The sequence below is a fragment of the Carcharodon carcharias genome, chromosome 3 (assembly GCF_017639515.1).
Source record: "Carcharodon carcharias isolate sCarCar2 chromosome 3, sCarCar2.pri, whole genome shotgun sequence".
NCBI lineage: Eukaryota > Metazoa > Chordata > Chondrichthyes > Lamniformes > Lamnidae > Carcharodon > Carcharodon carcharias.
Genome location: NC_054469.1, coordinates 215,035,539 through 215,100,051, shown reverse-complemented (window position 1 = coordinate 215,100,051; position 64,513 = coordinate 215,035,539). Strand labels below are relative to the sequence as shown.

At 43.6% G+C, this 64,513-nt stretch overlaps 1 long non-coding RNA gene across 1 annotated transcript; it reads right to left on the bottom strand.

Moving 5' to 3' along the window:
• Positions 1-12,449: 12,449 nt before the first annotated feature.
• Positions 12,450-35,316, bottom strand: LOC121276274. Its single transcript, XR_005942637.1, has 3 exons — positions 35,098-35,316; positions 19,026-19,108; positions 12,450-15,242 (listed from the first exon to the last, which is right to left on the bottom strand). It is a non-coding gene; the product is annotated as an uncharacterized LOC121276274 (long non-coding RNA).
• Between the last annotated feature and the right edge of the window lie 29,197 nt (positions 35,317-64,513).

Below are 64,513 nucleotides of genomic sequence, written 5' to 3'. Positions count from 1 at the left end.
CTGACAATCTTAAATTGGTTGTCAGTGTAATTCTTATCACACTGAGGATTATTTAACAAATGTTGTCCAATCACGGAATCACGTCTAATGTTTGACACTGTATTTTGAGTTTTTTAAGCACGAGCTGGTTGGGTAGATCTGTACCTTGCCCGATGTGAACAGCGGCTGGGACATGCTGTTTGATACGATCCACCAGTCTCTGGGATGTACGGCCTACATGCCCAGCATCACACTGGCACTGAAATTCATATACCACGTTACTCATTTGTGTGATAGGCAGAATGTCTTTTTGGCTTGATGGCAGCATCCTGTTACTGGTGAATATCCCTCACGTTGCTACTGCATAGTAGCTGTGCTCTGTACAAACATCTAGGGGCTAGTGCCAAAATTAGGAGCGCTGTCTCACAATTAGTCAAGCAACAGCCTAACATAGTCATACTCATGGAATCACACCTTACAGACAATGTCCCAGACTTCACCATCACCATTCCTGGGTATGTTCTGTCCCACCGGCAGGACAGACGCAGCAGAGGTGGTGGCACAGTGCTATAAAGTCAGGAGGGAGTTGCTCTGGGAGTCCTCAACATCGATTCTGACCCCCATGAAGTCTCATGGGATCAGGTCAAACATGAGCAAGGAAACCTCCAGCTGATTACCACATACCACCCTCCCTCAGATGATGAGTCAGTGCTCCTCCATGTTGAACACCACTTGGAGGAAGTACTGAGGGTGGCAAGGGAACAGAATGTACTCTGGGTGGGGGACTTCAATGTCCATCACCAAGAGTGGCTCGGTAACACCACTACTGACTGAGCTGGCTGAGTCCGAAAGGATCTCTCTGCTAGGCTCGGCCTGTGGCAAGTGGTGAGGGAACAAACAAGAGGCGAAAACATACTTGACCTCATCCTCACCAACATGCCTGCTGCAGGTGCATCTGTCTGTGACTGTATTGGTAGGAGTCACCACCGCACAGTCATTGTGGAGTCTGGGCGGAATTATCCCAGATCCCTTCCAAACTCACTGCCACTACCATCGAGAAGGACAAGGACAGCAGATACATGGGAACATCACCACCTAGAAGTTCCCCTCCAAGTCACTCACCATCCTGACTTGGAAATATATCGCCGTTCCTTCACTGTCACTGGGTCAAAATCCTGGAACTCCCTCCCTAACAGCACGGTGGGTGTAACCTACACCACATGGACTGCAGCAGTTCAAGAAGGCAGCTCACCACCACCTTCTCAAGGGCAATTTAGCCAGCAACACTCACATTCCATGAACTAATTGAAAAAAATAACTAACAGGATGCTGCCACCAAGCCAAAAAGGCATTCTACCTATCACACAAATGTGTAATGTGGTATATGAATTTCAATGCCAGTTTGATGTTAGGTACGTAGGCCGTACATCCCAGAGACTGGTGGATCGTATCGAACAGCATGTCCCAGCTGTTGTTCACATCAGGCAGGGTAAGACCTACCCAACCAACTCGTGCTAGCAAAACATTAGAAGTGATTCCGCGATTGGACAACATTTGCTAAATAATCCTCAGGCTGCTAAGAATTACCCTGACAACCGATTTAAGATTGTCAGTTGGGCTCGCAGTGTGGTGCATTTCTGTGTACTGGAAGCTACATATATTAATACACAGGGCCCTGTTCTTTGCAGACAGAAAGAATATGTATACACACTGTGCCTGCTTCAGCTAAACAAAACAAGTGACGGCCATTCACTGGTTCATTCCTCACGGTAATGACTTGACCAATCAGGGTCAAGCTGCCTGGTTTAAATTTCAGCAATGCTTGGCAGTTAACCTTCAGTCACCAGACACTGGTGCATTCTCCATGGCAACCCATCTCCCAATCAGAGTCTGCTTGCCAACTAATCAGCACTTTCTTCTCATACAGTATAAATGTGTTGTGCCCCCTGACATTGGTATTTTCTTGCAAATTGTCCTGATGAATGCCAGACAATAAGCTTTGACAGAAAAATGTCTCCTTTGAACAATTGCAGTTAATGTTTAATACAGGAGAACCAGAAAGACTGATTACTCAGGAGTAGATCCAATTTACTCAACTAGCCATACAAATTCTAAATTTTACAATGTATGTTTGCTGCGAATGATCAGTCAGAATTAAAGTAATAAGGTGAAGGTCACATTTCTCATTAATCCGACAGATCCTGTAAAATGGGAGTGTTACCCATTTGGTCGATGTGGAGGCAATGTACTGATGTTAATAAATTACTTTGATTGGTTGCAGGAAGTGCTGTGAACTACTATTGATGATGTCAGTGTGTTATCCTGAACAGATATACTGGAAATAATAATAAGGAGGAAGATCTCAACAACTAAACATGATAAACTAAAATAAAAGCAAAATAATGCGGATGTTGGAAATCTGAAACAAAATCAAAAATCGCTGGAAAAACTCAGCAGGTCTGACAGCATTTGTGAAGAGATAAACAGAGTTAGCATTTCAATTCCATGTGCTCTGAAGAAGGGTCATAAGTACTCAAAAAGTTAACTCTGTTTTTCTTCTCTCCACAGATGCTGCCAGACCTGCTGAGTTTTTCCAACATTTTCTGTTTTTGTTTCAGACATGATAACCTACCTGACAGCAATATTTTAAAGAAAGAAAGGCCCACAATATATGTTACTGGACATTCTAGAAATGCACACACCTGTGCTAAGGAGGATGAACAAGCAACATACAGGAGATTTCCCATCTGTACATGAAATAGGCCTAAAACCAAACACGCAAGGAGATAAAAGCCGCAGGAGAAAGTTGTCATACAGAAATACTCAATTACTTCAAGGAGTAGATAAGAAGAACAACTAAATTAATTCTGCATGATCAAATGCACCACCTATATGATCAATACGAGCTCCTCATTAAGAGTCTACAAGGCACTAATAATTATTACAGAGAAAACATTTTTATGAACTGGTATTGCCGCTGGACTAGTATCCCATTGACTCAGGGGAAAAGGGTGTGAATCCCACCACAGCTGGAATTAAAAGTCTGATGATGACCACGAAACCATTGTCGATTGTCGTAAAAACCCATCTGGTTCACTAATGTCCTTTCGGGAAGGAAATCTGCCATCCTAACCTGGTCTGGCCTACATGTGACTCCAGACCCATGGCAATGTGGTTGACTCTGAACAAGGGCAATTAGGAATGGACAATAAATGCTGGGTCTAGTGATGCCCATATCCCATGAACAAATAAAACAAAATACCTGGGTCTATAAGTAGATTTCCTTCCAGCATGATCCTGGTGCAGGGAATGATCCCATGCTAGATGAGAATTTCTGAATGTGAAATTCCAGCATGTTAGGATCATTCTTCCCTAAGGATCCTTTGTTATGAATTAATCCTGTTCCATTACATATTATAAGTTTCAAAATAGTCTGTCCCCTGGTCAGTTCCAAATGTATTGCTCTAAGAAACTGACCCAAATACTCGATGAACTCTTCCTCTGGGCTACCTTTTCTAATTTGATTAATCTAATCTATATGATTAAAATCTCTATTATTGTGGTACCTTTCTTACAAATCTTTCTTGATTTACACTCCATCTACAGTGTAGCTACTGTTAAGGGGCCTATAAACCACTCCTACCAATAACTTCTTCCCTTGGTATACTTTATCATCACCCAAACTGATTCTGCGTCTTGATCCTGAGCCAAGATCATTTCTCACCACTATACTGATCTCATCCTTGATGAACAGAACCACCCCACCTCCTTTTCCTTTGTGTAATAATTTAAAATGGGTAATAGTGAATCTGAAACTGTTCAAAATATCACACAAAGTAAAAATTGCCCCCTCAATTTTATGATAATGAGGAAGAAAAAAATAGATTAGGAGATACTACATGTTTTAAGGGCGGTGGGGGGGGGAAGAATACAAGAGAACAAATTTTTTAGAGCAACTGTGATCAGTATTGATAAAGGACAGAGATGAGAGAGCTGTAATTAATTGTTGCTTTCAAATTTAACAAAGGTTAAACTCTTTAAAATTTACTATAATCTTTGTCAAATAATTCTCTCCATCCTCAATAGCTTGACCTTCATGGATGTGCCTGTGATAAATTTACATACACTAAATTTCTCACGAACAATTAAAAGATGCTTTCCATTAATCCACCAATGTGAAAATGTCAAGTATCAGCTATTGTCTATGGATCTAGCCAAACAAAAGCATAACAAATAATGTGCTGGGTACCAGGGTAACAGCCATTAGGGACTGTGTGAAAACTGAAAGAAAATAACTGCTCACAAAACAGAAAAGCTTTCAGCACATTTTATTATTCTGCTTCAGGAGGCTCAGGATAACAAGAAACTGCAGCAAATTATATCCGAAATGTCTGCCATGTCAAACCACCATTTATCATTTTGCCTGACTGCATTGTATTTAATCTCACTTGATTTCATGTATTGGTTAAGCATCATTCTCATTATTTCATTTGCTCCCCATGCATACTGTTAGGACCCAGACTCCAGTGCTCAAACTACAGGAAAAATGGGAGATGGTGGAAAAATAATCGACCATGCCCTTGGAGGAATGAGTCATATCGTTGTTACTTGCAAAGGGCGAAGGGTCAAATATCATCCCTGATCATCATCTCCTTGTTTACTCAAGGGTCGCCAAACTATGGATTATGCCATGATTTTACTGCAGGGCAGGGTGAGGAGCCAGGACCCAAGTCTGCTTCAGCCAGAACTGGGACTGAACTCCACATTGTTGGTGTTATTCTTAACCAGCTTCTGGCCATCTAACTGAGATAACCAGCAGCCTGCATCTGTGATCTAATCACATGAAAGATTAACTAAATAGGAGTTAACTAAATATTCTGTGCCCAGAAGGTGCAGTCAGAAAGTGTATGCCATGCACTATTGTTGAATTAGAAATCATAAATACTGGTACAAGGAATTTCATAATAGCTTGTAAAATGTTATGGCGAGTGCAGTAACTGAAGGTATAGCCTCTCCTGCTGTCTATCAGGGGGTCACATGATTTCTGGGGGCCTAAGTGCAGGTAATCTGGGAGGTGGGGCTTCCTGACAAGAGTCCTGATCTAGCCTGTGGCAGCTGAAAAACTCTCTGTAATAAGGTTTGTCTGTATCTTGTTGAAACCTGTCCACTCCGTGGATTCATTATATTTGGCGATGAGGAAAAATAGCTCTGACTCTGCTCCTCACTTTGTTAACGAGGGTGCATCGAATCTTAAGAAAAAGAAAAAACTACTCAGCAGTCATGCTACTCTTCAGCAGAGTTGATCCTTACAATGTGACTATGGAAGACTGGATCCAGTAAGTAGAGCACCTCGAATTTTATTTTGTAGCGAATGAAATTATCGTAGAGGAAAAGCAGAAAGCCATCCTTCTGAGCGTATGTGGCAGTAAAACAGGCAATCTCATTCGCAACTTGATGACCCCACCATGCCCATTCTAAATCCTTGAATGAATTAGTGGACCTCGTGAAAATGCACTTCCAACCGAAGATATCTGTAATAATGCAGTGTTTTAAATTTAATTCCAGAGTTAGGGCCTTGGAGAATCCATCGAGCCTATATAGCCAATCTGAAGCAGTTGGTAGAACACTGCGACTTTGGGACACACTCAGATGCTGCAGACCGATTAGTTTGTGGAGTTCAGGGTGATGCCCTTTACTCACAGGCATCGACATTGACTTTAAGCGCGGCCTGGAAATATCACTCACCATGGAAAGTGCTGCGAGAGACTCACAGGTTTTGCAACACATACAACATGGCACTGTCCTTCATGTGGGGCAGGAACCCACCGCCGAACATGGCACGAAAATCAGACCCACAGGAGCGACGCGAGAGGCAACGTCCACAGTTAGAAACACGAAAAGGCCTCGAAGAAACATTTCAGCAACAGCTCCAAGATTAATCTGTTATAGATGTGGGGGTGACCGTGGACCAGACACCTACAGATTCAAGAAGGCAGAATGCCATTGCGGCCATAAGAAAGGTCACATGATAAGGCAGTGCAGGGCAAAATCGAAATAGCCCATAGGGCAGCAAAACAACATGATCGAATTGAATAATACAGCAGAACCTGAAGCTGCCGATACCGACATAGTGTCACAGCTGGCGCAGTGGTGTGGCAGGCACTCAACTCCCAGTCACGGACAAAGTGAGGGCTGACCCGCTGCCACTCTTTCAAATGTGAAACAGCGTGAATTCCCGCTGGCGTGACAGAAGATTGGCAGGCGCCATGTAATTCCAGCAAGAAACGTATTTAATGAGCATTCATGAGATGGTAATAAATGCAAATAGCATCCACGTCACTAATCAGCGGGATACCTGACCCTCCAGCAACTCACCATTAAAGAGTTGTCGGGGGAATTACAAACTGTTTTTATGCTGGCTGGGATCCAATTTTTTTGCCTCTCTCCAGATTCTCCGCTCCCAGGCACCATGGAACCCACCATGGGTAGGATGGGAAAATTCTGCCATGAAAGATTCCAATAATTTCCACAGGTGAAGATCTCGCATTTGAATTCTCTTCAAGCGTCACTCCGACTCGGACAGCTTCGACAAGGATCCACTTCCAGGGTGTCAACTCTCGCCTCCCGAACTTCCTTTCCCCTGAATCTCCGAGTGCACTCAAACTTCATCTTCTAAGCACAATTTCAGATCTTTGGCCATATCAGGCAGAACAGCACTCCTCCAGAAAGACTCCAAATGGAGTCACCACCTTTCAACTGCCTCTTCAAATCTTCAGGGTGTCTCTCAAGCCCACTTCACTTCAAGTCTGCTCATCACAGCTCTCGCTTCAACTCAGAGCCTAAAGGTCTGCTCCTTTCTTTTAATTTGACTCCTGAGACCTCTTGCTGACCCCTGTATTTGTCCTGCCTGGGACTTTCTTTTGGGACCCCTCCCTGTCCTCCTCTCTTGTCCTGCTGCCTGGGACACACTCAGCCCAATCCCACTCCATTATCAGGACACTTGACCTCCTTTTCGCATCACTTTCCCATCCTTCTGCACAGACATGCAGGCACACAGGACTTGTTCCCAGCCTGAAGACGTGAGAACCCCAAACTGCGCATGTGCAGCCATTTCCCAGTCAGCACATGCACAAAGACCTGCAACTTCCCGACCTCTGAAGGTTAGTATTTGAGTTTCATCACAGTTGCAAATTATGCATTAATTACTTAAATGTTTGCCATTGCTTTTCCACCATCATATCTCTCGGTGCAATTAGCCAATCCATCCTAGCCAACTTGCCCAGCATACCTATATGGTTTGCTTTGTTCAGATTTAAGATCCTAGTTTTGGACTGAACCAAAATACTCAAACAATGCATCAAATTCTAGAATATGACACTCATTCTTCCCATAAGCCCCTCAGTGAAATGTTATGAATTAACCCATTCTCATAGCACAATACTAGCTCTATAACAAACTGCTTCCTAATTAGTTCATTGACATACTTAGCTAGAAAACTATCCTGACATGATTTTTTTGTGCAGATAGGGATTCAGAGGCCCAAATGTGGAGGTTCCACCCCGAACTAGACTTCTGCCATTTTCACAAGCTGGGGGAATGGGGGTAGCTTCTAAATTGCACATCCATGGCTTATGGAGGCAGCTGCCTATGTAAAGCAGCTGCCTCCACTCATGCTGATTTTGGTGAGATTGCTGTCTTACATCTGATGTGTGCAGATTAGACCTGGTAGGAGCAGTTAAGTACTTTGTGGATTTGTTTGGATATCCTTTTGAAAATGTAAGGCACCCTCTTGGATATGGTCCCAGAACACTTTTGGGAGAAGTCAGGTGCCCTTTGGTGGAGTTAAGGTGCCCCTTTGGAGAGATCATGTGCCTTTGGGATTGTTAAAATTAGACATGAGTTTGCATAAAAAGTGCATAAACTCAATGGAGCTGGCAAAGATGTCAAACAACTGTCAAAATATCAAAGAACTGTCTGGCTGTCAAAAACTGACAAAATTGTCAAAGAACTGTCAAATCTGTCAAAGAACATCACATCTCATTGGAAATGCTGACAAGGGATTTAACTCTCCTGGACTTTGAATTTTTAAAAAAGTGTGAATTTAAAAAAAAATCTGTGGTTGCTATTTCACTCTGTCTGATGTCACAAGCCTGATGATTATCATTATAGGATTTGTTCTTTACGACAGATTTTACAACCCGACATTATCACCGTGGGGTGCCTGTTTAGTGCGGTTTGATTGACAGATCCAAGTGGTTACAGAATAGGAATGTTTGTATTCAGAAGAGATTAGTTGAAGGAATTTCCTTGTACAGATTTTTTATTTAAACAGTCAGTGTTTTTTCTTTTAAATAGTGATGTCATCAATAGAAACATAACTTTATTTTATGTCAGCAAGGCTCCTGAGGTTTACCCACAGTGGACACGAGATGAGTTGCCATGGAGGGGGTAAGGGTAGTTGGTGGGGAGCATGGGTTGACATAGTTGGCTACAAAGGGCCATGGTGATGAGTGAGGAGACATGGGCTGGCAGAGAGTGTATGAGGGGCCATAAAGGTGGGTAAAGGCATGAGATGGCATGGGGGGTATGGATTTAAGTGCAGGGGCATGAGGTGGCATCGGGAAGAGATGGGGGAGGGATGTTTTGTGTTTTATTGTTTTTTTTGTTTCAATTTTTCACACAGTGCTGGGGTGGAGACCTTTCAGCCAACCTGCCTCCACACCCGGCAGCCTCCACATTTGTCCTGGGGGCGGATGGCCAGACTTCTAAAATAGCCCGCACACCCTAGAACAAAAATCACAACTTCCAGGCATCTTTTTTCCCGAGGTCAGGTTCATGGAGCAGGTGCCAATGACACCAGGATAAGCAGGAAAGTAAGTTGCCAAGAGGAGGTAGAGAGTCTGCAAAGGGATTTAGAGAGGTTAAGTGAGTGAGAAAAAACTTTGGCAGATGGAGTATAATGTGGGCAAATGTAAACTTGTCCACTTTGGCAGGAAAAATAGAAAAGCAGCAAAATTATTTAAATGGAGAGAGATGGCAGAACTCTGAGGTACGGAAGGATCTGGGTGTCCTGGTACATGAATAACATCATGTTAGTGCGCAGGCACAGCAAGCAACTCGGAAGGCAAATGGAATGTTGGCATTTATCACAAGGGGAATGGAATATAAAAGTAGGGGAGTTTTACTGCAGCTGTACAGGGCCTTGGTGAGACCACATCTGGAATGCTGTGTACAGTTTTGGTCTCCTTACTTGAAAAAAGATATAATTGCATGAGAAGCAGTCCAGAGAATATTCGCTTGACTCATTCTTGGGATGAGGGGCTTATTTTATGAAGGTTGAACAGGTTGGGTCTATACCCATTGAAGTTTAGAAGAATAAGAGGTGATCTTTGAAACATATCCTGAGGGAATTTGATAGGGTGGATACTGGGAGGATGTTTCCTCTTGTGGGAGAGACTAGAACCAGGGCACACAGTTTAAGAATAAGAGGTCGACCACTTTAGACAAAGATGAGAATTTTTTTCTCTCAAAGTGTCATTATTCTGTGGAATTCTCTTCCTCAGAAAGCAGTGGAGACTGGGTCATTGAATTTATTCATGGCAGAGTTAGAGAGATAATTTATGGACAAGGGAGACAAGATTTATGGGAGGGGTGGGGGGAGGGGGGGCGGAGGGTTGGGTGGCTGGGGGGGCGCAGGAATTCACCAAGGCTCCTTAGACAGCACCTTCCAAACCCACAACGACTACCATCTAGAAGGACAAGCGCAGCAGACACATGGGAACACCACCACCTGGAAGTTCCCCTCCAAGCCACTTGCCATCCTGACTTGGAAATATATCACCATTCCTTCACTGTCACAGGGTCAAAATCCTGGAACTCCCTTCCTAACAGCACTGTGGGTGTACCTACACCACATGGACTGCAGCGGTTCAAGAACGCAGCTCATCACCACCTTCTCAAGGGCAATTAGGGATGGGCAATAAATCATGACCCAGCCAGCGAAGCCCACATCCCATGAATGACTTTAAAAAATGATGGCAAAGTGGAGTTGAGACACAACCTATCAGCCATGATCTTATTGAATGGAGTAGCAGCTCGAAGGGTTGAATGGCCTTCCCCTGCTTCTAAGTCCTTTGTTTCTATGAAAATGTCCTGACTTAGCGCTCCTGACTGGGAATGAAAATCTAGGTCCATCTGTACACATTCCAAAACCTCATCCTCTCGACACTCTCTTCTCAGGTGCCATGTACTAAGAGGGCATTAGCAACCATGGATTGCCATGTGTTGGGCCACACTTATGCTTGGGCATGGTACTGCAGTAGCTTGCCTTTGCCTTCTGCATGTTCTGGCTGACCAAGAGACTCTCACTGCCTACCACTGGTGCATTGGAAGGATTTATAGGTTGATACTCAACCTCTTTGGCCACATTATCAACACACAAGGTGTGTTGATAATGTGGCCAAAGGGGTTGAGTATCAACCTATAAATCCTTCCAATGCACCAGTGGTAGGCAGTGAGAGTCTCTTGGCCAGCAGGTGCTGGGGTGAGACTCAAATGTGGAACCTTAGGTTCAGAGGCAGGGATGCTATCCATTGCACCACAACACCTCCACCACACTATTACTGAAAAGCATATTTGCCCAGTTTTTCTGTTCCCAGCTGAGGTTACCCCTGGACAAGCCTGTTCCCGGGGGGAGCCCAGATTGATAGGTCCTAAATTTAATTTGCTTCTTCAAATTAGTAGAGAGAAGCTACTGAACAGAGGCACCGGAGTCAGCTAATGAACTTTTAACAAAAGAATAAAACATTTATTCCACAAGAAAAGATTAACTATATTGCAATATTCCTTCACCCACAACTATATCTTGGCAGATATATTCAGATTTGTAGAGATAACACAAGCTACAAAGCTCTCTTATACCCTAAAGTTCACAGTAAGCACACAGTCTATGTAAACCTATGGCACCCTGTGGTCAGACATACCACACTCTGAAACCAAGTGACAGATGCCACATCAACCAGATGCTATGGATCTCTCCTCAACCCACCCCACTCATGCCCCAGACGCTTGTTACACTGTGAGCCAGCCAGTCTCACTGAACTCCGTCCTTCATACAAGGGATTCCAATCTCCACTCTTGCTTTGGAATTTTCTCCCAAACCAATGCTTTCTTTCAGACGCCTTCCACAAGGGTTCATCTCCAGGATTTTGAACTCTCCTTCTGATGTTCCTCTCCCCTAGGTCACCACATGCATTCAAGCTGCTTCCACACACTCTCTCTCACTAACTCAGCCGTCAACAGTACACCACTGCTTCACATGCCCATAGCAAAGATTTACAGACCTTCAGTTCTCTCTCTGGACCTTCCTGCCTCTTCTTAAGCCTTTATCTCTTTAAGCTTGAAGCTTTAAACTTGAACCTTGGAGCCTTTCTCTCTGCCCCTGACTCTTAACCTCACTTAACAGGATCTTTTCCAGGTTCCTGTCCTTTCTTTGACTGGAAGGTCTGTTTGGGACTCCCTGTTCCCCTCCCCTGGATTTTGGGTCTATTCTTTAGCTTGGGATTGGCTATCTGTCCCTTTCTAGATGGCGTCTGTTTGGCAGCTGTCTTCCAAGCCAGCTGAACTCCAACAGCTTCCAAATCAAACTGCTGTTTCTCTTCTTCTGTGTGAGCCTGTGGGAGGGACCTACCTCTCTGGCCCCCTGTTGCTAAGCAGCAGCCCAATTCTTCTACTCTTGCTCTGAAGAAGAGTCATACGGACTCGAAATGTTAACTCTGTCTTTCTCACCACACACCAGCATTATTTATTTTTGTTTCAGATTTCCAGCTTCTGCAGTATTTTGCCTTTACCTTCTACTCTTTTGTTTGCTTAACTTCTTAAGTCGTAAACTCTCAATTAAAATGCATGCATCCTTTTAAAGTAAAACTGAAACCTTTGACCTTTCTTAACACATAGATACAGAAATAAAATACAACTTAAACTTAAAAGCTAAAACTCATTCTTAACACCTAGAAATACTAATATAACTTACTTAAACCATCTCTATTTCCTAACAAACTCTATGTAAAGATTAAAGTCCCCCTGATTATGGGATTACCCTTGTTATTAATATTGAGCACATCCCTAACCTGTCTGGGCTTTTCACCTAGACCCTCTGTCTCAGCCACTGCTCTCCCTCCCTGCATCCAGCTCACCCCCTCTCTCAACCCCGACCCTCCCTGCACCATCCCAGCGTTGCTCACTGCACCCTCCCCCGCAGGCTGCTCTTCCTCTACCCAGTACCCTTCCCTGAAACCTCCCTTCCCTGTCCTGCACATTCCAACTCCCTCCCCCTGCATGCTCCTGAGCTGTATTTCTATTTGAATTAAACAGGACTTTAATTGTTGTTCACATTATTACAGCATTTAACATAGAATTTCCAAATTTGATTCCCATCATTATTCTAAAGAAACAGTTTCTAACTCAATATATTCTGGTAATTTTCCAGCCATTTTATTTTACAAACACCTTTTCTACAATGAAAATTACAAAGAAGCAGTAATTACACAAGCTACAGTCTATTAATAAAGAAACAAGTTGTGTCAAATGGAGATTTATTTGTGTGAGAGGTACAGGGAAATTGTTAATTCACTCTTTGAAAATTACAATTTCACTACAGCCAGAGCACAGCAGAGGCAGTTCAGAGTAAGTTCACTCGGCTGATTCCTGAGATGAAGAAATGTTGAGCAGGTTGGACCCAGACTCATTAGAGTTTAGAAGAATGAGAGATGATCTTATTGAAGCATATAGTATATAGTAGGATATGGTAATTGCTGAGAAAATATTTCCACTCTCAGCAACTACCCAGGACTAGGGGGCCACATTTTAAAAATAAGGAGCCTTTCATTTAAGATGCAGGTGAGAAGGAATTTCTTCTCTCAGAGGGTTGTTAATCATTGGCATTCTCTAGAGCAATAGAGGCTGGGTCATCAAATATGTTTAAGGCTGAGATATACAGATGTTTGATCTACAAATGAGTCAAGGGTTATAAGGAACAGCCAGGAAAGTGGAGTTGAGGCCAAGATCAGAAGAGTCACTATCTTATTGAATGAGGACCGGCCTCGATGGGCTGAATGGCCTACTCCTGCTCCTATTTCTTTTGTTCTTATGAGATCTTCCTTCCTGTCTACCCAACGTTGGCACCTTATGGATTGTAGATTAATATATGGAACTGAACTGCAACAAGGCCCTGCTGCAATCAGAAAACAACCCAATCTGTTCAAATCGAAGGCCATGCTTTTTTGGCATGGAGTCCTTTCCATGCTGCTGCAGACTCTGTCAGAGTACAACAAGGCTGTGCATTGGTGTTTGATGGAGCAGCCAAGACTTCCTCTGACAGGGGATCCTGAGGCCCATTCCGAGGCCAAAGGAAAATTAAAACTTATAAATCTTTCACTTCTTAAGAAGCCAAAATGGTTTCTTTGTTAAAGTAATAAACCCTTACTGGGATCAATTATACCTTGAAATGACAAAGAAATGAAAATGCAAAGGCTAGAATTGTCAATTAAATATTAACTAGAAATTGCCAGCGGCTCAGTCAGTATCTGTGGAAAGACAGATTTTTGTTTCCCATCCTTTATTAGACTAATTACTGAGCCACAAGCAGGCATTTCAGTAAGATGGAAAAAGAGTAGAGAGGAGTGGAGAGGGGTAAGATCAACAGATAAACTAATCATTTCCAAACCAAGCCATTTCAGAGCTTAGAATTGAAAAAAAAAAATCTGGAATTTAGTAACTTGTCAATTCAGGCAAATACATTTTACCACATCAACAATAATGGTTTGCCCAAGAAATATTAATTTAGAAAATAAAAAAGACCACAGTTTAGTTCATAAACCTTTACAGCTGTGAAAGAAATAAGTCAACATGGCACATTACACAAATCATTATTGTATTTACTGGACAAACTATTGCAGTTCCACGGTTATTAGAGTTTCATATCTTTCATTTTTCAGTTCAGAAAAACATCTCAGATGAACGATGTTATGAATGTAGTTTTGTATTGTTCTTTCAACAAATCTCATCATGCATTCTAAATTAACTTATTCTTCAAATGTTGTGCTTTCATTTTTCCTGCTGCTGCCTACACGGTGGCCTGAATCACAAGATGATCTGATGGGATCAAGAATGTGCTATCAGGCAGTGATCCCAATTATATAGATGCTTCCTCGAGGATGGGGAAGAAAATCTAATCGAGTCTCTCTCCTCGTCCCCAGCTCCAGGCAGAATTCACTGAGGATCTGGGATGAATAATGCCGAGAGAATTTACCTGCTTCTGTTGCTGCAGATGTAGCAGCAGAAAATGCCTGGTGTGTCAGAACGACTATAAAAAAAATTGCATCTCCATAAATGCATCTGAAAAATCAAATTTAAATCAATTCTCTACTCAATTAATTATAATCAAGTCTATTCCTGTGATCCTTTGGTAAATTGTTAACAAAATATATTTTCATCATCTCCTAAATGTCACCATAGCCCCTATTGCCTCTTAGTTACTTGGAATTAGAAGGGTGTTAATTGTTTTAGGCATTGAGTAAATAGCTGTACTTATGTGAGTCATAATTTTGGCAAAAGGTTAGTAACATTTGCAAAATTTCACTTGAGACATTTGAGGTCAATCATGAAATTTAAAGCACAACAGGTTCCTCCCTGAATCCTCAGGCAATATATTTCCTGCAAATCTAGGTTTTAAATTGTCGAGATGATTCTCAGATTTGACCTACACAGCACTTGCTGCTGGTGAGAAAGACAAAAGTCATACGATTAACTCTTCATTATTAATTACATTTGAGCTTTCATGTCACTGTGTCTTATTAAAGATTGCATCAGCAATCCATTTCACAGTATAATCACAGTTATTCACATTCAGCTGACAGAGAATGCATCAAACTAGCCATTAGAGGAAAAAAATGCTAATGTCAAATTCAGCTGAGATTTGGAATGTATCTGAATAATTTTGGCCTAGCATTTTAGACAGCAACAGATTAATAATTAAAGTTTCATTGGAATCAGGTGCTGAAACATGTGAAAAAGATTGAGACAATTAATTGCTTTATGTTCCAATTCCCATTGCAACAAATACAGACATTTTGTGTCATCCATGGCATAGTTGGTAGAATCCTCATCCTGAGCCTGTGGTTTATGTTGATCTCCAGGACTTGTACACAAAAGGGCTGACAGTCCAGTGCAGTGCTGAGGGATTGCTGCACCGCCAGGGATGCTGCCTGTAACACATTTAACCATTACTCAGGTTCGGGCTTGATTGAAATTGTTGAAATGACAACACTGACAAAAAATATGGTATTTCAAAATTCTTAACTATCTTTATTGAACTCATTTGAATGCTTCAAAACACAAGAATATGAATGCCATACTGATGGCCAATGAACAGGCAAATATCACTGCACAGAACCTATCAATGATATAGACTGACCTGGCTCACCTAGTCTGTGTCTTTACTTTATTACTACTTGAGGAGACTGACCTTATTGTCCAGCCTTTGTCCTTACTGAAACTCAACCACAGAAAACTGGTCTCTCTATCTCCTTCAACTCTGTATTTCCTGATTAACCCACAGTGGATAAAAGGTTTTTCTCACCCAGTTGGCTGGTATGAATCCACAAGCTTTTCTCTTATCCAGTCCAGTTTGGTCCCTTTAGTCTTTGTTCCGATTCCTGCTCTGTGCTCTGATCAGACATTCAGGGGGAGTTTTTTTTTCCAAAAATATACTTTATTCATGAATAAAATTCAACTTTTTCCTGTGCACCATGTCTATTCTGAGGTGCCTCGATATGATTTCAAGATTCTTGATATGGGCAAACAAACATCACAGAATCAAAGTTTTAACAGCACAGAAGGAGGCCATTTGACCCAACATGTCTACACTGGCTCTCCAAATGAAAATTATGACCCAGCACCATTGCTCTGCCTTTTCTCTGTACCCCTGCACATTGTTTCTATTCAAATAATCATCTAATGCCTTCCTGAATGCCTTGATTTGACATTCCTCCACCTCACTTTCAGGCCGTGCATTCCAGACCCGAACCACTCATTGTGTGAAAGAATTTTTCTCACAAACATATGAAATAGGAGCAGGAGTAGGGCCATTTGGCCCCTCAAACCTGCTCTACCATTCAATAAGATCACGGCTGTTCTGTTTGTGTTTCGAGTCCTACATTCCCATCTAATCCCGATAACCTTTGATCCCTTTGCCTAACAAGAATCTATCTACCTCTGCCTTAAAACTATTCAGTGACCCCGCCTCCACCACCTTCTAAGGCAGAGAGTTCCAAAGTTGCACAACCCTCTGAGAGAAAAAAATTCTCCTTATCTCTGTCCAAAAGGGTGACCCCTAATTTTAAAACAGTGCCCCCCTAGTTCTGGGCTCACCCACAAGAGGAAACATCCTTTCTATGTCCACCTTGTCAAGGCCGTTCAAGATCTTATAAACTTCAATCAAATCATCCCTCACTCTTCTAAACTCCAGTGGAAACAAGCCCAGTCTGTCCAACCTTTCCTCATAAGACAACCCACTCATTCTAGTAAACCTCCTGTGAACTGCCTCCAGTATGTTTACATTCTTCCTTAAATAAGGAGACCAAAATTGCACAGTGTTCAAGGTGCAGTCTCACCAATGCCCTGTATAACTGAAGCACAACATCCTTACTTTTATGTTCAATTCAAATCTTAATAAAGAATAACATTCCATTAGCCTTCTTAATTACTTGCTGTACCTGCATACTATCTTTTTGTGACTCATGTACAAGAACAGCTAGATCCCTCTGCACCTCAGAATTATGTAGTCCTTCTCCATTTAAGTAATATTATGTTTTTATTTTCTTCCTGTCAAAGTGAACAACTTCACATTTTCCCACATTATACTCTACCTGCCATATTTTTACCCACTCATCCAACCTATCTATATCCATCTTCACTCTCCTCATGTCCTCTTCACAACATACTTTCCTACCTATCTTCGTGTCATCTGCAAAGTTAGCTAGCATGTCTTCACTCCCCTCATCTAAGCCATTGATGCAAATTGTCAAAAGTTGAGGCCTCAGCACAGGCCCCTGTGGGACTCCACTCATCATTGCCAGCCAGCCAATCTTCTATCCATGCTAATATGTCACTCCCTACACCATGAGCTTTTATTTTCCACAATAGCCTTTGCTGAGGCACCTTATCAAATACCTTCTGGAAATCTAAATATAGTACATCTACAGGCTCCCCTTTATCCACAGTACATGTTACTCCTTCAAATAACCCTAATAAACCACAGTGACTCTTCACAACTACCTAGAGTTTCTCTAAGTGCCCAGCCATAACCTCCTTAATGATCAATTCTAACACCTTCCCCATAACAGATGTCAAGCTAACTGGCCTGTAGTTTCCTGTTTTCTGCCTCCCTCCCTTCTTGAATAGAGGGGTTATATTTGCTACTTTCCAGTCTGATGGAACCTTTCCAGAATCTAGCGAATTTTGGGAAATTAACACCTTTGCATCCATTAACTCATTGGCCACCTCTGTTAAGACCCTAGGATGAAGTCCATCAGGACCCGGAGACTTGTCAGCCCACAGCTCCATCAGTTTGCTCAGTACTACTTCCCTAATGATTGTAATTTCACCAAGTTCCCCTCTCCCCTCCACCTCCTGGTTTACAGCCATTATTTTTTTTTTATATAGCTACTATAGTGAAGAGAGAAGCAAAATATTTTGTTCATTTCATTTGCCATTTCCTTATTATCAAGTATTAAATCCCCATTCTCACTCTCTAGAGGACCAACACTCACATTACTTACTCTTTTCCTTTTTTAATACATGTAGAAACTTTTGCTATCCATTTTTACGTTTCTCGCCAACTTCCCTTCATAATCTAATTTCTTTCTCCTGATTAACCTTTTAGTCTTTCTCTGCCATTCTTTGTATTCTGAAATCATCTGACCTGTCACTCATCTTTGTGCATTTAAATGCTTTTTCCTCAGGTTTGATGCTTTCTTTAGATTCTTTAGTCAACCACAGATGGTGGGTCCTCCCTTTAGTTTTTCTTTTTGTAGGGGGTATACTTAGTTTCAGTATTCTGAAATATCCCCTTAAATCTATGCCACTGCTTCTCTATTGATCTATACCCTAGCATAGTTTCCCAGTTCACTTCAGCTAGCTTATCTCCACATGGTTGCCCTTATTTAAGTTTAAGATACTAGTTTTAGACCCAATCTTCTCCTGTTCAAACTGGATGTAAAATTCAATCATATTGTGGTCACTGCTACCTAAGAGTGCCTTTACTGTGAGGTCATTAATTAATCCATTACACAATACCAAGTCCAATATAACCTGCACTCTGGTTGGTTCCAGAACGTGCTGCTCTAAAAAACTCTCTCAAAAGTATTCTGTGAACTCCCCATCCAGGCTACTACTGTCAATCTGACTTTTCCAGTTTATATGTAAATTAAATGATTATTGTTGTCCCTTTATCACAAACAACCAATGTTTCTTATTGTATACTTTGTCCTACATTTTGGTTACTGTTGGAGCCTGTAAACCACTCCCATTAGTGACTTCTTTCCCCTATTATTCCTCATCTCCACCCAAACTGATCTCCTTAACCAAGGTCATTTTTAACTGTTGCACAAATGCCATTCTTGATTAGCAGTGCTAGAGTTCATGTCAGGCAGAAAGCCCAAAGGGTTCTACCGTATCCAGCCCCTCAGTGAACTATGGTTCCCACCCATTCACTGAAACAGCGCTACTGATGTTTGTGTAGAGCACTTGGATCCAATTGTGGATTCCCTCCCCAAACCCCATTTTGGAGAGCACATCTATTATATCAGTGTGTGATATTCTCCTGATCCAGGCTGATGATGCAGGTATTTATCCCATTTCCCACACACAGGCAATGGGCTAGCCTGTGCCACATACAGCAACACACAGAGTATCTCACACCTGATTAACAGAGTTCTTACTCACAATGGGGAGGGAGCATCACTCCCAAATGCCCAGTTTTTGCTTACCCATAGCTACTCGCTCCTTCCAGCTTTTAGCACACGGCCCAATGCCTCCACACCACATTCCCAGCAGCTTCAGGCAGTCTAACCTGATTTGAAGAGGACAAAGGATCGGTTAGCTCAGTTCCCAAAGAACACGGCCTCACTCTTGCCATATTTACCTTGGCTCCTGAGGCTGGCTCGAACTGGTCACAGATGTTGATCAGTTGGTGCACTGATCCGAGCAGGAGACAGGACATCGTCCATGTACAGGGAGGCTTTGACCTGAGTGCCTCCACTGCCCGGGATCGTCACTCCTCTTGTGCCCACCTCCTTCCTGATGGACTTAGCAAATGGTTTGATGTAACACACAAGCTGGGCAGGGGAGAGAGGGTCAGCCCTGCCTGACTCCAGGGCTGGAATTCTGAGCTCGGCAGCCCAGGAACAATCGGGAAATGGGCCTCCGACTGCAATCGGCCCCCGGACGCGATATCACTCTGGCTGGCCAATTAACAGCCAGCCAGCATGAAGAGCACCCGCTGAAAAGATCAGCGCTGCCGGGGTGAGGACAGGAGGAAGATGGGCAATGAGTCAACATGGGCACGGGCGAGCGCTGGCAAAGAGCTGCCTCCGAGAACTGAAGACCCAAAACCCAGGAAATAAAAGTTTTTAAAATCAGGAAAAGAGATGACCAAGTGTCACAATCAGGCACTTGAACATATAGGTTATAAAAATGCTGCCCACAGATTTCTATTTTTATTTTATTTAATAATGGAAGCCTCATCCCGCCCTTGGATGAGGTTTGATGAAAAACATAAAGGCCGCCTTGGCTGACAGACAATTGAACCGTTAATGTGGTGATCACTTTAACTATTACTGGTAATCATTATTGTCTGTGGTACTGGTGGTGAGATATAGCTCCAGTCTCCAGATACCGAGAACAAATATTCATACAAAGGATCTCCTGTGGCTGTCGGGGTTTGGTTGGACATGGTGTCTCACCACCTTTTTTTTGGACAAATTGTACCGCATAGCACCAGAGCCGAGGCATAGAATATAAGAGCAGGGAGGTGATGCTGGAGCTGTGTAAAGCTTTAGTTAGGCCACAGCTGGAGTACTGTGTGCGGTTCTGGTCACCAGATTATAGGAAGGGTGTGATTGCACTGGAGAGGGTGCAGAGGAGATTCACCAGGATGTTGCCTGGACTGGAGCATTTCAGCTATGAAGAGAAGCTGGGTAGGTTGGGGTTGTTTTCCTTAGAGCAGAGAAGGCTGAGGGGGACCTGGTAGAGGTATACAAAATTATGAGGGGCATAGATAGGGTGGATAGGAAGAAACTTTTCCTCTTAGTGGAGGGGTCAATAACCAGCGGGCTTAGATTTAAGGTAAGGGGCAGGAGGTTTAGAGGGGATTTGAGGAAAACTTTTTTCACCCAGAAGGTGGTTGGAATCTGGAACACACTGCCTGAGGGGTGGTAGAGACAGGAACTCTCACAACATTTAAGAAGTATTTAGATGAGCACTTGAAACACCATAGCATACAGGGCTACGGCCCAAGTGCTGGAAAATGGGATTAGAATAGATAGGTGCTTGATGGCCGGCAGAGACACAATGGGCCGAAGGACCTGTTTCGGTGCTATATAACTCTAATACTCTATGAGAGAGAGAGAGAGAGCTAGAGAGCTGCTCACTTTAAGTGATTTTAACATATACAGTGATTCAGCTAATCGATCATCCATCTTCAAATCAGTTCATACTTGTAAAAGTCCATTGCAGTCTCTCAGGTGAGATATTCCACCAACCCATCTTCCTTCTTGGATGGCTGCAAAATCCCATGGCATTATTTTGAAGAAAAGCAGGAGAATTATTCCTGTAGCCCTGGCCAATATTTATCCCTCAGTCAACATCATAAAAACCAATTATCTTGTCATTATTGCATTGCTGTTTGTGGGAGCTTGCTGTGTGCATATTGACTTTTGAGTTTTCCATGTTACAACAATGGCCACGCTTCAAAAAAGAGTACTTCATTGGGGCTTTGGGTTGTTTGCGTACCATGAAAGGTTCTATACAAATGCAAATCTTTCTTTTTCCAATAGAAATGGTACAAAACAGATTACACAATTGCTTTAAACATTCACAGACTTCTTATTTGTGTTAAATACAATTTTCCTTAATTAGCTTGAAATATCCTCAGCTGCTAAATGTTTTCCAATATTTTAGGTTTTATTGTTTGCTAACCAGACATATCAAAGATTGGTCACTATTAGTTAAAAGATCTTTGGCAGTTTAACTTCCTGATTTAATTATGATCTCAGGTACTAGCAACAATTTGTCTTACTAACTCAGACCAGATTGTTACTGTAAAATGGCCTGGGTTTTTGTTTTGATTAGAAGGTCAGTGACATTTTCTTGATGCATAACGTTATTGTATTAAAATATGAGCAATCATAACTATGAAGACTGCAAGGTTTGGTGCTGCAAGGAACAAAGATTATTCATGTTTGATTTTGACATTAGATTGCTATCCCAAGCCCTATAACGTGAACAGGGTATTGGAAGCACAGCTTGTTTATATTCAAAAGGACAGATACGTAAGCAGCCCTGCAGATCTCTGAGGTGCCTGCACTCCTCCAATTCTGGCCTCTTGAACATCTTGAATTTTTTATCACTCCGCCATTGGCAGCCGTACTTTCAGCTGCCTCAATCTTACGCTCCAGAATTCCTTCCCAAAAACTCTCTGCCTCATTAACTCACTTTCCTCCATTTAGATGCTTCTTAAAACCTACCTCTTTGACCAAGCTTTTGGTCATCTGTCTTCATAACTTCCTATCTGGCTCAATAGCATACTTTGTTTTCTCACACTCCTGTGAAGCACCTTAGAGGCACTATTTAAATACAACTTATTGTGATGTTTTGTGGGACCATTCCACAGACAACAGATTCTCCTTTGAATTTGAAATGTAAATTAGTTCATTTTTCATTGTGACTTTCAAGTCTATGAACGTATGAAAGACTTGACAGCTAGTTTGACAGTGGAGATCGCAGCTGTTAACTGTGTCAGCTACAAGGTCTACTGTCCTCCGATGAGAAACAGAAGGAAAATATTTTTGTGCAACGTTTATTGCCTACCACAAGAGTGATTTATTGCCATGGCAACTGTGCAGCCCTCCACAGCAATGTTTGACTAGGGTAGCAACAAGCAGAATATGTTTGATACTTTCATATTTTCCTGTGCACATAAAGACTTCAAAAATCAGAGCTATCAACTAAACAGTACAATATGCATCAGTACCTTTAGTTGTGACAGTTTATTATAGTCCTGTTTGGAAAATCTGTTTCCCTCAACAGTGAACTTTGATGTCATTGATGAATATTTAAATCATTATTTGAATAAGTTCCTTCAGTGCTGGCGTATTTTAGCAGAAGCAGTCAGGAAGAATGTCAAGTTTTGTGTTAAAACAACCATTCCTTCTTCTCCTCCGCCAGCTATCATTGAAACAACTAAATCCAAACAGACCAAATTAGAGTTTTTGCTTTTGGTGCAATTAGCAATTCTAGTGCAATGATGCTCCACATCGCACCCACCTTGAATATTATCTTGTTCCAACTTCCTGCTTAAACAATGAAACCCATGTTTAAATTTCCAAATTCTTTAGCTCCGGTTATGCTGATATTGGGGCAATTATGGTGATAAGCACAAGTAGCACAACTGTGCAGATACCCCAAGCCTCTATTTACATTTGTGAAACTTATCAAACCATCAATAGAGTAAGTATATGGTATTGTCACGAGCCCCTGAGGTTGAACATCTAACCATTTGTTGCTGTAATTTTTACTGTGCCACGTTTAAAAAATAACGCCACAGGTGATTTAAATCTTGGAAAGTAATTTACTTTGTTACTTGTTTACATTGTCTGTACAGTTGGGTTGAACTTGTTTTCTCTGGTTATGCATTTCCGTTAATCAGGACCATTCTCCATGTAACATAAAGTTACATCCAAGGGTGGGATGAGGTTTCCATTATGAAATAAAATAAATATAAAAATCTGTGAGCAGCATTTGTATCATCTATATTTTCAGGTCCTTAACCTGATGCTTGGACATTTCTTTTCTGCTTTTAAAAACTTTATTGGAGCATTTTCGGGTCTGCAGCTCTGAGGTAGCTCTCTGCATTCAGGGAGCTTTTTCTCAGCGTGTGCCCTCACCAGCATTGATATCATTGCCCACCTTCCTCCGCCCCCCCCCACCCCATCCTGGCAGTGCTGGGCACTCGGTGAGTTCCTGGCCAATCCCGAGCTCGCCGATCATGCCCGCCCGCCAAGCTAAAAATTCAGGCTCTAGATTTTCTGAGCCAATATCCTTTCCATCTATCGCACCGATTTCATCCTTAACGCCATGATACCTCCTTTTTGTTTTTGCCGCTCCATCCTAAACATCGAGTACCCTTGGATATTCAGTTCCCAGCCTTGGTCACCCCGCAGCCCTGTCTCCATAATTGCAATCACATTGTACCCATGTACCTCTATTTGCGCTGATAATTCGTCTACCTTATTGCGAATGCTCTGTGCCTTTAGACTTGTCTTTTTAATATTGTTGCACATCTATTTTTTGTACTATGGCCCTATTTGCTGCTGGACCCTGTTTCCTCTGCCTTCCACTTTTGCTTTCTACTTTCCTGTCTTTTATTTCTATCTTTATTTCCCTCTCTTATGTCTCCCTGCTCAGGTTCCCATCCCCCTGCCACTTTAATTTAAACCCTCCCCCACAGTACTAGTAAATACCCCTGTGAAGATATTGGTCCAGGTCCTGCTGGGGTGAACCTGTCCAGCTTTTACAGATCCCGTCTTCCTCAGAATTGATCCCAGTGCCTCAGGAATCTAAATCACTCCCTCCTGCACCATCTGTCTAGCCACATATTCATCTGGTCTATTCTCTTTTTCTTGATCTCACCAGCATGTGGCACTGGGAGTAATCCTGAGATTACTGTATTTGAGGTCCTGCTTTTTTGAGTTATTTCCTAGCTCCTTATATTCGGCTTTCAGGACCTCATCTCTCTATTTACCTATGCCGCTGGTACTGATGTGGACCATGACCTCTGTCTGTTCACCCTCCCCCTTCAGAATGTCCTGCAGCCGCTCAGTGACATCTTTGACGCTGGCACCAGGGAGGCAACACACCATCCTGGTGTCATGTCTTCAGCTGCAGAAACGTCTGTCTGTTCCCCTTACAGTAGAATCTCTTATCACAATTGCTCTGCCACTGTTTTTCCTCCCCACTGCTCACCCCAACCCCCACCACCACCCTGGGCAGCTGAGCTACTCGTAGTGCCACAGACTTGGCTCTTGCTACATTCCCCTGAGAAACCATCTCCTCCAGCAGTATCCAAAATGGAAAACCTATTGGGGAGGGAGATGGACCCAGGGGACGCCTGCACTATCTGCCTAGTGCTTTTACTCTGTCTGGTGGTCACCCATTCCCTTTCTGCCTATGCATTCATTACCTGCAGTGCGACCACCTCACTGCATGCACTATCCACAAAGATCACATTCTTGCGGGTGCTCCACAGTGACTCCAAGAGTAGCTCCAGTTCCAAAACACAGATTTCAAGTAGCTGCTGTTGGAGGCACGTCATGCACATGTGGTCGGCCTGGACACTGCAAGTGCCCCTGACTTCCCACATTGCACAGGAGGAGCATTCAACTTGTTCGAGCTGCCCTGCCATGACTTTTACCCTTAAATTACCCCCTTTACTTTTACTTCCCCTAGTTTAGAGAATATGAAAGACAGAATAAATACTTCCCAGGTCCTACTTACCCAGGCTGTCACTCGTCTTATTGAGGAAAGTTAGAAAATGAAAGGATCACTCCTTCCCTTTTCAGTGAACTCTCTCTCACCAACTCTAAATTAGGCACTCTAATGCAGCCCAGAGAAGCACTCCAGTGCAGACAAAAGCAGCACTGTAGATGTTTATATGCTGTCTGAATCTAGCTTCTGAAAACCTGTTTAAGCCAGTTAACCAATTAACTAGTTACAGCTGCAAGCAGAGCCTATATAAGACCTGTTTTAAAGCTGGACTAAAACTCAACTTATCCCAACAGAAAAGTAACAGTTTCTAAATTAAAGAAAGATTATACTTCAGATAGAAATTCACAGAACCACAGATTCACAGTGCATTAGAGACCCTTCGGCCCATCAAGTCTGCACCGACACGGGAGAAACACCTGACCTACCTACCTAATCCCATTTACTATTACTTGGCCCATAGCCTTCAATGTTATAATATGCCAAGGGCTCATCCAGGTACTTTTTAAAGGTTGTGAGGCAACCCCTCCACCACCCTCCCTGGCAGCACATTCCAGACCGTCACCACCCTCTGGGTAAAAAGGTTTTTCCTCACATCCCCCCTAAACCACCTACCCCTCACCTTGAACTTATGTCCCCTTGTGACTGACCCTTCAACTAAGCTGCTCCCTATCCACCCTGTCCATGCCCCTCATAATCTTGTACACCTCGATCAGGTCACCACTCAGTCTTCTCTGCTCCAACGAAAACAACCCAAGTCTATCCAACCTCACTTCATAACGTAAATGTTTCATCCCAAGCAACATCCTGGTGAATATCCTCTGCACCCTCTCCAGCGCAATCACATCCTTCCTATAATGTGGCAACCAGAACTGCACACCAAGGTGGCCTCACCAAGGTTCTATACAACTCCAACATGACCTCCCTACTTTTGTAATCTATGCCTCGATTGATAAAGGCAAGTGTCCCATATGCCTTTTTCACCACCCCACTAACATGCCCCTCTGCCTTCAGAGATCTATGGACACACACGCCAAGGTCCCTTTGTTCCTCAGAACTTCCTAGTGTCATGCTGTTCATTAAATACTTCCTTGTCAAATTATTCCTTCCAAAGTGTATCACCTCACACTTTTCAGGCTTAAATTCCATTTGCCACTTATCTGCCCATTTGACCATCCCGTCTATATCTTCCTGTAGCCCAAGACACTCAACCTCACTGTTAACCACCCGGCCAATCTTTGTGTCATCCGCAAATTTACTAATCCTACCCCCCACATAGTCATCTATGTCGTTTTTATAAATGATAGTAATAGGGGACGGAGCACGGATCCCTGTGGTACACCACTGGACACTGGCTTCCAGTCACTAAAGTAACCTTCTGTCATCACTCTGCCTCCTACAACTAAGCCAATTTTAAATCCACCTTATCAAATTACCCTGTCTCCCATGTGCCTTTGCCTTCTTTATAAGTCTCCTATGTGGGACCTGGTCAAAGGCTTTGCTGAAATCCACATAAACTACATTAACTGCACTACCCTCATCTACACACCTGATCAGCTCATCAAAAAATTCAATCGAATTTGTTAGGCATGACCTCCCTCTGACAAAGCCATGCTGACTATACCTGATCAAACCTTGCCTCTCCAAGTGGAGATAGATTCTCTCCTTCAGAATTTTCTCCAATAGTTTCCCTGCCACTGACGTGAGACTCACTGGCCTGTATCTCTACAACCCTTCCTAAATAACGGAAACACATTAGCTGTTCTCCAGTCCTCTGGCACCTCCCCCATGGCCAGAGGGGAATTAAAAATTTGGGTCAGAGCCCCTGTGATCTCCTCCTTTGCCTCCCTCAGCAGCCTGGGACACAAATCATTCAGAACTAGAGATTTGTCCACTTTTAAGCCTGCCAACACCTCCAATACCTTGTCACTCCCTGTATCAATTTACTTAAGAACCTCGCAGTCTCTCTCCCAGAGTTTGATTAACCCTTAAAAGTCCCTCTCTCACCAAACTCCAACTGAAGCACTCTAAAGCAGCCCAAAACAGCACTCAGGTATAGACATGTCTCTGCTGCCCTTGACCTTCTAGATGGTAGTGGTCATGGTTTGGAAGATTCTGTTTAAGGAGGTTTGCTGAGTTTCTGCAGTGCATCTTGTAGATGGTACACACTGCTGCTACTGTGCGTTGGTGGTGGAGGGAGTGAATGTTTGTAGATGTGGTGCCAATCAAGTGGACTGCTTTGTCATAGATGGTGTCAAGCTTCTTGAGTGTTGTTGAAGCTGCACTCATCCAGGCAAGTGGGGGGCATTCAATCACACTCCTGACTTGTGCCTTGGACAGGCTTTGGGGAGTCAGGAGGTGAGTTACTCCCCTCAGAATTCCTAGCTTCTGATCTGCTCTTGTATCCAGAGTCCAGTTCAATGGTCATTGGTAACCCCCCAGGATGTTGATAGTGGTGGATTCAGTGATGGTAATGCCATTGAACATCAAGGGATGATGGTTAGATTCTCTCCTGTTGGGGATGGTCATTGCTTAGCATTTTTGTTGCGCAAATGTTACTTGCAACTTGTCAGCCCAAGCCTGGATATTGTCCAGGTCTTGTTGCATTTGGACATGGACTGCTCCAGTATCTGAGTCGCCGTGAATGGCACTGAACATTGTGCAATCATCAGCGAATATCCCCACTTCTGACCTTAAGATGGAAGGAAGGTCATTGATGAAGCAGCTGAAGATGGTTGGGCCAAGGACACTACCCTGAGGAACTCCTGCAGCGATGATCTGGAACTGAGATGACTGACCTCCAACAACCACAACCATCTTCCTTTGTGCTAGGAATGATTGCTTTCTCCCTGATTCCCATTCAGTCCAGTTTTGATCAGGCTCCTTGATGCCACACTCGGTCAAATGCTGCCTTGATTCAAGGGCAGTCACTCTCACCTCACCTCTGGAGTTCAGCTCTTTTGTCCACGTTTGATCCAAGGCTGTAATGAGGTCAGGAGCTGAGTGGCCCTGGTGGAACCCAAACTGAGCATCAGTGAGTAGGTTATTGCTAAGCAAGTGCTGCTTGATAGCATTGTCAATGACCCCTCCATCATTTTACTGATGATGGAGAGTAGACTAATCGGGCAGTAATTGGCTGGGTTGGATTTGTCCTGCTTTTTTTGTAGAGGACATACCTGGGAAATTTTCCATATAGTCAGTTAGATGCCAGTGTTATAGCTGCACTGGAACAGCTTGGCGAGGGGGAACAACTGGTTCTGGAGCACAAGTCTTCAGTATGTTGTCACTCCCTATATCAGCAAATTGATATAGGGAGTGACAAGGTATTGGAGGGACCCCTAGAGGAGTCTGAGATGGATAATCCATTTGGCATTTCTTGCTGAAGATCGTAGCAAATGCTTCAACCGTTTCTTTTGCACTGATTTGCTGGATTCCCCCATCATTGAGGATGGGGATATACCTTGACACTCCCTATACCAATTTGCTTAAGAACCTCACAATCTCTCTCCCCAAGTTCGATACCTTCATCCTCATTCTCTTGGGTGAAGACGGATGTGAAGTATTCATTCAATACTCTAGCGATATCTTCTGGCTCCAGCCATAGATTGCCCCCTTGGTCCCTTATGGGCCCTACTCTTTCATTGGTTATCCTCTTCCCAAGATATTCTATACTTAGAGAATATCTTGGGATTTTCCCTACTTTTACCAGCCAGAGCTTTCTCATATCCTCTCTTTGCTCTCCTAATTGCTTTCTTAAGCTCCGCCCTGCACTGTCTGTACTCCACTAATGCCTGTGTTGATTTGCTTCCCTTGTACCTGCTAAAAGCTTCTCTTTTCCTTCTCATCGTCACCCGAATATCTCTGGTGATCCATGGTTCTCTGGGCTTGTTACTCCTTCCTTTCACCCTAGAGGGAACATGTTGAGCCTGTACCCTCCCCATTTCCTTTTTGAACATCCCCCACTGTTCCTCTGTAGATTTCCCCACAAGTAACTGTTCCCAGGCAACCTTGGCCAGATCCTGCTTTATTTTACTAAAATCCACTCTCCCCCAATCCAAAACATTTTTTTGCAACTTTTAGATTTCTTTGTCCATAACAAACTTAACCTGTACCATGTTGAGGTCACTATCAATCAAAAGCTCCCCCACCACCACCTCAGCCACCTGTCCGGCTTCATTCCCCAGAATTAGGTCCAGCACTGTGCCATCCCTTGTTGGACCCTCTACATATTGACCTAAAAAGTTCTCCTGTACACATTTCAAGAAATCCACTCCATCCAAGCCCTTAACACTATGTCTATCCCAATTAATGTTGGGAAATTGAAATCACCTAATATAATTATCCTATTGTTATTGTTTTTACACACCTCCACAAATTGTGCACATATTTGCTCCTCAATTTCCCGCTGACTATCTGTGGGTCTGTAATAAACACCTAATAATGTGGTTGCCCCTTTTTTATTCCTAAGCTCTACCCACAAAGCTTCATTTGATGCCCCCTCCAAGACATCATCTCTCCTTACTGCAGTAATGGACTCCTTAACTAATAATGCAATGCCCCTTCCTCTTTTACCCCCTCCCCTGTCTCACCTGAAGATTCTATATCCCGGAATGTTGAGCTGCCAATCCTGCCCTTCCCTCAACCACGTCTCAGTGATGGCTACTATATCACAATTCCACATGTCAATCCTCACCCTTAACCCATCTGTTTTACCTGTAATACTCCTGGCATTAAAGTAGAGGCCATCCAGCCTTGCCTTATTCCCATGAAGTTTAATGCAGCTGTACTCCCTCTGACTTGATTGTTTTACTGTATTATGATGTGTCCCTATTCTGCTGACATTCTGTGTCCCCTCCCCTTGCTGAATTAGTTTAAACTCCTCCCAACAGCACTAGCAAACCCACCCGCAAAGATATTAGTCCCGTTCTGGTTCAGATGTAGACCGTCCCACTTGTGCAGGTCCCACCTTCCCCAGAAATGGTCCCAGTGATCCAGGAATCTAAAACCCTCCCTCCTGCACCAATTCTTAAGCCACATATTCATCTGTGCTATTCTCCTATTTCTGAGCTCACTAGCACGTGGCATTGGGAGTAATCCAGAGATTACAACACAAGAGGTCTTGCTTTTTAGTCTACTGCCTAACTCCCTAAATTCTTGATGCAAGACCTCATCCCTCTTTCCACCTATGGCATTGGTACCTACATGAACCATGACCTCTGCCTTATCACCCTTCCCCTCAGGATGCCCTGCAGCTGTTCAGTGGCACCCCAGACACTGGCACCAGGGAAGTCACACCATCCTGGAGTCACGTTGACGGCCACAATAGTGCCTATCTGTTCCCCTGACAATAGAATCCCCTATTACTATTGCTCTTCTTCCCTTCCTCCCCTCCTGTACAGACAGGCTGCTTGTGGCGCCAGAAGCTTGGCTCTGTCCACACTCCCTGGAGGAACCAGCGCCCTCATCAGCCTCCAAACTGGAATACCGATTTGCGAGCAGGATCCCAGGGGACTCCTGAACTACCTGCCTGTTTCTTTTGGAATGTCTGGTGGTCACCAATTCCCTTCCTTCTTCAAGTCCTTTCATCTGCGGTGTGACCACTTCTCTAAACGTGCTATCCACGATGCTCTCAGACTCACAGATGCTCCACAGTGTCCCCAGCCACTGTTCCAGCTCTGAAACCTGAGCTTCCAGGAGCTGCAGCTGCACACACTTCCTGCACACATGCTGGTCCCAGGCACTGGAAATATCCCCAGATTTCCACATGGAGCACAAGGAGCACACCATGGCTTTGAGCGCTGCTGCCATGACTTATCCCTTTAAATTAAACCTTTTAAGTCAATTACTCTAGGGCCCTTATTTCCTGATCTGCGTTACTGTAGAATGTACAAGCTATAAACAACAAAAAGACCTTAAACTATAAGTGATAAAAGTAGTAAATACCTTACCCACTACTTACCAGTGATTCCTTTCCCTTGTAGCCTCTCCTGCTGCAGCACGCTCTGAAGGTTTAGGAAGTTGAATAGCAAGGAAAAAATGCAAAGAGCACCTCATCCCCTATGCACCAAATCCCCACTTTACACTAAATTCCAAATCCCACTCTGGCTGTGCCCTACTCAGGACATGGTCTCTCCCCTGTTCATGTGCAAGCACACTGTAGTGTTCTTCCAGATAGTCCCTTTATTAAATAGAGCTGACTTGACTCACCACTAGTTAGTTAAGCTTCAAACAGTAATTAACCCCTATTCAGGACCTAATGAGGCTTCAGATTAATGACAGTTGGTTGGTTGAGGAATTACTTATCTCTGTCTATCACTTGCTGCTTATGCTGTTTGGCACCCAAGTAGTCCTGTGTTATAACTTCACCAGGTTCACATCTCATTTTTAGGTATGCCTGATGCTGCTCCTGGTCTTCTGCTATATCATTGACAGTGGACAGAATCAAGCTGTTTCCCAGTAAATATTTCACTGCAAAAAGCTGTGATCAAATTCCATAATCTCATTCAAAGTCACCTTAATCGAAGTGAATAAAGTATAAAGTTAGCTGATATTCCCTTATTCTGGTCTTTTTCCTGAATCCTGGAACTCCCTCCCTAACAGCACAGTGGGTGTACCTACACAACATGGACTGCATCAGTTCAAGAAAGCAGCTCATCGCCACTTTCTCAAGGGCAATTAGGGATGGGCAATAAATGCTGGCCTAGCCAGTGACACCCACATCCCACAAATGAATAAAAAAAATGAATATCAAGTTTCTTTTCCATTAACAGAACAGACACAAACCATTCAAACCTTGAAGCTCGCTCTATCGACATTTCTACTTTTAATCTATGATGTACTTTAATTCAACAATTTCATTTTTGAGGGGATATTCTGAATAAACATTCCCTGAATTCCAAAGGTAAATTTTACAATGTTCATCTTTCTCATTATGTTCACCATTTCACTCTAACTAGTCAACACCATGTGCCCAATTGGAGGAGTTTATCAGTTCAGGTGCACTGGTGGGTGTTGTGGGCAGGAGGGAGGTTAAAATCAGCAAAAAAATCAGGAAGCTTGCTCCAACCCACAAAACATTTGCATTTGATTGGAGTGAGTTAGGCTGTGTGCATGGAACTGCCTCAGGAGAGGTGTGATCTCAATGAACATATGGAAATTGCTCAATTAAGGCATTATTGACTGAGACTTTTGTGCTGACCTTTGGTTCACAGTTTTTCTGGGCTTCCTGAAACTCATCAATAAAAGCAAGCGAAGTACACAGTTACATTTGAGGGAGTTCAATCAGTCTCAGGGAAATATGCTAATAACCATAACCCTAATCCTAACCCTGATAAATACTGTGTACTCACAGCTACTTTCTCAGCTGCTAGTGTACAAGGATTTTCTCACATACTTTTGTACTCTTTGGCGATTTAATCGATACTTTGGGAATCTGATCTAATAGTTCGGGATGGGTGTGCTTCTGCTGCCTTAGGCTGGGCCTCAGTTGAGGCCCAAGGTGCTCAACATCAACAACAGCAGCAGCAACAATCTGCTGCACACAGAGCTCGAGCTCAAGATCAGGCAGCAATATAGGGATGCAGCCTTCAGGAAGCCACAGCTGGCGCACAGGGTCTTTAACATGCTGTGACACAGAGGGTGTTGAGATGAATGGCAGACATTTGCAGCTTGCTGAAGAAAGATCTGCTTCCTGCTGGAACTGGTGACCACACTTTACTGGTAGTTCTCAAAGCCACCACCAATTTCAACTTCCTTACGTATGGGACCTTCCAGGGCTCTGCCAGTGACATTTGCAGAATGTTGTCGTGAACAGTTCACAAAAGCATGAGGCAGGGTAACTGATGGTTTGTTTTCCAGGGCCAGCAATTGTGTGAACTTTGCCACTGATGATGTCATTCAGGAAGGGTGGTCACTCGGGTTTGAGGCTTAGCCTGGTGTCACGTGTACACGGGACAATTGGGCTGCCCCAGATCACCTGGGAGGATTCGTCAACTCCAATGGTTTCCATTTGATCTATGTGTAGCTGCTATTCAACCATGGAAAGATATTTATTCAGCTGTGTGAATGATTCCCAGGCATCTGCCATGAAGGTTTTATTCTATAACAATCCAACCCCCCTGCTGCCTTCAGGTCAGAGGCAGAGCTTTGAGTTGTCTGCTCAGAGAAAGGGATACCGTTAAAATGTCATTGCTGACATCTCTCAGAAACCCGAGGAATGAAGCCCTGGAGTTATATAATGAAAGTCATATAACCACCAGATTCATCACTGAACGAACCATTGACATGCTAAATATGTGCTTTAGGTGTGTGGAAAGATCTGGAGTGTCCTACAATTACTCATAGGGTCTCTGGGATAGGAGTGGTTTATAACATCCTATACAACTTTACCAGGAAAACAAAGTAGGACCAACAAGAGGAACAAGATACAGAGTGCGGATTCTCTCCATAGATTCTGAGGAGGAGGAGGACGATGAGAGAGAGGAAGGTGATGGGTGCACAATAATTCCCAGGATGCCAGGAGACAATCTGCTTTAGCTTTGTTTGGGAGATTCATTTTAGCCACTCGTTGGCTGGAGTGTGACAGGGAGATAGAGCTCTTTTATGTCTTGAGTAAATGAGTTCGTTGGCCAACTGAACTCTAACTGCATGCTTTCCTATCTTCTCCTCAATTGCTGCTTGCAATAAATAATGTGGAGAGACTGATGTAAGAATAAACAGTGATGGTTTATTGAGGCACAGGACAGAGCACCAGGTCATACATGCTTACTCAGAAACCTCCAGAAGTAGACTTACAGTTCCCAGTTGCCCACACTGTACAGTGAGTCATCAGTGCTGTCACATGATCAGTACACTTGCATTCTCTTAAAGGGACAGGGTGCCTCACTTCAGCACAAGACCACAAGCAGCAGAGTGGGGCAATTGCATGCAAGAACAAGGGGTGCTCTCAGTAGAAGGTTCTGCACTCTAGAATCTTTGGGGAGTATGTGTCCTACCTCCTCCCAACCAGGAGTAGTGTCTCAGCCAGCTACACTCCATCAAGAGGTGGTCACGAAACAGTGCCAACACCCATAACCAGATATCAAACCACAGAGCAGGGCGATGACAGTGCTGCTGGTGGCCAATAAAATCATCATTGCTCTCAACTTCTACACCAGCAGATCCTTCCAGCCGAGAGCAGATAACGTTGCCAATATTTCACAGTTTGCCATGAGTCAGGGAAATAACTGAGGCCTGGTAGAGAAGGGCAGGGGAATTCATTGCCTTCTCTCTAACAAGGGAGAAGCTGGATGAATGGGCAGCTGGTTTTGCCAGGACAGCAGGATCCCCATATGTTAACAGGGAGATGTACTGTGACTACAAGAACTACCACTCCATGCACATCCAGTTGGTGTGTGATGCACGTACAGAGAATCATGGCAGTTAATGCACATTATCCTGATAGCAACCAGGATGCACTCAACCTGTGCCAGTCAGCCATACTGCCATCTTTGGGCCACCACAGTGAATCAGAATGTGGCAACTGACTGGCAAGGGCTACTCACTCTATGCCCTGGTCATTACCACACCCTCTCCCCCTCTGCCACCTGACCACACAAAGACAGCACAGCTACAATAAAAGCCATGCAGCAACCAGGAGTGTGGTGAAGTAAGCCATTGACATCCTGAAACTGTGGTCCCATTGCCTGGATTGTGGGGAAGGAGCCTTCGCAATGGATCAAAGTGTGTCTCCAAGTTCCTGAAGATCTGCTGAGTCTTCCACATCTCAATCTCATGAGGGTTCAGCCAGCCAGCAGGCTTCTGGAGGGCATCTTGAAAGGGGGAGGAAGAGGGCAAGTATCCAGGAACTCTTTGCTCTGTACAGGCTGTCCACTTTCATGGGGAGGGACTGCAGGAAGCCTTGCAAGATGTTGTCTAGGTTTAAAAGGCCCAGTTTCACCTCAGTGTGGACTGCGGCAGCCTGGGCTGAATGAAAAGCAACAGTGAGGGCACTGGTGGAGTGGCAGTCATGCTGCCAATGGGCAGCAGGCTCATGCTCCCACTGGCAGCCTCTCAGCAATCCAGTAAACTGCTGGAGGATCGATTGCTGGACTTTGCCTCTTTAATCCATGATGGTAGTAATCTGAGGCTTCATGACAACATACTGAGATCTCATGACCTCAGGTTGAGTTCCCACTGCAGCACTCAGATATCAGGTGGTTTCTGCTTGGGCTGCAGTGACATTGACAACCGACTCTCTGGCAAGTCTCTGTGTACATTTTCTGTCTGCCTTTTCCTGTATTTCCCAATCAAAGCCCATACCTGAATCCTCTGCTGCAGAGCTCGTCTGAAACTTGCCAATTGGTGACTCTGTCTCCGTGTCTAGATGCATAACACTCGTACTTGGTGACTCACCAGATACTGAATGTACATCTATAATAATCATCAAAGTCTGGGCTGTTGATTGCAAGTATTAGATCAAGTGATCTTGTTTCTTCATCAGAGGCCTGGTGTTGGTTATTCCCTTCAGGGTGAGTCTACACTGACTGCCCATCAGTGCATACAACATGACAGTACACATTTGTCATTGGTTTAATTTTATCCAAATCCCTCACATATCCCCAGGCAGGTTTATTTTTGCTTCACATTCTGCGGTTAAAGGGGACGTCCATGAGTGCTAAGCAATATCATCACTTCCTGCAGTTATTATGCAGTCAGCATGACATGGGGGAACCGTTACCAAGTAAACACGGGAGGAAAGGGAACTTAGAATGCGTAGAAAAATATATTTTAGCCATTCCTATAATCTTTTAATGAACTGTTTTTTTTTATCTCATTATAAAGAGGTTTCCTCAACATCTCGTGTCTAATTTTAATATTGCAGAAGCACTTGGTGTAGAATCAAGTGAAAGTATTTGCATAATAGTCACACAGAAAAATATTGCTGAGACTCCCATTGAGATTCCCCAGCTCGTAGTTCAGGCAACATAAAGGGTGAAAAGCCTTTGGAGAAACTGCTTCGTTTGACACATTAGTTTGTTGGAAACAGAATTATTGGGTAATCTGGTGGCTTCGAGGGTGGTCCACAATGTCTGGGGAGAGTGGAAGGAGCTGGAACGAGAAGGAGGGAGAGGAGGAGGGCATCACGCAGGAGGCCATGCCTACAGTGAGTTTTCAGCCTTCCTCCGCCCCACTGAGGGTCAATTTGTCACTGAGCAATGTCACCCACTGCAGCCTAACCACAAGGCATGACTGCCCTGCAACTGTTAAGATTACCAGGCCTCCTAATTTTTATGCTACACTCTCTGTCAGCTGGTGACATCGGCAACATCTCAGTTTGTTCTGCAGTGCTGGGTCAGAAGTCACCAAGCCTCCTTACACTAGTATGAAAACTTATATCTCACTTCCAATAGACAGAGTGAGACAGGAGCACTTGGTGGGGCCCCTTGGCAGCCCTGGAGTCTATGCTGCAGCCTCTCACCCCACAGCCTCGCCAGACCATACACGACTGTGGTAAAATTCATTTGAACGCAGCAGATAAAAGTTATAGGCAGAAGTTAGAATTCAGTTTTAGAACACAGAAAATTGGCAAATATCACTCTGCAAATTGAAAAGACAAACCAATAACTAAACGGAATATAACAGCCAAAGTGTTATGCATATCAGAAATAAAACCAAAAGATGCTGGAAATACTCAGCAGGTCTGGCAGCATCTGTGGAGAGAGAAACAGAGTTAACATTTCAGGTTGAGATTACCCTCCATCAGGACTGAAGAAAGCTAGTTTTTAAGCCAGTGGAAGTGGTGAGAGGACTGAAAAGTAGTAGTTGAGGCAACACTGGTGAAAATTCCTTGCTGCCTAGCAGCACCATCAGTTACTGACCACGTTTAATATACAGCCAGTTAAGTGTTGGGGCCTATTTTCCAAATAGGCATGAAATTGCACACAGGTTTAGGGAATGGGTTCGCTGTCACACAGGACACACTGGTCTCCATTTTATACCTGCAAAATGGTGCAAACCAATTCTGCACCATGTTTGGCAGCATCATGTCCACGCAAAAGATGTAACACCTGCCCCTTCACTTCCTCTCTCCTCACCGTCCAAGGGCCCAAACACACCTTTCAAGTGAAGCAGCATTTCACTTGCATTTCCCCCAACTTAATCTACTGCATTCGTTGCTCCCAATGTGGTCTCCTCTACATTGGAGACACGCCCCCCACCCTCCCCCCACCGCACCCCCACCCACCCTCCACACCTTAAACCAGCTCATATTTCACCCCTTCCTTGGATTCACCTAGTTCTGTTGAAGGGTCATGAGGACTCGAAACGTCAACTCTTTTCTTCTCCGCCGATGCTGCCAGACCTGCTGAGTTTTTCCAGGTAATTCTGTTTGTGTTTTGGATTTCCAGCATCCGCAGTTTTTTTGTTTTTATCTCTGCACCATGTTTATCTGTCAAGGAAACATAAGTCTAAAGAACTCTCCATTCTCGTTGGCACAATCAAGCTGGCGATTGGTTACTAGCTGTTACATGACAGGTGTCTTAGCAGCCACTCACTGTAAACATGTCAGTGAATTATTATATTTATACGTGGACTGCCAATTGAGAGCAGTCTCCATAGTTACAGCCAAAAATCAGTGTAAAAAGAAACAACTCCAATGCTGCTGTGCCTTCTGATGCAGGCTGAAGTGGGATAGCAAACACAGTGATTGTGAATTTTTCAGAATAATTCTTGACACAGCAAAACATGTAGAGGGAAAAGAATATTTGCATCCAAAAGGCTGGGATTAATCATACAAGCCTGCAGGTTGATAGCAACATGGCAGGAACTCTATCAGAGCTGCTCTCTCACCCATCAACTTAGCTCAATGTGCAGTGGAAACCCCCAGTGAACAATATAAACAGAGTCAGTGCCACATTCTGGACATAATGATGACCCAGGAGGTGGGAGTAATTAACCCTGGGGAAATTCTGAGTTAAAAATGGCTCATTGCCTTGATGCAGGTCGAACTACAGGAACACATTTTAAGCATGTGTTGGATTTTATGGGACTCTGTGGTCCCCATTCTACAGCTAAAAAGATAGTGGGGGAGCTAACCAAGGATCCCAGCAGCTGCCCCTCAGCAACTGAACGCTGGGCAGGAGCGGGTACAAGCGGGCCGTTTCCCGATCAGCCCACCCGATTGGGGGCGCGCCGCCATTTTACATGGGCAAGACAATTAAGGCCCACCCAGTGTGACATCTGCCCAGAAACGCTGAGTGCTCCTTGTCTGGGGGGGAGGGATTCCCTGAGCCGGGAGTGCACTCTTTCACATACGCACAAGAAGGAGCACATTGATCTCCCTGAGGCAAAGCGCTGCCTTAGGGGGATCAGCTCAAGATTCAAAGGTTCTCCCAAGGCAGAAAAAAATATTCCTGATATGTCTCTGCTCATGTGACACTGTCACATGAGCTGGGACATGTCAATTTCTTATACTTAAACATTTTATAGAAATTTTAAAACCCTCATGAAGCCTCATTCCACCCGTGGATGAGGTTTCATGTTTTTTCTGAAGGCTGCCTGATCTCTTCGCCTGCCCACCAACCTTAAGGTTGGACGGGCAGCTCAGTTGATTGTTTTCATTGCTCATTAACTGGCCTTAATAGGCTTTTGACAGTTCAGCCAAATTGGTTACTTGCCCTAAATGACGCAGGGTGATGTCGGGATGCACACGGGATGTATCCCAGCGTCACCTTGTGTGTCGGCGAGGGGGCTCCGTCCACACTTGCCGACCGGAAAATGCAGCCAATTTATTCATTGTATAATTTAGAGGTAGGAAGAACAGAACCAAACAGTGAGGGCAAATGATGGGCTTATCAGAATGGAGGTGTTCCCAGGAGCTTTCACTACAGTAATAGGTGGGCATATTTTCACAGAGCTGAATTACGGGGAATGTAAATTCAATTTGGAAGATACAGATACCAAATTCAAAACTCACACAGGAGAAGACTTGGATGTCAAAGCAGGGTTACGCTACAGTACAGAAATCGATCAGTAAAATTAGCCTTGGTGGTGGTAGCGGGTGAGGGGGCCAAGCCTCCTTGGATGAAACTGGCTGAAAGAAATTAAATTGGATTGGGCTGAGATCTTCCAGCTGAGAGCCAGTGGCCACCTGAGCCCCTACAAAAATACACCTCAGTTTTCCAAGATGAACTCGGGAAGATCCAGGGGCTACAAGTCAAAATTCAGGTCGATCTCAGACTCGACCCCCCAACTTATGAAGGCAAGACCTTATGCAATGTGGGAAAAGGTAGGTGTCAAATTGGACAGATTAGAGAAGCTGGGAGTGACACAACCTGTACAGTTCTCAGAATGGGCAGCACCAATAGTCCCTGTACTTAAACCCAACCAAAGTGTTCAAAATTGTGGAGATTACAAACTGACTGCCAACAAAGTGGACAAGTTGGACAGACACCCTATACCAAAAATTGAAAACCTGTATGCTGAGCTGGAAGGTGGAACTGCCTATACGAAGCTTGATATGAGCTAAGCTTATCAACAATTGGAGTTAGAGAAGGCCTCCCAGAAATTTGTCACAATTAATGCACACAAAGGGCTGTACCAATACACCTGTTTACCTTTTGGTGCATCCTCAGCATGTGCCATATTCCAGAGGACAATGGAAAGTTTACTGCAGGGACCGCCTCACGTTGAAGTTTATTTAGATGATGTTCTGGTGACAAGACTCACTAAAAGGAGCATTTGAAAGAAGTTTTGAAACGTTTTTCACAGGTGGGATTGTGTTTTAAAAAAAGAAAAATGCACGTTCCAAGCGAAAGAGGTAATTTATTTGGGTCACAGGGTAGATGCACAGGGCCTCCACCTTGTTGAGGAAAAAGTCAGAGCCATTCGAGAGGCACCAGCACCAAAGAACACCCCCGCGCTCAAATCATTCTTGGGGACGATCAATTACTATGGATGCCTTGTGCCTAATTTGTTGACAGAATGGACACCCCCTGTATCACCTACTCAAGAAAAACCAACATTGGTCTTGGCAAACAGCACAGAGAGAAGCTTTCACACAAGTGAAACAACTGTTACACTCATCCGCCCCTTTAGTGCATTTTGACCAAAGAAAAGACTGACAGTTCCTGACATGTGACTCATTTCCTTATGGAGTGGGAGCAGTGCTCTCCCATCAAATGGATGATGGTTCAGAACGACCAATTGGATATTTACCAAGAACTCTCAATGCAGCAAAAAAGGGGCATTCACAGGTAGAAAAAACAGGCTTATCAATCATCTTTGGTGTCAAGAAATTTCACCAATATGTACACGGACATCATTTTGCTATAATTTCAGACCATAAGCCTTTGCTAGTGTTGTTCAGTGAGGACAAGGTTATACCACCCATAGCCACTGCAAGAATACAGAGATGGGCGTTGATCCTGGCAGTGTAGGAGTAACTTTCATCCACAGGCCTGGAAATCAGATTGGAAACGTTGATGCATTTAGTCGTTTGCCTTTGAAAGAAAATGACGAGGATGTTCCAGTTCCTCAAGAACTCATTTTATCATTGAACTTCTTAGATTCATCCCCGGCATGTGCCAGACAGATCAGAGATTGGACCCAGTCTTCGCCAAAGTACGAGAACAAGTTCTTCACGGTTGGTCACAAGAACAGGGATCTGACAAAATGAAACCATATTTGCACAGAAGATGTGAGATAACCAGGTAGGATGGTATCTTATTGTAAGGAGCTTGAGTGATTGTTCCTCCAAAAGGACTAAAGTCATTGTTAACTGAACAAAATGATGCCCATCCAGGAATTTCTCAAATGACACCCATGGCACCCAACTATTTATGGTGGCCTGGAATGGATGGAGAAACAGAGAGCTTAGTGAGAAGTTGTATACAGTATCAGACAGTGTATAAGTTACCTTCAACAGCTCAGTTACACCCTTGGGAGTGGCCAGGGAGGCCATGGGTGTGATTACTTATTGACTATGGGGGACCTTTTATGGGAACAATGTTTCTCCTTATTATTGATGCTCACTCAAAATGGATGGGCATATATGGGGTGAAGTCACCAACATCTTCTGTGACAGTAGGCAAGCTATGTCAAAGTTTCGCTATCAACGGACTACCAGAAGTGGTCATATCTGATAACGGCACAGCACTTACGAGTGCTGAGTTTCAACAGTTTATCAGCCTCAACGGTATCACTCATGTAAAAACTTCACCGTGCCACCCTTCTTCGAATGGACTGGCCGAGAGAGGTTCAAACGTTCAAAACTGGCAGGAAGAAATTAACAGTAGACTCCATAGCGACCAACCTAGCATGTTTTCTTTTCCATTATAGAACCACCCCTCATATGACAACAGGTATCACACCTTTGGAATTATTGATCAAACTCTGCTTCAGAATGAGATTGAGCTTAATAACCCCAGATTTAGGGGGGAAGGTGGAAACGAGTTAGGAAAGTCAGAAAACTGGACACAACTGGCATAGTTGTGACAGAAAGTTCACCATAGGAGAGAGGGTATATGTGAAAAATTTTGGCGAAGGAACCAATTGGTTATCAGGCGAAATTAGTGCAGTGACTGGACCTCTTTCTTACCATTTGAAAGTGGAAGACCGAGTCTTACAGAGACATACAGATCATATAAGGAGGAGAGAAACAAAGCATCAGGAAATTATTCCTCCAGTGTTCATGACTGCGTCAACATCTCCTGTTGAAAGAAATAAATAGAGTACCCATGTGTCTAAAAGATCTGCTGTACCTGCAAGAGTTGAGGAAACAGAATTGTAGGTGCCCACCAAAGAACCTGATGTTTGGATAACAGCAGAAAAGCAGGTTCCTGACAAAACATCTGAAGCTATAGAGCTGAGACGCTCTACATGTATAAGGAAACTCCCAGAAAGACCGAATTAGTAAATTACCTATCTGTGTAAATAATGTGATATTTTGAGAAAAATTGTAATTGTAACTGTAAAATATATTTCTGAGTAAGGGAGGAGGGATGTGGTAATCTGGTGTGTAACGTACCTTTAAGAAGAATGTATAATGAAAGATCACATGATCTTATTATCCAATAGCAGGGTAGCGCAGGCTTACATAGTAGTCAATAGGAGAAGCCTAGATTTAGACTCTGTAATGTAAAGACAGGATTTGAGTTGTAAGCACACAAGTGTAACTGCTGAGTTCCCTTGTAAATAAATAATGTGTTCTACATAAGAGCTGTCTGCTGATCAGCTCTGTCTATGGTACCAACTCAGTAACCCCGAAGCAAGCATGTAACCTGGATCCAATAGTCCAACTAAACTAAGGACCAGGATCCAACAGTTCCTACAAGTAATTATCCAATTTCCTTTTGAAAGTCACCATTGAATCTCTATCACCAACCTATCAGGCAGTACATACTGATACTGAACACACTTTGCCTAAAAAAGCTTTTCCCTTTGGAGCCTTAAATCTGTACCCTGGTTATTGATCCTTCAGCCACAGTTTCTCGTTATTTACTCTATGCAAACCCTTCATGATTTTGAACACATCTATCAAATCTACTCTTAGCCTTTTCTACTCTAAGGAAAACCCCCAGCTTCTCCAGTCTATTATATCATTGTAACCCCTCCTGCCTGAGACAATTCTAGTAAATCTTTTCCAAGGCATCTCCAAGCTTTTATGCCTTTCTGAATGTGCGGGGCCCAGAATTGGACACAACACCCTAGCTGGGGCTAAACTAGGGCTGGTGTTTGACTGACAGATTTCCTCATTTCCTTCAGCATCTCTAAAGAAAATACCAACTTTTGAAATTAAGTTGTGATTGAATGTGTTAAACCAGTTCAGTTAGTTCCCAGAATTGAGCAGTGGGCAATCTCAGTGCACAAGAGTCAATCATTTCATTCCACTGTTTCCACCAAACACCACAATCTGTGTAACAGATAAAGATTAATTGAAGTGTACACGGAATTAAATTGAAATAGGCTTATTATCAAAATGGCTGGTAACCGCATTTAACTTCTGAGGGAAGAATGTTTGCTATTTGGCTAATTGACTGATAATCATATTTATCAGATTGAAGGATTTACTTGCTAACTTCTACATTTGGCAAGCAACCCTGTAAAGGATTACAACTCAAAAATAACATGCAATAAAACAAGTGCCTGAAGTAAATGTTTATGACCACAGCAGTTGTTATAAATTAAATAAGTTAAAACTTTTATCGTTACTTTAAATTTCAGGATTTCTATGAGTGCTCTAGGATCAGCGTTCTGTAAGTTAGTTCTTCTCATGGGGGTTTGAAGGAGAGGGGGGGTGTGAAACCTAATCACACCTATTGGAACTACAATAAGAGTGAAGTGGGATATAAACTTGTTGTCACTTAAGCTGTAGTTAGGCCCAAAGGGGGTGAAATTTGTCCAATTTGCTATCACTCATTTTGCGCTAAAACTGCCAAAGACAAATTCAATCCCTGATATTTCTTCAATCGCACTGAAAGTCAGGAAAACATAAAAGCAACCTTTTCTCTGGCAGTTTGAGACAATTCTGATACTGGAGTGGAATTCCCAGGCTACACAATAAATTCCAATGAGAATTCGTGGGATTTTCTTCTGCTCCAGAAGATTTGGGGTTTTTTTGTGCATTTTCTATTTTTTTTTAATGAGTCTGACAACAGTTCAGTGTCATCCGTGAAAAGGAGAACATTTCAAAATACCCAGACAGATATTCTGATGCCATTCGTCATATCATTGATGAAGACACCAATTAAATTGGTTGACATTAGCTCTCTCCATTTCTGAGAGAGTGGTACTTGAAGGTAAAGTCTTCCAACTGCTCATCAGGGGCCATGTGATTGTTCTTGGAGACTCTGACCAATGAGCCCTAAGCGTGGGTAATCCGGGGGGGTGCAGGGTGTTCTAATCGAGAATCTGGTTCAAGCATGTCGCTTCTGAAAATCTCTCTGTAATAAAGTTATCTGTTTCAAGTAGAAACCTGTCTGGTGCATCAAGTCATTACATTTGGCGACAAAAGTAAAATAGTTCTGATGCTGTACCGCACCTCGTGGATGTGAATACATGAGATCTTAAAAAAAAAAGAAACGTATACTCATCAGTCATCCCACTCTTCAGCAGAATCGACCCTTACGATGTGGCTATGGAAGACTGGAGCCAGTCTGTAGAGTGCCTTGGTTTTATTTCATGGTGAAAAAAATTACCCCAGAGGACAAGCAGAAAACAACCCTTCTGAGTGTATGTGATAGCAAAACATACAATCTCATCTGCAGTCTGACAGTCCCGATCACACCCAATTCTAAGTCCTTTAACAAATCAGTAGACCTCATGAAGGCCCATTTTCAGCTGAAGCCATCCGTAATAATGCAGCAATTTAAGTCTAACTCAAGAGTAACGGCCCTGAGAGAGTCCATTGAAACCTATATAGTGAAGTTGAAGCAGTTGACTGAGCACTGCGACTTCAGAGACACGTTCAATGGTACGTTACCGGACCGATTAGTTTGTGGAGTTCACGACGATGCCATTCAGTGCCCTTTACTCGTAGAAGTCGAGCTCGATTTGGAAATAACACTCGCCATGGAAAATGCTGTGAGAAACTCGCAGGCTTTACAGAGTGTGCATCATAGCACTGTTCTTCAGCTGGGGCAGGAACATACCACCAGGTGTGATGCGAAAACCAGAGACACAGCAGCGAAGTGAGAGACAGCCTCTGCTGCTAGAAAAACAAAAAGGCCTAGTGCAAACATATCAGCAGTGACTCCGAGGTTAATCTGTTATAGATGTGGGGGCGACCATGGACCAGACGCCTGCAGATTCAAGGAGGCAGAATGCCATTGCTGCCATAAGAAAGGTCACGTGATAAGGCAATGCAGGGCAAAATCGAAACAGCGCATAAAGTAGCAAACCAAGATGATTGAATTGAATAATACAACAGAACCTGAAGCTGCCGATACCAGCATCTATTCCCAGTACAATGTCCAAGCAGAGAAAACTGAACCTATCACTATCACAATCCAAGTGAATGGGAAGCCATGAATAATGGAGGTAGATGCAAGAGTCTCAACCACAGCAGTGGGAGAGCACACGTTTAAATACCTAAATGAAGGTACCCAGCCACTGAATCTGGAGCAGACAACGGCTCAGTTGAAGGCGTACACTAGTGAATCTATTCAGGTAAAGGGCATCGCCACAGTACCTGTGTCTTATAGGCAACAGACAGCTCAGCTTCCAGTGATCATAGTGACAGGTGAAGGACCTAGTCTTCTGGGTCGAGACTAGTTACAAAAAAATTAAGCTCAACTGGACTGAAATGTTTCACTTGAGAACAGGAGGAGTTCCTGAACTGATAAGGAAATACCACAGTGTATTTTCTGATGAATTAGGAAAGTTAAAAGGCTTGCAAACAAAAATATATGTAGATTCTCAGGGGACACCACATTTCTTTAAGGCCAGACCTGTGCCTTATGCCCTTAAGGAGAAGGTGGATACAGAACTGTGGCGGTCAGAAAAGCTGGGTATCATCCAACTTGTCCAATTCTTGGAATGGGCAGTGCCCATAGTCCCAGTGGTTAAACCTAACTAAACTATAGGCATTTGTGGGGACTATAAACCATGGATAAGGCAGCAAAACTAGATAAATATCTTATACCGAGGACAGATGACTTGTATGAAAAGCTAGCTGGAAGCAAATCCTATACAAAACTGGACATGAGCCATGCATGCCAACAGCTAGAGCTGGATAGAATGTCTAGAGGGTATGTAACCATCAGTATGTACAAGGGTCTGTACAATATACACACCTACTCTTTGGAGTATCGTCTGCATGTGTAATCTTCCAAAGGACAATGGAGAGTCTTTTGCAAGGATTTCCCCAGTGGTGCTATAGCTGGGTGATGTTCTGTTCACAGGATCAACTGAAACTGAACACTTGGCCAACCTGGAAGAGGTACTAAGAAGAATCTTGGAAGCCGTTAAAGAAAGCGAAATGTACATTCCAAGCGCCAGATTCACGGGGTGGACGCCATGGGTTTACATCTGGTAGAAGAGTAAGTTAGGGCAATCAAAGAGACGCCCTCTCCATCTGGTGTAACCAAACTCAAGTATTCCCTGGTTATGATCAACTGTTATAGCCACTTCTTGCCAAACTTTCCAACCATGTTAGCGCCATTATACTTGTTATTGATAAAGAATCACTGTTGGTCATTGAATTTGTAACAAGAAGAAGCTTTTGTGAAAATTAAGCTGTTATAGTCATCATGTTTACTGGTACATTATGACCCATCAAAAGAATTGCTATTACATATGATGTGTCTCCTTATGGTGTGGGAGCTGTGTTATCACATAGGATGGAAAACAGATCAGAAAGGCCCATTGGCTACATCTCGAGAACCCTCTCCACATCCGAGAAGGGTTATTTCCAGCTAGAAAAAGAAGGTTTATCGGTGATATTCAGAGTGAAGAAACCAGTACCTGCATAGGCAACATTTCACCATTGTGTCAGACCATAAACCATTAATGGGCTTATTCAGTGAGAATAAGTCCATTCCTCCAATAGCCTCCAACAATAACCTGTTACTCCAGGCTGTTGCTGCCATCAGGACTTTGCTGCTGTGTGGACACGTTTATCAAAATCCATCTGGTTTAAAGATTGCAGTAAAGCTATTGGAGGAATAGACTTATTCTCACTGAATAAACCCATTATCAGCGTATGAGTATACCTTTATGGACCGATATTACCTGCATATGAGTATACCTTTATGGACCGATATTATCTGTGTATGAGTATACCTTTATGGACCAATATTATCTGTGTATGAGCATACCTTTATGGACCAATATTATCTGCGTATGAGTATACCTTTATGGACCGATATTATCTGCGTATGAGTATACCTTTATGGACCGATATTATCTGCGTATGAGTATACCTTTATGGACCGATATTATCTGCATATGAGTGTACCTTTATGGACCAATATTATCTGCATATGAGTATACCTTTATGGACCGATAATATCTGCGTATGAGTATACCTTTATGGACCGATATTATCTGCGTATGAGTATACCTTTATGGACTGATATTATCTGCGTATGAGTATACCTTTATAGACCGATATTATCTGCGTATGAGTATACCTTTATAGACCGGTATTATCTGTGTATGAGCATACCTTTATGGACCGATAATATCTGCGTATGAGTATACCTTTATGGACCGATAATATCTGCATATGAGTATACCTTTATGGACCGATATTATCTGCATATGAGTATACCTTTAGGCACCGTCCTGGCTTACACATTGCAAATATGGGCATATTCAGTCATTTCTCGTTACCAGATAGCATTGTACACACTCCAGTGCCAGAAGAATTTGTGCTTGTGCTGAATTTCTTGGATTATTCACATGTGTGTGAGGCAAATGTGTGTGAGGAATTGGACAAGCAGGGATCCAATTTTGTTGAAAGCCTGAGACTTTGTTTTGCAAGGGTGGTCAAATTCACCTGTGTCTGAAGAGATGAGATCATTCCATTCCCAAAAAACAGAGTTAAGTTGTCAAGATGGAATCTTGTTGTGGGAATCACGAGTCGCTGTTCCTTCACAAGGAAGAGAACCACTCCTGACAGAGCTTCACAGTGCACATCCAGGCATATTGAAGATGAAAATGCTTGCGCAGAGCTATGTCTGATGGCCAGGCATTAACCGTGACATTGAAAGCACGGTCAAGCACTGTCTCCATTGTCAGCAACAACAGGAGTTGCCTGTTTCAGCTTCACTGCATCTGTGGGAGTGGCCTGGTCGACCCTGGGTTAAACAATATATTGATTATGTAGTTCTGTTTTTAGATACCATGTTTTTATTGTTTGTCGATGTGCATTCGAGATGGATGGATGAATACGAAGTCACTGACATTGAGCGCAGCTATTGAAAAGTTGCGACAATGTTTTAGTATACATGGCCTACCGGAAACCATCATTTTGGGTACTGGTACAGTCTTTATCAGTACAGAGTTTCAGAAATTCATGAATTTAAATGGAATCAGACATATTAAAACAGCCCCATATCATCTCTCATCAAATGGTTTAGCTGAAAGAGCTGTGCAAATTTTCAAATCTGCAATGAAGAGGTTATCAGGGGGTACTCTAGAAACTCGACATTCCTGCTTTCTTCACAATTATTGTATGACCCCTAATTCAACTATGGGTTCAACACCGTCTGAATTATTGATGAAACGCCATCTATGTACAAGGTGATTCCAAACTTAGAGAGGATGGTAGAGAAGAATCAGAGTAATCAAAAATTGAATCACGATATTCAAAGATTTACTGTAGGAGATAGAGTTTTCGTGCAGAATTTTGGAAATGGACCTTGTTGAGTTCCTGGTGCAATTGTCTCAGAAACTGGTCCCTTGTTTTTCCAGGTGGAAGTGGAAGATTGAATTGTTCAAAATCATGTGGTCATCTTAGGAGTAGAGAGACACTCCAACAACCAGCTATGTTGCCTGTGAATTATGTCAAACATTATAGTCACAGGGTCATAGAGGTCTACAGCACAGAAAAAGGCATTTTGGCCCATTGAGTCTGTGCCAGTCAAACAAGTACCTAACTATTCTAATCCCATTTTCCAGCACTAGGCCCATACCCTTGTATGCCATGGCATCGCAAGTGCACATCCAAATACTTCTTAAACATTATGAGGGTTTTTGCCTCTACCAGCCTTTCAGGCAGTGAGTTCCAGATTCCCACCACCCTCTGGGTGAAAAAATTCTTCCTCACATCCCCTCTAAACCTCCTGTCCCTTACGTTGTCCCCTGGTTATTGATCCCTCCACCAAGGGAAAAGTTCCTTCCTGTCTACCCAATCTATTCCCCTCATAATTTTATACACCTCAATCATATCCCCTCTCAATCTCCTCTGCTCCAAGGAAAATAACCCCAGTCTATCCAATCTCTCCTCATAACTAAAGCTCTCCAGCCCAGGCAACATCCTGGTAAATCTCCTCCATTAATCTCTGACATGACAGATCAACCTAGAATAGACATACCCGATGTCTCTGTAGAGTTGCCAAACCCTGAACTGCCAATTTCTAACAATGTAACTGGTGCCACAGTTCCTGATCATGTCGACTCAGTGAAAGAACCTCAAGTGGTGGAGCTACGTCGCTCTAACCAAATAAGGAAACCACCTCAGAGAATTAATCTTCAATCATCTGACTTATATATATATATGTGTATTGTGGGTTATTCAAATGTTCTCTGTAAATTGGAAAAACAAGCTATAGTAGGAGAAAATCCAGTGACTGAAGGTATAATCTTTCCTACGGACTATCAGGAGTCATGTGATTGTTCTTGGAGACTCCGACCAATGAGCCCTTAGCATGGGTAATCCAGGTGCTGCAAGGTTTTCTAGTCGAGGACCTGGTTCAAGCATGTAGCTTCTGAAAAACTCTCTGCAATAAAGTTACCTGTTTCAAGTAGAAACCTGCCCGGTACATCAAGTCATTACAATGGGTCTTGGAGCCAGAGCATACGCACAATAAAATTCTGAGTTTAGCTTGTATACCAATAACTTTCAAGTTCTGTCATGAGGTCAAAAGCTTCACAGGATCAAAATACCACCAATTATTTTCTGACTGGTTGATTGTGTTTCCAAAGTGTTTGAATGCAAGGCATGATAACAAATCACTTTAAAATTCCACCGAAAGCATTGAATTCTACAACACAGAAACAGGCTATTCGACCCAGCCACTGATGTTTATACAGCACACAAAACCCCTGCCACCATACTTCATTTTATTCCTTTCTCTGATATTTCTTATCTAGTTGCCTCTTAAATGCATCACTGTGTCAGATACCATTGAAACTCCTGTACACACAATCTGATTCCTGAGTATCCTGAGAAAGTGTCAGAGGCAACCAAAATACTGCTGCCCATCGGCAGTGAGCAGACACACAGGACATAGCAAGCACTGAATATCAATGCAGAACACTGACAGTCCTTATTATTAATCTTGGTCATTTACGTGAGGTGCCAAGGAGAACACAGTCTGTACAAAGATATGATGATATGATGGTCTGGATGATACATTTAATGATATGATAGTGTGGATGATATATATGATGGTATGATGGTGTGGGTGATATATATGATGGTATAGGTGATATATATGATGAAATGATAGTATGGATGATATATATGATGACATGATGATATGGATGATATAAATGATGATATGATGGTATGGATAATATATATGATGATATAATTGATATATATGAAGGTATGATGGTATGGATGGTATATATGATGATATGATGGTGTGGGTGATATATATGATGATATGATGGTATGGATGATATATATGATGATATAATGGTATGGATGATATATATGATGATATGATGGTGTGGGTGATATATATGATGGTATGATGGTATGGATGATATATATGATGATATGATGGTATCGATGATATATATATATATATGATGATATGATGGTGTCGATGATATATATATATGATGATATGATGGTGTGGATGATATATATGATGATGTGATGGTATCGATGATATATATATATGATGATATGATGGTATCAATGATATATATATGATGATATGATGGTATGGATGATATATATGATATGATGGTATCGATGATATATATGATGATATGATGGTATGGATGATATATATGATGATATGATGGTGTGGGTGATATATATGATGATATGATGGTATCGATGATATATATGATGATATGATGGTGTGGGTGATATATATGATGATATGATGGTATGGATGATATATATGATGATATGATGGTGTGGATGATATATATGATGATATGATGGTGTGGGTGATATATATGATGATATGATGGTGTGGGTGATATATATGATGATATGATGGTATCGGTGATATATATGATGATATGATGGTGTGGGTGATATATATGATGATATGATGGTATGGATGATATATATGATGATATGATGGTATGGGTGATATATATGATGATATGATGGTGTGGGTGATATATATGATGATATGATGGTGTGGGTGATATATATGATGATATGATGGTATGGATGATATATATGATGATATGATGGTATGGATGATATATATATGTGATGATATGATGGTGTGGGTGATATAGATGATGATATGATGGTATGGATCATATGTATGATGATATGATGGTATCGATGATATATATATATGATGATATGATTTTATGGATGATATATATATATGATGCTATGATGGTATGGATGATATATATGATGATATGATGGTATCGATGATATATATATATGATGATATGATGGTGTGGATGCAGCAATTTCTGAAAAGGGAGAAAGTTGGCAAGCAAAAAGAAAAACAATTGTTCTTCTTCATTTCAAAATAGCAGAGCTGTCAGAAGAGCGAGCAAGGAAATCTGGCAGGTTTTATCACATAACTGATTTGAATAGCAGATTTAATTCCTATTTCTATACTAAACTGGAAGCTGTTCATGTGGACATGAGAAGAGGTAGATCAACCTTAAAGTGAAGCCTTCCTGTTTGTAGGATCTAATTCCAGAAAACTCGTAGATCAGTTTGGAGGAGAGAATTGGTCCCATTTTTGGGCAGGGAAGTCAAACACAATACAATCTAATTAAATCAAGTACGGTTGACTCTTTAGAATAGTAAATAATTTATATTCATTGCCTAGAAAGAGTTTAGGGACGTTCTGAGGTAATGAAAAGCTCCATATAAATAAATGTTCTTTCTTATCTAACAATAATGCAGAAGCTTTAGAGGCCTACCCCAGGCTTGTTTGGTTTGTTTGAGTGGTCACTGGTTTCTTGCTTGAATTTTCCTTCCTCTTTACCTTGGTTCCTCAAAACGTTTCAATCTAATAAAGATCATTAAATCCCACCCAGCAACAAATGCATGGCTGATTGGTTAAGGAACCTACAACCTGCACTAAAAGCATTTATCAGTCTGTTCAGGGGCACAAACTTAAACTCTGCACATACACACATAAATTTTTTGGAGGGTAATTTTGAGGAATTTTCGCAACTTTTACCCCATGTGAAATCCCTCCATGTAGCTAAAAACATTTCAAGCATTCTGAGGTAATTCAGCCTGAAGTACTGAAGGCAATAAAAAACATGGTGCATAACTTTAAATTTTGGTGGATTTGGATTGGTTGAGCTTTATACATCCGCCCAATTTCCTGCCTATCAAAGTTTTATCAGTTCTGCGCACAGATTTTCATCAGTAAAGGCTGATACAAGGATGGCCTGTGAAGCATGGACGGCTTGCACGTCTGCAGATTCGATTCCATTTCGTCAGTTGTCCTTGCTCAACGACCACTTATGTAGCAAGCTTGCAGGTTCCTCAATCGCAGCTTCCTCAGCTGTTGAATTCTTCTGCTGCCTTGCCATTTTGGCTTTTCTCTTAGCAGAAAATGAAAAGTTTTTGATGTTAGTTTTCTGCCAACTGTTTCCCTGAACTTCCCCTCTGTCTCCAATCAATGGGAAGTTTTCTCTCAAAGAAAGAAACTGAAGCTCCCTCTAACAGCTTTCAATGTAAGCCACTATTGAAGTTGATGTGAAAGAAAATGGTGTAAACCAGGCTGTCCCCATGAGCATGTTCAGAGTTACTGTCATAGACCAATTAACCCTTAAGTTCGCTGTCCAACAACCATCAGATTCCCCTCAGGAGATAGAGACACTCCAGCTTTTAACAAATCATTTCAGATAGTTCCAAAGATTTTTCTGTTCATCTTTTCTTCATAGAAACTTTTTTAGTTTTCGTCAGATTTTAATATAATTGATTGGCGACAACAAGGCAAGATCAGGTTTCATTAAGTAGTGGAGAGAAAAATTGGGCAGGATACAGATGCCTGGCTTGAACTTGCCCTGTCCCTGGTTAGGTTAAAATTGCAGCTTCTGTCTTTCTGGTTTGGGTACAGACAAGATATAGGTCAAATTATGTGGTCAAATTATGCATTCAAATATGATAATTTGCAAATAATTTGAATTACAAATTGCCCCTCCCCCTTTTGTCTAATAAATTTTCATTCTTACCCATTTCCTTTACAAAAATTAATGTAGCATTAAGAATTAATGCAATGAAAAAATAATAAATCTATATAACAATTACTTTAGCAGCTAATTTTTTCACTGCCTTAATAAATGAATCAATAGAAGTAAAGCTTATTTAAACATAGGATAGATTACTGTCATCCCAATGAAAAAGTGTCGGACATGTCCATCATGGAAGATGGCAGCAAGGGTGTAGTTAAGTTGGATACAAGTGAACTAACCACACTGGGGTGATGCTGGTGTTATAGAGTTCAGGCAGGCATAGGGTGGAGGGCGAAGGACAGAGGATATAGGGCAGAGGGCAGACAGGGTGTCCACTCCGGCTGCTCCAAGACAGGAGATTGCTTTATTTTGTTGGTCAGGCCATATTTCACTGTAACTAGCAAGCTGCCATTTGAAAGGTGGGAGATCCGATGGAGCAGACACTGATCAAGAGCTGGCAACAACTTAAAGGGGAGAGTTGGAGTTAAAGAGGACAGCTTCATAGCCGGAAACAATTCATGAGGAGATGTATCAGCAACTTATGGAGCCTTTAAGGTCTGAAACTCTCATGAGATTAAAGAAGAATCTATGATAGACCTGTTTCTAGCTTTTCCAGATTTCAACTAAGGATCTCCTTGACTAGTAATGTCATACCTGTACCCTTACTTGTTCCACGTGGGTTGAGGAGATTCTGGTAACAATCTGATTGACAAAATATTAATATTAGGAGGATTGTAAAATCTGCTGGCATATGTTTGAATATTTGAACTGGCCTGTTTCTAAAAGTGCATTTGCTCCATAATCAACATCCACCTGAAAATCTATGCATTATACATTTCTGGTTGAATTGCCCAATTATTTATATTAGGGTGGGCGCACAAAATGGACAATAGGCTCAGTGGCCTGATACTTGACCAACAGAGTTTTTTGACTTCAGTTCCACTAAGCACTAAACAGAGGGAGTAATGAGATGGTGTCTTCATATATCCCATTTTTGTCACTGCTGCATCCATAATGCTGTTCAAACAGTGTCCAGAGTTACTTGATGCCATTGAAAATATGAAAGTACTTTTCAAGGGTAACAACCCATGGTTTGTAAAATATCATTTTTTGATCCTTGTTTCCTGCTTGTGCATCAACTGCTGGAATCTATTTTGGTGCCTTCTCCTGGATGTGGTCCAGTTTTACTCAGAGTCTCTGTCATGAAGTTAGTAATGTATATAATATTACTGGAAAATATTTTTCTTTTAAAATAAAGGCTTGGTCTGTGGATATGTCTTAACTGGATTGAAACCTGCTAGTCTGGGTGCTTTGATGTGTACTAGTTTTGAAATGTAAGGGAGGTAGAGTGTATATGCATTTTTTGAATAGAGCATTCAAGAAGTGGGGTAAAATCTGGCACCTAGCGAGCAGAGACCAAGTAACAATCCAAGGAAACAATCCAGGACTGTCACTGACCTCATCTCCTCTGGGGATCTTCCTCCCACAGCTTCCAACCTGATAGTCGCCCAACGTCGGACGGCCCGCTTCTACCTCCTACCCAAAATCCACAAACAGAACTGTCCCGGTAGACCGATCGTGTCAACTTGCTCCTGCCCCACAGAACTCATCTCTCGTTATCTTGACTCCCTTCTCTCTCCCCTTGTCCAGTCCCTTCCCACCTACATCCGTGATTCCTCTGACACCTTACGTCACATCAACAATTTCCAGTTCCCTGGCCCCAACCACTTCCTCTTCACCATGGACGTCCAATCACTCTACACCTCCATCCCCCACCAGGATGGTCTGAGGGCTCTCAGCTTCTTCCTCAAACAGAGGCCCGAACAATCCCCATTCATCACTACTCTCCTCCGTCTGGCTGAACTTGTTCTCACACTGAACAATTTCTCCTTCAACTCCTCTCACTTCCTCCAAATAAAAGGTGTGGCTATGGGTACCCGCATGGGCCCCAGCTATGCCTGTCTCTTTATGGGGTATGTGGAACATTCCTTGTTCCAGTCCTACTCCGGCCCCCTTGCACAACTCTTTCTCTGGTACATCGATGATTACTTTGGTGCTGCTTCATGCTCTCGTCGGGACTTGGAAAAATTTATTAATTTTGCTTCCAATCTCCACCCCTCCATCATTTTCACGTGGTCCATCTCTGACACTTCCCTTCCCTTCCTTGACCTCGCTGTCTCAATCTCTGGTGATAGACTGTCCACCAATATCTATTACAAGCCTACCAACTCCCACAGCTACCTTGACTACAGATCCTCACACCCCGCTTCCTGTAAGGACTCCATCCCATTCTCTCAGTTCCTTCACCTCTGTCGCATCTGTTCCGATGATGCTACCTTCAAAAACAGTTCCTCTGACATGTCCTCCTTCTTCCTTAACCGAGGTTTTCCACCCACAGTCGTTGACAGGGCCCTCAACCGTGTCTGGCCCATCTCCCGCGCATCCACCCTCATGCCTTCTCCTCCCTCCCAGAAACATGATAGGGTCCCCCTTGTCCTCACTTATCACCCCACCAGCCTCCGCATTCAAAGGATCATCCTCCGCCATTTCCGCCAACTCCAGCATGATGCCACCACCAAACACATCTTTCCTTCACCCCCACTGTCAGCATTCCATAGGGATCGTTCCCTCCAGGACACCCTGGTCCACTCCTCCATCACCCCCTACTCCCCAACCCCCTCCTATGGCACCACCCCATGCCCACGCAAAAGATGTAACACCTGCCCATTCACTTCCTCTCTCCTCACCGTCCAAGGGACCAAACACTCCTTTCAAGTGAAGCAGCATTTCACTTGCATTTCCCCCAACTTAGTCTACTGCATTCATTGCTCCCAATATGGTCTCCTCTACATTGGAGAGACCAAACGTAAACTGGGCAACCGCTTTGCAGAACACCTGCGGTCTGTCCGCAAGAATGACCCAAACCTCCCTGTCGCTTGCCCACGTCTGTCCTTGGCTTGCTGCGTTGTTCCAGTGAAGCCCAACGCAAACTGGAGGAACAACACCTCAACTTCCGACTACGCACTTTACAGCCTTCCGGACTGAATATTGAATTCAACAACTTTAGGTCTTGACCTCCCTCCTCCATCCCCACCCCCTTTCTGTTCCTTCCCCCTTCCTTTTGTTTTTTTCCAATAAATTATATAGATTTTTCTTTTTCCCTCCTATTTCCATTACTTTTAAATATTTTTAAATCTTTTATGCTCCCCCCACCCCCACTAGAGCTGTACCTTGAGTGCCCTACCATCCATTCTTAATTAGCACATTTGTTTAGATACTATCACCAACTTCGACACCTAGGTATTCTTTTGTTCTGCCGTCTGTGACATCTTTTGATGATCTGCTTCTATCACTGCTTTTGCCTACAACCACACCCCCTCTCCACTTCTCTCCCCCCACCCATCCACCCCCACCTCCGCCCCCCCCCCCCGCCCCTCCACCACCTTAAACCAGCTTATATTTCACCCCTTCCTGGGATTCGCCTAGTTCTGTCGAAGGATCATGAGGAAACGTCAACTCTTTTTTTCTCCGCCGATGCTGCCAGACCTGCTGAGTTTTTCCAGGTAATTCTGTTTTTGTTTTAGTGAGTTGTAATGCCTGGCCTGGAAAACAGCTGTCTCCAACCTGACAACTTTAACGTATACAGCAGCACTTTGAAAATCCAAGCCAACTGCTATGGGAGCCTTTGGGTCGGGGGATGTGACTGTCTGCTCCTAGTACTCTGCTTGATGTCAAAGGCTGGGGGAGGTGTATATGGGGGAAGTGGTGGCATAGTGGCATTGTCACTGTGCTGGTATTCCGGAAGACCCAGGGCAGAATTTTCTGCCTGCTGGGTGGGCCTGACCCAATCTCCGGCGGGCGGGGAGCCGATCCCCACCGGAGAAGGGGGCCCTGCCGCCATTTTAAGTGGGGGGGCCAATTAAGGCCTACCCAGCGTGACATCCAGTGGGAAGCGCTATGCGCTCCCTGTGCGGGCGGTGGGGGGATTCCCCAAATGCGAGATGGGACACGTTAATAAGTTTCACTGAAACTTTAATAAACTTTTTTAAACCCTACATGAAATCTCATCCCGCCGCTGGATGAGGTTTCATGTTTTCTCTAGTTCCTGCTGGGGCTCCTGGCCAATCCACCAACCTTAAGGTAGGACGGGCAGGTCCTTTAATTGTTTTAATGATCCTGCCAATTGCCTCAATTGGCCACTGACAGATCGGCGGGCCCACAGCTGATCTCACTGTCCCCCTGCCTTCCTGAATATTTAAATGGGGCGGGATGATGTTGGGAGTTCCTCTCGATGTCATCCCACGTCATTTTCACGTCGGAAAGTGGGCCCCGTTCCCTGTTCACCGACGGCAAAATTCAGCCCCCAGGGTAATTCTCTGGGGACCTGGGTTCGAATCCCACCGCACAGATGGTGAGATTTGAATTCAATAAAAACCTGAAATTAAAAAATTCTGATGATGTCCATGGAACCATTGCTGATTGTCGTACAAACCCATCTGGTTCACTAATGTCCTTTAGGGAAGGAAATCTGCCCTCCTTACCCGGTCTGACCTATCTGTGACTCCAGACCCACAGCCATGTGGTTGACTCTTAAACGCTCTCTGAAGAAGGGCAATTAGGGCCTAGCCAGTGATACACACCCCCCATGAACGAATAAAAAAAAACTCCGAACTGGACTGTAGGTTGCAAGGCTGCCATTATAGTGAGTTGGTGCTGGTGATGCTATTTGCCGCACAGGGGTGGAGATTGTCTTTAATACCTCAGCACATCCATAATGTACTGCATTGAAAATTATTAAAGGCAGGACCCATGAGACTGTCACAGCCTTGTATCATGTATCATGTAGCGTGTATCATGTATCATGTATCATGTATCATGTGCAATGTGGAATATCAATTGTTAGTTTCATCAGCTGGTGTAATGCCTTGGATTGTTTTTAAAAAGAAAAAGAAACACTAGAACTGTAAAGACCATGGGCAGAGTTTCCCACTCTCACCAGTGGCAGGAATCATGTCTGGCAAGAACACAAAATTGGGGCCTGAGGCCAAAAGTCGATGTCCAACAGCAGGAAAATAATTGGAATTTTCCCCTCACACCTTTCATTGCAGCATAATGGTATCCCCACTGATCCATGTCGGACACCCCAATTGCTTAAATTAACATGTCATGAATACACATTAAAATCACAGCTTGCTAGAACCACATTCTCCCTCCGAATTTAGTGCCAAATTAATGGGTACTTGGACTATTCTGACTTACGACTGGATAAAAGTGGTTTGCACCTGTCCACCTTCACTTCACTCACCACTTGTGGTGCATAAAATATAGTGTTCACCTTCCTTTCACTGCGCTGCTGCCATCTCCCAACACTGCTCCTGACCAAGGGCAAAGCTGCTCCGTAAGGTGAGACCATGGGGGGTGGGGTGTTGGGGGAGCAGGAGGGCAGTGGGCTGCACTGTACCCGAAGAGACGGGTATGGGGTATAGGCAGGGCTGAACTGTACCCGGAGAGACCGGTGTGGGGTATAGGCAGGACTGCACTGTACCTGGAGAGACGGGTGTGGGGTATAGGCAGGGCTGAACTGTACCCAGAGAGACGGGTGTGGGGTATAGACAGGGCTGCACTGTACCTGGAGAGACTGGTGTGGGGTATAGGCAGGGCTGCACTGTACCCAGAGAGACGGGTGTGGGGTATAGGCAGGGCTGCACTGTACCCGGAGAGACTGGTGTGGGGTATAGGCAGGGCTGCACTGTACCCAGAGAGACGGGTGTGGGGTATAGGCAGGACTGTACCGTACCCAGAGAGACTGGTATGGGGTATAGGCAGGGCTGCACTGTACCTGGAGAGACTGGTGTGGTGTATAGGCAGGGCTGCACTGTACCTGGAGAGACGGGTATGGGGTATAGGCAGGGCTGCACTGTACCCGGACAGACTCGTGTGGGGTATAGACAGGACTGCACTGTGCCTGGAGAGACTGGTGTGGGGTATAGGCAGGGCTGCACTGTACCTGGAGAGACTGGTGTGGTGTATAGGCAGGGCTGCACTGTACCCGGAGAGACGGGTGTGGGGTATAGGCAGTGCTGCACTGTACCTGGAGAGACGGGTGTGGGGTATAGGCAGGGCTGCACTGTACCCAGAGAGACGGGTGTGGGGTATAGGCAGGGCTGCACTGTACCCAGAGAGACGGGTATGGGGTATAGGCAGGGCTGCACTGTACCTGGAGAGACTGGTGTGGGGTATAGGCAGGGCTGCACTGTACCTGGAGAGACGGGTGTGGGGTATAGGCAGGGCTGCACTGTACCTGGAGAGACGGGTGTGGGGTATAGGCAGGGCTGCACTGTACCCAGAGAGACGGGTATGGGGTATAGGCAGGACTGTACTGTACCTGGAGAGACTGATGTGGGGTATAGGCAGGGCTGCACTGTACCCAGAGAGACGGGTATGGGGTATAGGCAGGACTGTGCTGTACCCAGAGAGACGGGTGTGGGGTATAGGCAGGGCTGCACTGTACCTGGAGAGACTGGTGTGGGGTATAGGCAGGGCTGCACTGTACCCAGAGAGACGGGTATGGGGTATAGGCAGGACTGTACTGTACCTGGAGAGACTGATGTGGGGTATAGGCAGGACTGCACTGTACCCAGAGAGACGGGTGTGGGGTATAGGCAGGGCTGCACTGTACCTGGAGAGACGGGTGTGGGGTATAGGCAGTGCTGCACTGTACCCGGACAGACTGGTGTGGGGTATAGGCAGGACTGTACTGTACCTGGAGAGACGGGTATGGGGTATAGGCAGGGCTGCACTGTACCCAGAGAGACGGGTGTGGGGTATAGGCAGGGCTGCACTGTACCCAGAGAGACGGGTGTGGGGTATAGGCAGGGCTGCACTGTACCTGGAGAGACCGGTGTGGTGTATAGGCAGGGCCGCACCATTCCTTGAAAAACCAAACTGGGGAAATGGGGCAGAGCGATTAGGCAGAGTCATGATGGGGTAGGAGGGGGTTGTGTGTTTTGATGAACAAGGGAGTGAATGTGGGGATGGCTGGAGGTGGAATGACTGGGGATGGGTAGGGTTATGAGGAACAAGGGAGGAGATGTCTGACTTGGAGAGGAATGACTTGGACTGAGGGAACTGGATCTCGAAATGCAAAGGGTGGACAGCGACTCATGAGGGAATTGGGTGTGTTCTAGTTTTGGGGAGGGAGGGGTTGTCACACAGGCTCATGACTGGAGGAGTGGGGTTTTAAAGCATGAGAAGGTAGATTTTCACACAAACTCATGACTAGGAGTGTAGCAGTGGTTGTTGTAACTGGGAGGGGAAGTGGCAGTTACTCCTCTCTTCATGTATCTTCGGAGCACATTCTCATGTGGGAAAGCAAAGCCAGACTTAATGCTGCGTGGACCGTGCTTCAGGTGAATGCATGGCACACGCATCATGGTCCCAGTCCTGGGAGGGAGAAGCTGTGGGGGGTGGTACAAAGAATGGTATGCAGGGCGTGGTCAGTGGTCCTGTGGTCCTGCGGGTGCTTGGCTTGGTACTGGGCTGCAGGTGGTAATGTCATGGTCAAGGGAGGTGTCTGCAGCCTGTAAATTGGGAACATCTAATACAGTGGGGTGGGGTGTGCGTGGGTGGTGGGGTGGCTATTTGTAGCTCTGGTGAGGATGGTCTCTGTATGTGAGGACAGGAATGTTGGTTACAATTACAATGGGCTCCAGGGTTACTGGGGGAGGCAGGAGAGCGACCAGAGGGAGGTCAACCTGTACATTGTAGGGTTCCAGGATGATCAGAGGGACTTCCATGGTGACAGGGGGAGGCTGGAAGCTGGGCTCAAAGTTAAAGTGCAGCACCACAATGTTGAGTGCCTGATGGAATGACACAGCTAAGAAAGGCCCTTAGAAAATATTGCCAGGGGAGAGGTCAGAGGCTGTGTGGGAGGAGTAAGTGGTTGGACTCATGGCCTATTCAAGGGGCATCCTTGTGTTTTGCACATGAAAACATAGTGATCCATGCTCAGCTGGAATCAGTAATGAAGTTTTATTAAAAAGATAATGAATCAGTAACCGTAAGTTGCAATGTGCTTTGATATTATTACACACCAAGGGCTTGGGCTCACACTTCAATTGGTCTCATTGAGCCTTGGCAGTCAGATGAATGTGGAGTGGGAGGACTGATCAGACCATTAAGGGAATACAGTCGCAGGACCTACGCCGTATGCAAGATGTTCCATGAGACCCTGCACATCGCACCATGGAATAGACATGGCTTCTAGGGCACTAGGTTTCCAAAGACTCCAAAGTGTGCAAGGCAGGGCTATGTCCACACCCAAAGACAGCAGCCTGACAGTGCCTTGGATGAGTCTGAAATCACATGACCATGCTCAGCCCTCTCCCATCCCATGTGCGATTGTTCTATCAGGTGGCTGGGGAGATTAATAGGCCCATGACCCTTGAGATAGCTCCTCAGGTACAAGGGTGGAACTGGGAATGACACGTTCAAATGAGTGCAGCCCAAGTTATTGGATTTTAGCCTTGTAGTGGGAGGTTGATCCTTGCAGGCTAAGCTGCATTTCTGTGTTTGATCCATCTGTCCACAGGAAGAAGCAGTACAGAATGGAAGGTGTGGATAATGCTGCCTACTTGATGGCTGTGTTCACAATGAGGAGGAGAAAAAGGGTCCATCAATGTCTGGCAGGGGCTTAGAAAAGAGCCTCAGCCTGAGGTGCATGACCCAGGGGGTCCCAGGAAGGCTGTTGGATCATGTGCCCTGGTTTGTTGGGGCTAAAGGACCCTGCTTGCACACTTGATTCGGGTGACTGAGTCGGTACAGAGACAGAGAAGATCAGTCGATCGTTCTTAGAAGAAACACATTCTGTTTACTTACAAAAGTAGCTCAGCAGCTACACTTGTGTGCTCACAACTCAAATATCTGTCTTTACTCTTCAGACTCTAACTCAAGACTACTGACCACAGAGGTAGCCTGTGCTACTCTGCTCTTGGGTATCAAGATCATGTGATCTTCCACATTTGTCTTAAAGGTATATTACACATCAGATTGCTTCAACCCTCCCCCTTTACTCAGAAATACATTTTACATTTTTTCTCAAAATATCAAATTATTCACACTGATAAATAATTTACAAAGTCAGTCTTTCTAGGGGCTTCCTTATGTGTGTAGAACGTCTTAGCTCTACAGCTTTAGTTGTGTGATCTGAAACCTCCCTCACTGTAGTCATCTGAGCATCTGGTTCTTCAGTAGGTACCTGCAAATCTGATTCTTCAACTCGGCCCTTCAGACAAATCTGTATTCAGTTCAGTTCTTTCAACAGGAGACGTTGATTCAGTCACAAACACTGGTGGAATCATTTCTGGTTGTTTCTCCTCTTATATGATCCATATTTCTCTGTATGTCTCGATGTTCCACTTTCACGTGGTAGAAAAGAGGTCCTGTTACTGCACTTATTTCACCAAACAACCATGTTGGACCTTCTCTAAAATGCTTCACTAATACTTTCTCTCCTACGTTAAACATCCTGTCATGACTCCGACAGTCATGTCCAATTTTCTGACTTCCCTGACTCCTTTCCACCTCCCCCCCACCGGCCCCCAAAGTTTGTCATGATTAGATTCAGTCTCGATCCGAGATGGCGCTTCATCAACAAATCTGCAGGTGTGACATTTGATAATGGAAAATTTAGTCGCTACAGAATCTCCAGACAATCTCTTCATACCAGGTTTGAATGTCTGAACTGCTGTCTTGGCCAGAAGGGTGGTTTGGTGAAGTTTTGACATGGTTAATAGCGCTGAAGCTGATAAATCGGTGAAATTCAGCACTCGTGAATCCTGTTCGATTGTCTGATGCGACCATTTCAGGTAGTCCATTGATTGTGAAACTTTGTCCTGGCTTGTCTATTGTAGCAGAAGATGTCGATGGGTGACCTCACTTCATCTATGTCCATCCATTTTGAATGTGCATCAGTGATAAGTAGAAACATTCTTCCATAAAAGGTCCCACATAGTCGCATGTGTTCTCGCATCCATGGTCTTCCTGGCCACTCCCAGGGGTGTAACAGAGCTGTTGAAGGTAACTTTTGTACTTTCTGACACTGCACACAACTTCTCAGTGAGTTCTCGATTTCTCCATCCATCCCAAGCCACCATAGGGAGCTGTGTATAGCAGCCTTCACTCAGGAAATTCCTGGATGTGCACTGAGAAGTTCAGATAACAATGGCTTTCGTCCTTTTGGAGGAACAATCACTCATGCTCCCCACTATAAAATATCTTGTTGGCTGGTGATTTCTTTATCTTCTCTGGAAATACGGTTTCATTTAATCAGATTCTTGTTTGTATGACCAAACATGAAGAACTTGATCTCGCACTTTGGATAAGACTGGGTCTCGGTTTGTCCAACCTTTAATCTGTCTGGCACATATTGGTGATGAGTCCAGGAAGTTCAATAATAAAACAAATTCTTGAACATCCTCATCTTTTACTTGCATGGTTAAATGACTGAGTGCATCAGCGTTTGCAGTTTGACTTCCAGGTCTACAAATGAAAGTATACTCATATGCTGCCAAGATCAATGTCCATCTTTGTACTCCTTCTGAGGTTATAGGGGGTTTAGACTTGTCTTCACTGGATAATCCCAATAATGGCCTGTGATCCATTATGATAGTAAAATGCCGGCCGTGTACATATTTGTGAAACTTTTTAACACCGAAAATGATTGACAGGCCTTTTTCTATTTGAGAGTATGCTCTTCCTACAGTATTGCATGTTCTCAATACCTATCCTATAGGTCGTTCTGATCCATCATCCATTTGATGGGAGAGCACTGCTCCCACTCCATTGGGAGATGCATCACAAGTTAATACCAAATCTTTTTTGGGTCAAAATATACTGGAAGTGTAAATGATTGTAACAATTGCTTCACTTTTCTGAAAGCTTCTTCCTGTGGTGTTTGCTAAGACCGATGCTGGTTTTTCTTGAGCAAGTAATACAGTGGTGGCCAGTTCAGTCGATAAGTTAGGCAAGAAGCGTCCATAGTAATTCATCATTCCCAAGAATGATTTCAATTCGGATGTATTCTTTGGCGCTGGTGCTTTCGTTATTTCTTTGACTGGATGTAGGCCCTGTGACCGAGGTAAGTTACCTCTTTCACCTGGAATGTGCAATTTTATTTTTTCAACTGCACTTGAACCTGCGAAAAACATTTCAAAACTTCTTCCAAGTTCATCAAATGTTCCTTTTCAGTGAATCCAGTCATGGGAACATCATTCAGATAAACTACAATGTGAGGCAATTCCTGCAGTAAACTTCCCATGGTTCTTTGGAATATGGCGTAACTTGAAGATACACCAAAAGTAAACAGGTGTATTGATACAACCCTTTGTGTGTGTTAATGGTGGCAAACTTCTGGAGGCCTTCTCTAATTCCAACTGTTGACTCATATCAAGCTTCATGTAGGTAGTTCCACCTGCCAGCCTAGTGTACAAGTCTTCAATTTTTGGAATGGGGTGCCTGTCCAACGTGGCCACTTTATTGACTGTTAATTTGTAGCCCCCACAAAGTTGAATGCTTCAGTTAGGTTTGAGATTAGGTACAATTGGTGCTGCCCACTCTGAAAATTGTGCTGGTTGTATCACTCCCAGTTTTTCTAATCTGT